Genomic DNA, 72,089 nt, shown 5'->3' on the forward strand with positions numbered 1-72,089 from the left:
TCCATTGCATGAGTGCTCAAAGTCGAAAGGGAGGGTATCATTTTGACTTGTGCCTGACTAGTGGTATGGGGATGAGTCAAATAAGATTCTGAAGGAGACCAAGTGTGAAATTTTAGTAGATTGAGTTCTCAATTAAACTACAAAATATTTTTACACTCTAAACCCATCTCCCACTTCTTGCACGCAAACAATATTTGGAGACATTCGAGTCATAGACAGCGAGAGCTCTTGCACCTTTATGTTCTTACTTTGCTATTTTCAATACTAAATATAGACTCTTGCTTGTTATTGTCTTGGCATGCATTGTACACTTACTTGTTTTACTTTGAAGTTCTTATAAGTGAGTTAGCATGTCACCGCAGAAATTATTTGTGTTATCATTTACCTACTCGAGGACGAGCAGGAATTAAGCTTGGGGATGTTGATACGTCCCAAACATATCTATATTTCTGCTTGTTCCATGATCTTTTTAGTGACACTGTTATATGTTTTTCTACACTTTCATATCTTTTTACACATATTTGGACTAACCTACTAACTCAGCGCACCCAGTGTCAGTTTCTGTCTGCTGATGTCTTTTTTACAGGGACTTTTACCCCAATTTACAAAGTCCCAAAAATCCCGAAAAATATATATATAAATCAGCATGATAGAAGCTTCCGGAGAACCGAAGATGGGCCAGTGGGGCGCCAGGGCCTGCCCAGGCGGCCTCCCTGCACGGCCTACCCACTCGTCGTGCCCATAGGTCGCCTGGGTGGGTCCCACCTCCTTTGTTACCCTCCTACAGCCTATATTTACCTCTCCGATCAAAAACCCTTCCATCATGTCCACAATCGCAAATTTCTCCATCGTTCCGCCGCTACAGCGCTTCCGAGATCGGGAGCGTCAGAAGACCTCTTCCCGGCACCCTGCCGGAGGGAGGATTGACCTCCGGGAGCTTTTCCACCGCCATCGACGCTTCCCGGACATGTCGTGAGTAGTCATCCTTGGACCATGAGTCCATGACCAGTCGCTATGTGATGTCTTCTCTCCAATCTTGTGCTTCAATGATTATCCCTTGTGAGCTGACCTACATGATCAACGCATCTATGTAATTTTCCTGTTGTTGCTATGCTTGGTTTGCTGGGATCCGATGGATTATGAGATTATGTTTAGATTATGATGAGTTATATATTTGATAATCCTTTTATATTATGTTCTTTAGTGATTCATGCATGTTCTCCGTTGCTTTTTATTGCTTTGGCTGAGTAGTAGATTGTAACTCCAAGAGGGAGCGTTATGCATGATTGTGGGTTCATGCCCCCTAATGTCTAGCTTGAGTGACAGAAACATGAGACTACGGGATGTGTTGTTGCCACCAGGGAGAAAACAACGGTGCTTGTGACCGTGGTTGCAAGTATTGTTTACCTTACGCAAGGTTCATTAATGCAGTTGTCCGTTGCTTTGAGTTTACACTCTGGGTGGGGCTCGCAACTTAATACCAGCGAGATGTTCTAGATAGATATCTCAAGCTGGATGATTAGTAAGTAGATGCTGCTGAATAAACGGTCTACTTGTGTTGGCGTACTGCCCATTACTTTTGAGCCTCTAACTTTCTAGTAGCATAATTAGCATTGCGGTGCGTTTATAATTCTGTCAATTGCCCAGCTGTAATTAGTTTACCCATGCATAGTTGTTTATTGTCTTTTGGGAGAGAGACATCACTAGTGAACATCATGCGACTCCGGTCGATATTACCACCATTACTTACACCTCCACCATTTACTGCTTTCACTTACTTTTCCGTTGCAATCACTATCACTATTCTTGCTTGGTTTTTGATCCTTTCTAAACTACAAGGCCAGAGAGATTGACAACCTCTCTGCACTCATTGAGAGCAAAGTTATTTGTTGTGTGTGCAGGTCCACGTTTTCTGCTACCGCTAGAGCAGCGGACACCTACTTGTTGATCCTCAGAGTCCTCCTGGTTCGATAAACCTTACAGGTCCCATGTAAGGGAAATCTGCTGCTGACTGCATCTCCACCTTCCACTTGGGGTAGCCAACGAGGGGCGAGAAGTATATCCAGCAACTCGTCATCACATGCTCAAATGCAAGTGCTCCGGAGGGGCCATTGGAAACATCGTATCGATGATTTACCGAATATTCATGACCATATGCAACAGGAATAATTGCTCTACTAGCATGCAATATAATATATGCTCAAACATGTCAAAAGGCTGCTTGCCTTGATCAGCTAAGTATACGGGGTCTTCCAGGTATTCGAGTCCAACTCCTTCGTCAAACGTGGAATCTATGATCGTAGTAAATAATAAATAATAAGTAGCTCACGAAAAAACAGAACACAAGCTCACTTTAAAAATTTTAGCCTATTCTAATAATTATATTTTATGGTTTTAAAAATGTTTGTCTCTGGTTTTGGTGAAAAGATTATTTTTAAAGTCAAATTAATAGGAGCTAAAATATTCAAAATAAGCACTTTTAATTATAGCTATACAGAAAAGTTGTCACAAAAGTTTGCCTAACAACTCTATTAAATTCTACTCTTTTTAGAAGATTGTGGTGGAAAAATAATTAAATTTAATTGAATAAAAAAATCCACAAAAATATTTGAAAACAGAATAAAAATGAAAAAGGGCTTAGCTTTGGCCTGGCTCGGTCTGTGGCTGGGACGACCCAGTTGGCCAGCTAGCCCAAGCGCGTGCGCCGTCAGGTTCAAACCGGACGTGCAGGCCCGTGCAGTCAGTGGCTGAGAGAGGAGAGAGGGAGAAAGATGAACCATCGACAGGTGGGGCACACCTGTCGGTGTCATCTTCCACCTCTGGACAAAGGGGAGGGGAGGCACGCCCGCGGCAATACCGACGCCCTCAAGCACCAACGACGGTAGAAATGGAACCAACACGTCGCCGCCTATCTACTAGTGGTCGAAAGGTCGACGGGGAGGCTCTGGTTCACCGGCGATGAGGTGGCAGCAGCGCAGACGATTCGGGAGGTGGATGAAGTGGGTGCTACGGGCAGGGATTAGCTCGGGGAAGAGGTGGGGAAGCTCCCTGAGCTCACTATGGTCACAGAGGAGGTGAGAGGAGAGCGAGAGCTGGCCTGTAGCCCGAGATCGATGGAGCTCCAAAGCGGCGGGGCCTCGGTCGATCTCGAGAACCGGAGCTCGTTGTGCTCGAATGGGGTGGCTAGGGGCTCGATTTAGCTCTCAAGGAGTGGACTGAGGGTGCTGGAGCGAGGGGAAGCGTCGGTGGTTTCACCATGGCTCGCAGGATACGCAGAGAGAGCTCGGGGTCGAAACCACGGTATTTCCGACGTGGTTTAGGAGCCCTGTGACTCACTGGGAGGGAGAGAGAGCGAGGAGTGCGCGTCCATGCATGGTCGCGTTCTTCTGGCCGAAGGTGGTGCGTGCGGGCACGCGTCACTCCAGCCAACAGAGTGGGTGAGGAGGGGGCCTGAGGCTGCCCTGATGCAGGAGGGTTGTCGGGGACGTGGAGAGGCATCGAGGGGAGGCTTGAACCGTCCGGGGCTGAACACATTTGCCTCAGGTGCGCCCTTTAGCATGCCCAGAGCGCAGTTTTGGCATGCCATAGCATGTTGGCGTGCTCTGGGTGCGTTGGATGTGTCTGGTGTGTCCTGGGATGGGGTTAGATGATCCCTAGCCATTTGAGACCCGAGGGATTCACTCTGGGTCAAAGGGAGTGATTAAAGAGATGATGCCAGACTTGAGCCAGGAACTAAAATGGAGATTTTGGCTCTTCTGCTTGGAACCAGAGAGGGTCCGCTCGACTGTAGTTGAGGAGTGATGTTCGTTGCTTGGTCTATGAGTTTGGAGGAAAGTGCATGGGTGTAGAGTGAGATAAGTGTTGTTTTACTAAGCTGGCAGAAGGTGTTCGACAGGTGCTTGGGTAGCTACACTTCAACACTCATGATGAAAGTTAATAGGATTAAGTTTGATGCAAAAATAGGATACTCCACAAATTATGAGCTTCATTGGACAAGTTTGGTAATGCAAACTTGAAATCACCCCCAAATGGGCAGATATGTTCCTTCTAAAGGGAATGTGGGTAAATTAATCCCTACAAATCCCATTTTTTGGCAGAGGCTCCTCATTTGGGGTGTTGAGCACTCCTGCAAAGTTTCAAGCCATTTAAACAAACTCTGCTATGTAGGGTTGCTTCAACTTGATTCAGGACAAAGAGGGTTTTAGGATTATTTGGTGAACCAAACCATCTTGGAATGTGGTGAAACTTGGTATGTCCACCAAATATAGCTTGGGAAGGATGCTGGAATTTTATGGGAATTAATTATAAATATTTCCTTTGGAAATATTTAAAAAGGTCAAAACATACATAATATGTTTTCTAGTATTTTCTCAAATATTTTGAACATAAATAGGGGTTGCAAATCTTATGTATGGAAAATATATGTCCTTTGAGTATCTCCAAATTTTCTCAGATTTTTCTAAGGCAGAAAAGTAATTTCTCATAGAGAAATATCATTTGTGGCCTCAGAAATGGACGTGCAAATTAATTAGGAAATTATTTTGTAAAATAATTATTTTATGAAGTTAGAGAGTGAAAATAGTTCTAAAACCAGATTACCATCTTTGGGTAAAGGCACTCCCTTGACATAAGGTACTTGTAGTGCAATCCCAAAGCAAGGTTTTGAAATAGTCAAAAATGAGAAAAAGAATCTTTTGAAAATAACATGCTATAAAACATGGTTTTTGGATCCACACACTTAAGCATACATACAAACAATGACAATCATGGCACTCGTAGCATTTGTTTAAAAAGTTTTAATAAATTCAGATTTTGAAATCTAGAGTTAAAGTGAGATAAAAACAGGGTGTGACAGGATCAGTGATGGATAATTATGTTGGATGTCACTAGCAAACATGCTCGTGCGTTGCAACGGAAAAAAATCACCCCCTTATACATATTGGACGATATTTGTAAACCCTTTGACAACAAACAACATGATAATAGTGTTACATAAAAATGTAATGACTCCATGCTTTTTTTAGTGTAATCAATGTGTTTTTAAAAATCTTTATGGGCACGATTTAAATAAATATGCAGGACAACATTAATTCACTTGTTTACATAAACCTCGTATCAACAGTTTAGTATACATCATCGTATATTGATTGGTTATTGTGCACAATGGAAAATAGGAGGACTATGTACATATTGTAACCTTTAGCATATGGTAGCTAGTAGGAATCAACATCCGCTATAGTGTCAACTCTATCTTTTGTGAGAGCATTAAACTGTTATATTACTCAAGTTAAATGGGACAAGAAACATGTGTAATAGGCATTTCCAAAATAACCAATATAGAGAAGGTATTAATTAATATTGCACAATAAGCTTTATTGTAGAAAGTAACATGCAAAATAATAGCATATTTGAAATCTTCACTTTTTTCTTAGCGATTTTAATATATAACATGTTAGATTTGGAGTTAGGATTTAAAAGACATGAATGTTTTAAAAGTATTTGAATTTACACAAAAAATGAAGCAATAGGAAAAACAGGGCGGTGCCGGAGTCGAACTCAGGTCTCCTCCTAGTGGTGCAACAAAGCGTCGGTGCGCCGGCCACTCGGCTAGGTCCATGACCGTGCTGAAATAGAGGTGGCACTTTATATATACCAAATTAAACGAACCGTTTTTCGTTTTTTCTCTTAAAAAGGGAGTACGTGTTGAATACACAAAATGTCAGGGGATTTTTTGCAAAACCGCCATGACGGACGACAGAAGCAGTAGCTTCTTTATTATTAGGGAAAGAATCATCATGCAACAGTCATAACATAGGGTGATACAGAACTAACTCCAATTCATCAATGTAATGTAGGCATGTATTCCATATATAGTCATACGTGCTTATGGAAAAGAATTTGCATGACATCTTTTGTCCTACCCTCACGTGGCAGCGGGGTCCTAATGGAAACTAAGGGATATTAAGGCCTCCTTTTAATAGAGAACCGAACAAAATCATTGGCAATTAGTGAATACATGAACTCCTCAAACTACAGTAATCACCGGAAAGAATCCCAGTTATTGTCACCCTGGGGGATGCGGATCATATCTCGTAATAGGTGTCCATAACTTGCAAGATAGGATCAAGAACACATATATATTCACGAAAACATAATAGGTTTAGATCTGAAATCATGGGACTCGGGCCCTAGTGACAAGCATTAAGCATATTAAAGTCATAGCAACATCAATCTCAGAACATAGTGGATACTAGGGATCAAACCCTAACATAACTAACTCAATTACATCATAGATCTCATCCAACCCATCACTTGTCTAGCAAGCCTCCGATAGAATTACGCACGAACGATCGAGGGCATCATGAAATTGGTGATGAAGGATGGTTGGTGATGACGACGACGTCGATTTCCCCTCTCCGGAGCCCAAATCAGACTCCAGATTTGCCCTCCCGAGGAAGAACAGGAGGTGGCGGCGGCTCTGTATCGTAAAACATGATGAATTCTTCTCCTTGATTTTTTTTGTTTATAGATGGAAATAAATAGGAGTGAAAACGAGGTCGGTGGAGCTCCAGGGGGGCCATCAGACCAGGGGCGTCGCCTAGGGGGCCGCGTCATGCAGGCTTGTGGCCTCGGGGTGGCCCCTCTCCGGTAGATTCTTTCGCCGGTATTTTTATTAAATCAAAAAATATTCTCCGTAAATTTTTAGGTCAATCCGAGAACTTCTATTTCTGCACAAAAATAACACCAAGGCAAATCTGCTAAAAACAACGTCAGTCCGGGTTAGTTCCATTCAAATCATGCAATATAGAGTCCAAAACAAGGGCAAAAGAGTTTGGAAAAGTAGATACGTTGGAGACGTATCAACTCCTCCAAGCTTAAACCTTTGATTGTCCTCAAGTAATTCAGTTGATAAACTCAAAGTGATAAAGAAAAACTTTTACAAACTCTATTTGATCTTGTTGTTGTAAATACGTCTAACTTATGTTCAAGTTTTTAGCTCAGATTATAAACTAACTACATTCACAATAATATTTAGGTCTCATATTTACTTATATTAGTGGCATAATCAACTAGCAAGCAATAATAATAATGTCGGGACCCCGATCCTAAGTCATAGGAATCTAGCATGTAACACATCACATCTCTTTGCGGTCTCACGCACGGTTATCCCCACGGCTGCAGCCTTACATTAGCTGGGGCCGTTTGCGCCTTTCGACTCGTGTATGCAATTGTGTCGCTAGTAATCCAGTGACAGAGAACCCGGATCGACATGTCTAGTCATAAACCAAAGCGGCAGTTCCGCACAGGAACAGGCATACATGACACATGCCGGTCAACCAATGTGTCCGGAGCAGTAGCGCACTACCATGGCTCATTGGATCACAAAGGGGCATTTCCCTGTAAGGAATACTGCTAAAGCCTACGGCTAGGTAATCGAACCCCATACATATCAAGTATGACACACGTACGCATGGCATAATGATATGTATAGATACATCGATGGCATCACAACATAACCATAAACATACAAGCTTTATTTAAAAGGCTCGGAAGAGCCTCACACATAATATTACACAGTAGGGGTCTCACGACCCATCATAACAGTCATTCAAGTTACAAGCCAGTGGAAGTAGATAAGCTGTCTGAGTAGAGGAAGATGAAACTAGAAGGCACATGGCCTGACTATACTACAGACCCACCCTATGGCCAAATCGTAGCTGGGATACCAGCTACTCGTCGTCGTCGATGTCTAGGAAGAACCCTCCATTAGGGTCATTAACAACCTCTGCAACAAATGTTAAGCAAACATGAGTACGGAGGTACTCAGCAAGACTTTAGGATAACTATCTACTCATGCAATGTATCGATAAGGATTTGTGGGGTTTCATGCGGAAAGCCAGCATTTTACTCGTGGCTAGACAACTTGCATTTTTTAAATAATTTGACAACAATGATTTCTCGCACACGAGTCCACTAACACCACAACAATACTCCATCGTGGAATCATTCCGTCTCCATACGAAAACGTCGTCCATGACACTCACGCTTATCTTGACAATTTTATGAGTAGCCATTAAGGTTATCTATGAACAACATATGTCTCCAAGTAGTCCATATCCGCGGACACGGCTATTCGAATAGATCATAACCCTGCAGGGGTGTACTTCTTCACATACGCTCTCGCCACTTATCGCCATGTGCACGTCATGCACCTCGGCAACCTTCAAGCGGAAGCCCAGCGAGGGAGTCGGCCACGACCGTTAACCACGCTAATACTTAGTCCAGGCCTATCGCCTATCTGAGGGTAACCCGCACGGAAGTCCGGCCGAGGTTTCCGCCACGGCCCCAAACGATGTGTGCAGGGTTCCCAAGCCCACCATCCGGGTGCCACTTCGTACACCGTGCCACTGCCTACCGCATCACAGCCCACCTCTCAGGTCAGCGCTATGCACGGTCTCCAGCATGACTATAAACACCAACTACTTGCAACTCCTGGACCAAGTACTAAGCAATTAATAAGTCGAGAGGGTCAATTAAGTATCCCAACGTATGGTAGTATCTAGTCTTGGATTACATACACGGAACTCAGTTCCTAAGGACGGTTCAATGAAACAACCCGCCATGTACTCCTACATAGCCTTTCACCGGTACCTTTACCAAATCAGGTTCAACACACAACCTTTACCTACTGAACACATTCTTACAATTCTGTCCATCTCCCATATGACAGACCATAGACAACTCCAAGCATAGCATGCATAGCAGGATAAGGCACATCATGGCTAGAGCAACTACCAGGTATGCTAGATTGCAAGGTTCAGCTATTTACTATGACAAAGACAGGTCATGCAAAGGAAGTGGGTTCAACTAACGTGGCAAAAGCATTTGAAGCAGTTGATCCTAATGCAATAAGTAAGTGCAGGAGCGAGAACATGGGATTTATCAGGATGATCAAAATGGTTGCTTGCCTTGTTGCTCAGAGGAGGGACAATATCCGTCAGTCGGATATTCAGTGGAATCCGGAGGGGCGGAGCCTATCGAAAGAAATGACAACAATCAATAACAACCATATGCAACAAGATGATGCATGAGCATGGCATGAGGATGCATGGTGGTATCCTAATATAGCTAACATTTATTAAGTTTGAAGTTGAGTTGAATCAGATTCAATATCACTTCAAACGAGGTATTCTTGAATACCGTTTTAATTGATTCGACCTGATGCTCATATCAACTTGTTTTTAACATGCATGGGAATGATATGTTTAGTTGCTGGTAGTGATTGAACAATGTTTGATCATAGCAATTTGAAGTGGAATTCAAATTATTTTCAAATTCCAACTCCAAAGCATTTATTTAATTTAACATATTCATTATTCCACATGTTTGGTCCAGTAACATTTTCAAACATGCTTGAAAATGACATATTCAGATTCCTTGGATTTTTCTGATACTTTTTCATATATAAATTATTTTAATTGGACTTACAGATTAAATTCTATGATTTTTAGAAGTTTTGGGCATTTTCTGGAATTCTTTTAAATCAGAAATCCACTTATTACGTCAGCATGGCATCACCTGGTCCAACTGGCCGTTGAAAGTCAAACCTGACCAGTGGGACCCACTGGTCAGTGACTCTGGTCAGTTTTAGATTAGTTTTAAACTTAATTAGTTAATTAAGCACTGGACCCACATGTCAGTGACTTATTAGTTTAATTGATTTTATTTTTATTAACCCAAAACATCCAGAGGCTGGCCCCACGCGTCAGTGGCTCACGCCAGCTCAGATCCACCGGCGGCGAGGTCATCCTCGCCGGCGGTGAGCCTCCGACGACACCAGAGACGGCGGAGGGCATCGGAAACTCGTCTCCGACGACCAAACGCACGGCAGAGACCACACGGAGATCGGCCACTCGACGGCGCGCACGATGGGGCAAACCCCAGGGGCTGGGGTGGCCGGAATCGACGCCGGCGACGAGCTCGGCGGCGACCAAAGCTCGGCCATCGTCGAGGTCATCGAAATCAGGGTCAAAACGCACGGGGCTGGGCTCCTAAAGCATCTACGCGACGGCCTGAAGCTTCTGGTGGCCTCAGATGGACCAACCGTTCACCGAAGAGCTACCCGCGACGAGCTGCAGCGGCGGTCATCGTCGGGCTCTGGTGGAACTAGGCCTAGAGGAAGAGATCGAAGGGGAAAGCTTGGGGAAAAGCTGCGCAAGCTCACGGGGAGTGCAGTGGTGGCGCTAGCTTGCTCGGGGAGGCGCTGTAGGCGACAAATCGATCGGAGCTCGCCGGCAGCCGAAGCTTGAAGACGACGGTGTCGTGGGCGTTGCACGGCACGGGGGACCTTCGGCTTCTGCAAGGATGACCAGCTCGTCGAGGCGGAGTGAATGGAGAACTCGGAAGGGAGATCCTGCGGCTAGGGGCACGGGCAGCTCGAGCTCGAGCTCCTGTCAATGGCGGCAGAAGGGGAGGAAGGAACCGAGAGGAGAGGGGGGAAATGGTGCGCGGGAATGGATAGGCAAGTGCTCGGGGAGGTTATCCCCGCACGCGCCAACGCGAACCAGTGGCCAGGCAGGCAGGGAGCTGGACGGAGGCGCCCGGCGTCGCGGCGGCCACCTCCTGCTCCTAGTGGCGAGGAGGAAGACGACACAGGGACTGGGCCTGGGCCACGTAAGCGACACGTAGGTGTTGCTTCATTTTTTCTGTTTTGTCTTCTGTTTTACTAACTATTTTGGTTTGCTATTTATTTCAGCTCCAAAATAGTTTACCAAAAATATTTTGAACACACCAGAATATTTCTTGGAATATATCCAACCATTCCTGAAGTTTTCAGCATTTTTGAACACTTAAAGTTTTTGAATTCAAATTTAAACTTGAATCCAGTAGCTTTTTGCATTTATATAAAATGCCAAATGTGTTATGAAAATAGTTTTCTTCACTGCTTATTTGCTTCCATGAATTATCAGAAAAGTTGAACTTTTCTTTAGGCCATTTTGGGTTCATTTATTTGAACAAGTTTAGAATTTCTTTGAATTTGAGAAGTGGCTAGGTTTTTTTTTAGTTTTGCTACACCACTTGCTTTGATCTTGTTGAAATTTTCTTGGATGCAATGCAAAGAAGATATGAGCACAATGCTATACTTGATTAGGGTTTCAGGGATGTGACAAATAAGTCTCGGATGACAACAATTTCATCAAAACAATCATAATACAATATGACAAACTGGCATATCTCTAGCCCTTTTTGAGACTGCAAAACATAAATGTAGAGCACCTCCGAAGAACAAGGACTGACTAGACATTGTAATTCATGGTAAAAGAGATCCAGTCATACTCATACTCAATATCAATTAATAGAAAGCATATAGATGATGGGGTGCTCTCTAACTGGTGCCTTTTATAAGAAGAGGATGACTCAACAATAAAGTAAAATAGACAGGCCCTTCGTAGAGGGAAGCATTAATTTGCAGAGGTGCCAGAGCTCAAGCTTTTAAAACAGGGATGAATCAAAAATTTGGGTGGTATGCTTTCATTCTCAATGGAACAACTAAGAGTTCACAATATCTTCCATGCTAAATACATTATAGGCAGTTCCCAAATAGAATAGTAAATTTTTTACTCCCCCTCCACCAATCAATCGCATTCCACGGCAAGCCGCATCCACCGATACCATCCATACAAACAACAATCCTGGGGAGTTTTGTTTCATTAAGTTTGATTTTACTTTTGAGCATGGAACTGGGCATCCCGATTACTAGCGACTTTCTCGTGAATGATAGTGAATCAACACATATCTTGAGAATAATCCACCTAGCATGGAAGATACTGATAGCCCTTAGTCACTACATGAGCGATTCGGGCATTCAAAACAGAATATTTATTTGAAAGTTTTAGAGAATGGCAGATGCAAATTTACTTAGGACGGCAGGTGAATACCGCATATAGGTAGGTATGGTGGACTAATATGGAATAACTTTGGGTTTATGAGGAGGGATGCACAAGAAGTATTCCCTCTTAGTACAAGTGGAGGCTAGCAAAACACTGGGAAGCGGCCAACTAGAGAGCGACAACAATCATAGACATGCTTTGAGATTAACCAACATTGAATGCAAGCATGAGTAGGATACAAATCACTATGAACATAAACATCGTAGAGGCTATGTTGGTTTTGTTTCAACTATATGCGTGAACATGTGCCGAGTCAAGCCACTCGAATCATTCGGAGGAGGATACCATTCTATCATACTACATCACAACCATTTTAATATGTATGTTGGCACTCAAGACAAACCATTATTCACTCCTAGATAATTAAGCATGGCATAAGTAACTATAATCTCTAATTGTTATTGCAAACATGTTCAATCCATAATGAGCTGAATTCAGAATGATGAGCTAATCATATTTACAAAAACAAGATAGGTTGAGTTCATACCAGGTTTTCTCCATCTCAGCCACTTCATCATATATCGTCATTATTGCCTTTCACTTGCACGACTGAACGGTGTGAAAAATAATAATAAGAGTGCGCGTGCATTGGACGAAGCTGGAATCTGCAAGCAATAACTCAAAGGATAAGACAAGGTAGTGTGGATTCTCTGATAAATAAACGATAATGAATATGAGAGCCACTCAGCATGTCATTGTGGTCTTCTCCTTTTGACCCAAAGAAGAAAGAAAATTTATTTACATGGGAAAGCCCGCAACAAGCAAAAGAAGAACAAAAATATTTTTTTGGTTTTCTTTTAACACTACATCTAAACAACTAGAAGGTAAAGCTAAAACTAATTTTCTTGGATTTTCTCAAGGTTAATGAAACACACCAAAAGAAAACAAAAAGAAGAAATAAACTACCATGAATAGTACAATGAAAAAGTATGAACACCGACAAATGGAATGTGTGTGTGAACATGAATGTAATGTCGGTGAGAAATATGTACTCCCCCAAGCTTAGGCTTTTTACCTAAGTTGGTCTAAGGCCATGGCTGGGAATAACCCTCTCATGGATACTCCGGAGAATACTGAGGGTTCCACTAGTTTGCGAGCTCCTGCGGCTCCCACTGAAAAACTGGAACTTGATATGGATCGAGGGCTGATGCAGGCTCAGGTGTTGGGGGTTACGACAGCCCCCTATATTTGTGAATGTCCTCGGGCATAATTGTGTACTTTCCTGCATGGATATCGGACAAAGAAGGAGAAGGCAAGATAATAATCTCACAGGTACCCTGACTAAATACTAAGTTGTAGAGCAGCCTCCTACTATTATCTTTCTTAATAAAATCATGTGCTACCATCCTATGATAATCTAAGTATCTCGTAGGTAGTCGCATTTCCTCTTCCTCGTTAAGACTAATAGGTATTTCAAAGTATTTAGCTAAACGAGATGCATATATATCTCCGAATATAATGCCCTTCGAACGGTTTAAATTCAACCGTTGAGCCACTATAGCGCCCAGACTAAAAGTTCTATCAGCAAATAAAGCATGGTGCAGAATAGTGAGGTCGGGAGCAATGAGGATTCCACTCTCACCGCGACCACCTAAACATCTCCCTACAAATAATGAAAAATAACGTAGAACGGCAAAATGTACGCTGGCCGCTCTTGCCTTTGACACCCCTCTTTCTTCTCCTACAGTGATTAAGGGAATAAAATCCTCCATGTCTCTAGGACATGGTTCACTGATGCTGCCCTCAAAAGGTAGTTTGCAAACATTGCAGAAATCATAAAGTGACATTTCTTTAGGCACATCATATAAATGAAATTCTACCATGGGAGGATTCTTCCTTGGATAAAAGTGAAAAATTTGCACGAAAGTATTAGTAAGTAGGAGAACTGGTCACACTTATCGTTTAGGAAGTCGGTGATGCCTGCATTTTCTGCTAGATAGTAAAAATATACATAAATTTTGGCCGCCCTCAAGAATGCCTCTCTTGGCTACATGGTCGAACTTCCGTGGTGCGAGGAATATTGTTTCTAGGCTTCTCAGTTTCATTTTCTTTAGAACCCCGAAGCCTCTTAACAATCACCTCATCTTCTCTTTTTCTGAAAAATAAATTTGAATTTTTTAGTGACTCCAAATAAAAAACTGAACAAAACTCAATCAAAGCTTATAGCAACTACTCCCACAAGTGCCTAGAGGCTATATCATGCATCAAAACTACTTGGGACCCTACAAATTTGACATTCAAGCCGAAGAACAAGGTCACCAAAGTAGCAAGATTTCGCAATATATAAAGCACTAGAACCAAAACTAACTAGACCATTGGAACAGTCACAAACCAATGAACAATCCCCTAAAATAGTTTTGCAAATGAAGCTTTGAGCAAGGAGATCGAAAATGGCAGGAAGATGAGCTAAAACACGGGTTTGAGCAATGGTGGGATTTTTTCTCGAGGAAGGAGTGGGTGGGTACTGGAATAAGTGAAGGGACCCCACCTGGGACCCACAAGCCAGGGGGCTCGCCCAGGAGGGTGGCCGCGCCCTGTAGGCTTGTGGCCCACTGGTGCAGCCCCTGATGTGTTCTTAGTACTAGAAATTCTTATATATTCCAGAAAAAATCATACTAAATTTCGAGGGAGTTATGAGAATTTTTATTTTTCAGGATATTTTCTATTGCACAGGTAAAACGGAAAACACAGAAATAATAACGTTTTTACTAAATTGAAACTAAAGAACTAAAAATAAAAAATAGTTAGGTACAGAAGGTTGTGCTTTCTAAATTCATCCATCTCATGCCCGTCAAAAAGAATCCATCAATAAGGTTGATAAATTCTTATTGACAAACTTTTTTCGAATTACATGGAACCAGAGAACTTTCCAATAGCACTAGGTTACCTCAATGGTGATATGCATGTCCCCAACAATAAGTATATCATATTTCTTCTTGGCAGTAGGAAGAAGGAATTCAAAGCCTCCAATAATGAACGTTTGAATTTTTCCAATGGAGTTGATGCTATGAACTTGAGATTGCTTGTTCGGAAAGTGTACCATATTCTCATTACCATTGACATGAAAAGTGACATTGCCTTTGTTGAAATCAATAACAGCCCCTGCAGTATTCAAAGAAGGTCTACCAAGGATGATCGACAAAATGTCATCCTCGGGAATATCAAGAATAACAAAGTCCGTTTAGATAGTAATGTTTGCAACCACAACAGGCACATCCTCACAAATACCAATAGGTAAATCAGTTGATTTATTAGCCATTTGATGAGAGATTTCAGTAGGTGTCAACTTATTCAAGTCAAGTCTATGATATAAAGAGAATGGCATAACACTAGCACCAGCTCCAAGGTCACATAAAGCAGTTTTAACATAATTCCCTTTAATGGACCATGGTATAGTAGGTACTCCTGGGTCTCCTAATTTCTTTGGTATTCCACCCTTAAAAGTGTAATTAGCAAGCATGGTGGAGATCTCAGCTTCCGGTATCTTTCTTTTATTAGTAACAATATATTTCATGTACTTAGCATAGGGAGACATTTTCTGAATATCAGTTAAGCGCATACGTAAGAAAACACGTCTCAACATTTCAGCAAAGCGCTCAAAATCCCCATCATCCTTCTTTTTGGATGGTTTATGAAACGCCCAAGATGTTATTCTATCCTCAATTTGGCGTGAGGGCCTCGTCGGGGATAGAAGCGCATCTCGTCATTTCGCAAGAATGGATATCATTACAAGTACATGTACTGAAAAGAAGAGTATATGGAATTGTCTTACACTCGCCACAAGCTACATCAGAGTCACATCAGTAGAATACATAAATATCATGAAGAAGAGTAGGGTCCGACTACGGACGAAAACAAACGAAAAAGAAGAACGGCGTCCATCCTTGCTATCCTAGGCTGCCGGCCTGGATCCCATCCTAGATCGATGAAGAAGAAGAAGAAGCAACTCCAAATGAACAATCAACGCGCTCGCATCAAGTAACCATTACATGTACCTGCAAATGGTGTTGTAGTAATCTGTGAACCACAGGGGACTCAGCAATCTCATTTCCAAATGTATCAAGACTAGCAAGGCTTAATAGGTGTGGTATGGTTAAGTGGTGAGGCTGCAGAAAGTGACTAAGCATTATATGAGGTGGCTAACTTACGAGTACAAGAATAAAGAGGGGGAAGATCAACGCATAACGGACGTGAACTACTGATGATCAAATGAATGATCCTGAACACCTACTTACGCCAGACATAACCCCACCGTGTCCTCGATTGGAGAAGGAGCTCACGAAAGAGACAGTCACAGTTACACACACAGATGGCATGTTTTCATTAAGTTAACTTCAAGTTATCTAGAAGCAGTGTTAAACAAAGTTTCCACGTTGCCACATAACCGCGGCCACGGCTTTCCAAAAGATTTAACCCTACAGGGGTGCTCCAACTAGTCCATCACAAATTACCACAAGCCGCATAGAAATCCTCGATCATGAAACTTGCGATGTCATCGGACTCCTTAGTGGAAAACCTCAACTCTGAGACTACCCAAAGCATCACCGGAATCCTGATGCACAAGATATTTCGTCAAAGGTAAAACTAATCCAGCAAGGCCGCCCGACGTGTCAACGAACCTGATAGGAGCCGTGTATCTCATTCTCAGGACACGACCGGATGGAACTAGCTACGAGTGCCAAACCTCGAGTTTCCTCGCGGTGGCCCCGCAGGCAGTCTGTTTGGGACGAACACCATCAGCACTGGCCCCCCTGTATTATGTCGAATTAATCCTCGGGTAGCGCAAACTCCCTATGCATATCAGTATTAACAGAATTATTATGTTGGGCAAATATAGAACCAATGTTGGGCCTTGCCAGACCAGTCTTAGTCTAAAACAAATTATCAAGGGGGTCCCCATAACAACCCCGATCGTGTTAGGAGCGCTCAATTATAGAACATAACACCGGTAGCCGAAACTAAGGGGGCAAAGGTGGAACAAAACACCAGGCTAGAAAGGTTGAGCCTTCCACCTTTTACCAAGTATATAGGTACATTACATTAAATAGCATTAATATGGTGATATAACAAGGAACCCAGGTTATGACATGGAAGCAACTGCACCTGCAACTAGCAACGCTAACACAGGGTTGAGCAAGCAGTAACATAGCCAATCAGTGGTTTGCTAGGTTGTGAACAGGTTGAAGGTTTTCATGGCAATGTTGAGAGGCTGATATTTAATAGGTGGTAGGCAGCGAGACATAACAATAGAAACGGTAAAACTAGCATGGCAATGATAGTAATGGTATCTGGGGAAATGGTCATCTTGCCTGAGATCCCGCTTGGAAGAAGAATGACTCTGTGAGGCAGACGAACCGATGTAGTCGAACGGGTCCTCACAATTCGATACGCTTGCGGAACTCTATCGAGATGAAGCAAACCGGAAACAAGAATCAACACACGATATACACTACACGATGCACAACACACATGATGCATGAACGGTTGGATATATGCAAGACATGGCATGGCAATTCACAACAATCAAACACTACACATTAATTGAAGTTCAGTATGCAACGAGGTGCATATTGACGAAACTCCACATACGGATTATTTAGTTCTATCCCGATTATTTACTCGACAATATTAAATGTGATTAAACTTGGAAAGAGGTGAAGCGTAATTATTCTACCTAGCTAGGCATTTTAAATGGGGTCGGAAACGTCATATAGCGTCTCCGAGATGACCCCATATGTTAATTTATAAATCTGTCCAGATCTGAACAAACACGTTTAAATACTTGTTAAACAGCAAAATAAATAGTTTCACGTGATTCTACGCGTCGTTCCAATCAAGTTACACATAGAGAACGTCTCCAACAGAGCTACGGTTCAAAAGATACGAACACCGCAAGATATGATGGCATGAATGCAATATGTGTGCAACGACAGTCTCAAGCATTTCAAAACATACAACCAGCAAGATAATATGAAACTATACGAGATTCTAAGCAAATTCCATATAGGACACGATCAAAACGGAGCAACGGTTCAACAACTACGAGCTAAACAAGAAATAGACATAATCTGCCAAAAGCAGCCACATAGCATTTTCTACACCCCACAACTACGAGCTACACAAATCCAAAATGCTCAAACAAGGCATGAGGAAATAGAGGTCAAGATGCACTACAACATACTAACAACAACATCTAGCATGGAAGCATGATCACTAGGAAAAGAACTCACAAAATGGCTTCTCACACACAGTTTCAGACTTAGTGAAAAATCAGTTTATGACAGTGCAGTTTTCGATATTAAGGCATATTGATAGCAGCAAAACCATATGCTATAGGACTCCAAATGGCATGAAAATTCGTAGCATGCTAGAGAATCTTAAAGTCTAGAACTAACTCCATTGCACCAACCTCAAAAGAGCTACAGATCACCAAATAAACTCATGACAAGACAACAACAAAATATAACAGATTTCAGACTTAGAAGTATTTCAGCAACTCCAGATCAGCATTATTTTCTAGCATGTTGAGAGCTATCAAACAACACCTACATATGGATTTCTATTGCAACCAAAATTACCAGAGGCTAGCCTACACATCCAAGGGCATATCTCTAGTTGACAACTTAATCATATCATGCACGGATTAAATCCCACAAAATAAACAAAAAGGCATCATGGTAAAATATCACGCGCACTAACTTACTCAAAAGCTAAAACAAAATGCACAGTTAAATTCTATGGATTTTTCTACCCCGAAAACATATATAACATGTGGGGTTGCAAGAATAAAATAACGCCACAGGAATATGCGAGAATATGTCCTAAACATGATATGGCAAACTAGCGACAGAATCCTACATGCAAAAATACAAACAACTACTCTAAAATACATGGAAAAGGTCCCTAAAAACACGAGCATTTCATCTACGGCATTTTAGCAATCCGGACACGCACGAATATAAATATGGAACAAGTCCCTATTAGGACAGCATGCAAAACTAGGCATATGGCCAGTCAAACTAATTCAAATATGCATGCAAGTTGCAAAATAATAATCTACACGGAAAACTAATCAAGTTCCATATATAATTCGCTGCAATCTGATACACGGTTTAAAATATACGGGCATTTTAAAAACATGCAATTTTATGGAACTAATAAATAAGAAAAAAACTAAAAACACTATCGGGCCGAATCTGGGAATGCGCGGGATAGCTAAGCAACACCGAGGCACAAAATAGAGGGGCGACAAGGGCTCACCTTGGGCCTCTTGGGCCGACTGGAGGAGACGGCTGGAGGAGCAGGCCGAGGGGGCGCGCTAGGCCGGTGGCGTCGTCCTGGGCCGCGGCGCGATGGGCCAACTGGACCCGGGCGAGTCTATGCCCCAGGTTGGCAGCGGTCGTGGGACTCATCCCCGTCCACTCGCACGGAGGCGAGCCGCTCCTTGCGGCGGCGGATGCTCACCGGCGGGAGCCGGGAAGAGGCCGGCGGCACCGGTGAGGCCCGGATCTGCACGAGGGCTGGGGGCGATGGGATCCGGCGTGGTTCGGCCGCCGGAGGGGCGAGGCCAAGGGCCCTCATGAAGCTTGGCGGCGGGAGGCCATGGCAGAGGACGGTGTGGGGCGCTGCTCCAGCGAGCGTGGTGGTCGGCTGCTCCGACGCGGTGCCGGACGGCGGGTGGCGGTCGCGAGGGCTCGGGCGAGGGGTGGCCGCTGCGGTTCACGGCGGTGGCATCGGCTCGGCTGCTGCGGTGCACTACGCGGGAGGCTGCCGGAGACTGTGGTCGCCCGGACATGTCCGGGTTGGCCGCGAACATGTCCGGTAGGTGGGGGAAAATGGCCATTTTGGGCCCTTGGATGGAGATCCAATGGTCCAGAGCTGATTTGGGATGGGATTTCGGGGAGAGAGTAGGTGGCGCTAGAAGGTGGGGGTTTTCTAGTGGGGTGGCTGCAAAACTGGTTAGGGGAAACCCTAGTGGAGTCAGAGGGGTCTCTCCATGGTGTGGTTCTTATATAGGGTTGATCTATGGTGGGGTGGACCTCGTTCGTCTGATCGCGATCCGACGACCACGAGTGGAGGAAGTGGCTAGGTGGCACTAATGGGCTGTGTAGATGGGCTATGTAGGGATGAGAGGGAAATGGTGCGGCTCGTGAGAGAGTTTTTAAAACACCGAATGTTCGACAATTAAACCGGCTATAGTGCCTCTATATAATAAATGGTACGGGTATGAAACGAGCTCGGATTGCGACGAAAATTGGCAGGCGGCCTACCTACATAAAAATAAGACCACACGCCAAGTTTCAACCTAATCAGAGAATGGTTTATACAAAATTTTAAAAACAAGGTTTTGACGATGCCGCGGGCGCGTGCGACTGTGGTCGGGCTCAACACGGGCAACGATGAACACGGAGAGAACCGACAACTAATAACGGATGCAAGTTTGAAAACTGGTGGCAACGGAGATGCCGATGCAATGCAGATGATGTGAATGATGCAAAGATGATGCGACAATTAAGAATAATCACACGACGAAAACGGAATAAGAGGGGGATCTTTTGGGGCATCGGTCTCGGGTTGTCACAGTTTAGGAGGAAAGGACATGGTTTCTGAACCCATGGTTCTCTTTCTCTACCATCCTTCCTAGCAATAACATCTCTTTTATCATATCTCTTATTCTTAGGTTGTGAGTTATCAAGATCAACTCCATGTTCAATCTCCACATCATTGTCATTACTAGGCTGAGCATCAACATGAACATCATCATTAATATTATCACTAGGTTCATGTTCATTACCAGATTGTGTCTCAACATCAGAAATAGAGGTATCATTTGGGTTTTCATGTGACTCTATAATAGGTTCACTAGCAGCATGCAAAGTCCTATCATCATTCTTTTTCTTTTTATTAGAAGGACGAGGTACATCAATATTAACCCTCTGAGATTCTTTCTCAATTCTCTTAGGATGGACCTCAGGATACAAAGGTTCCTGAGTCATTCTACCACCTCTAGTCACAACTCTAGTAGCAAGATCATTGTTTTTACTAGTCATCTCATTGAGAAAATCATTTTGTGCCTTCAATACATGTTCTACTTGGGTAGTTACCATGGAAGCATGTTTACTAATAAGCCTAAGGTCATTAACAATTCTACTCATATATTCACCCAAGCGATCAAACATGTAAGAATTATGCTTCAATTATCTACTAACAAAAGCACTGAAATTTTCTTGTTTAACAACAAAGTTATCAAATTCATCCAAGAATTGGCTAGCAAACTTATTATAAGGAATGTCACCTTCATCAAATCTACGAAGAGAATTTACCTCTACTACCTATATCGAGTTATCAACACCATGTATTTCTTCAGTAGGTGGTAGATTGTTAACATCTTCAGCTTTAATACCCTTCTCCTTCATAGATTTATTTGCCTATTTTATATCTTCGGGACTGAGAAATAGAATACTTCTTTTCTTCGGAGTTGGTTTTGGAGGTGGTTCGGGAATAGTCCAATCATTATCATTGCTCAATATATTATTCAATAGTAGTTTAGCTTGTTGAACAGTTCGTTCCCTGGAAATACAACCAGCACAACTATCTAGGTGGTCCCTAGAAGCATCGGTTAGTCCATTATAACAGATATCAAGTACTTCATTTTTCTTGAGAGGGTGATCAGGCAAAGCATTAAGTAACTCGAGAAGCCTCCCCAAGCTTGTGCGAGACTCTCTTCTTCGATTTGCACAAAGTTAAATATTTCCTGCAAGGCAGCTTGTTTCTTATGGGCGGGAAAATATTTTTTAGAGAGGTAATAAATCATATCCTAGGGAATACGCGCACAACCAGGACAAGAGAATTAAACCATATCTTAGCATCACCCTTTAATGAGAACGGAAAAAGCTTAAAAATATAAATATAAAAGATCTTTTCCTCATGAGTAAATAGGGTGGCTATATCATTCAATTTAGTAAGGTGTGCCAAAATAGTTTCAGATTCATAACCATGAAAAGGATCAAATTCTACCAAAGTAATTAACTTAGGATCGACAAAGAATTCATAATCCTTATCAGTAATACAGATAGGTGAAGTAGCAAACTTGGGATCATATTGCATTGTAGCATTCAAAGATTTTTCCTTCCACTTGCATAGCAATTCTTTAAGATCATCTCTATCCTTACAAGCAAGAAAGTCCCTAGTTACTTCTCCTTCCATAACATAACCCTCTGGTATATTAGGCAATTCATATCTAGGAGAGCTAGGTCTAGTAGCTGAATCATAGTGTTCAGTTTCATCAGATTCAGCAATATTATCAGTTTCAGCATTTACTCTAGCAATTTGTTCATCAAGAAATTCACCAAGTGGCATAGTAGTATCAAACAAAATATCATCATAAGCATCATGCATAGTAGAAGTAGCATCATCAATTACTTGCGACATATCAGATTCAGTAACAGGTGGTGGTGTCGTAAGTTTACTCATAACAGACGGTGAATCAAGTGCAGAGCTAGATGGCAGTTCCTTACCTGCCCTCTGTAACACCCTGGATTTTGCCCATTTCTTTTCCTTCTGATTTTGGTCTGGATTTGCTTTTCTGTGGCTTGGTAATTTTGGAACCTGAAGGGATCACCCTTGATTTCTCTTCCCTAGTGACTTGCCAACCTCCAACCCATCGCAAGACCTTGTCATTTCCATCTTGAGCCAATCCCAATAATCTTTTCCCTAGGGAATATTCCTTTTCTATTAAAGGAATAATCTTGTTTGCTCTCTGTTGTGAAGCAACCTACATTTGTGTCATTCCAAAAATTCCCAAATAATTCTTATAAATCTCTTAGGTCATATCTTCCTCAGATATGACAAAATCTTTCATTTTCATGTTCAAAAATATTCCTCAAATATTCCTTTTCTGATTCAACCCTAGCTGTCAAGTTGTGAAGCAAGTATCCTTTTTATCTGCTTGCTTGCTCCCAAAATTTGTGGGCACTCTTTCCTATTCATATCATTGCCTCATGCCAAAATCCAACCTCATTTGGCTAGTAAATAGTTCTTGGAAAATTTCCAAATTTTCTGATCCACGGGAAGCTTTTGTGAAGCAAGTGCTAGCTAAGAGTATTAAAATGAATTGAAATTTTGCCATGACCTCAATATGCTCAAATCAGGCCTCTCCATCAAATTTGAGCATCACCCCATCAACTAGGTGACGACAGCATCAAATCTTTGTCTTTGGTCATTATCTTGGATTATGAAGCAACTATATTTTATGTCGCTTCATAATTTCTGAAATTTTACCAGAACATTCTCCTATCTATAAAACATATCTCCACCAAATTTTAGCTCATTTAATCTAGCCATTTCCCCTTAGTAATTTTCTCAAAGATTCTGATAAGTGGGATGTTGTGTGAACGAAGTACAACTTTGGTGTATCCAGATGGTATGAAATTCATACAATGTCTTCATATTCCTAAATAACTCATCTCCTCCACATTTCAGCTCCATCCAAGTAAGCATGTGAGTGCCACTACATAATTTGCAATTCTGTCCAGTAGAGATCATTGAACTGCAAGTGCTGGTTATCCTTGCTCATTTGAGCTGAGATTTTGCTAGGATAGTGACCTTAGCAGATGATTAACCCTAGCCAAGGATCTTACCAAGAGGAGCACTATGCTGGCCACACCACAGCACAAACAGGTTGTTGTTGGCTACTTGTGAATCAAGGTGTGGTCACACCAGAGCCTACTTTTCTTGCTTGAGGGGTCAAGTCAACTCAGAGCAGTGTGGAGAAGGCCCTAGACATGTTTTATCCGCGTGTGCTGCGTGGCAACGCCATGGCCGCGCGGTAACCACGGCAGATGTCGTGGGTATAAGCCTGACAGTAGATGTGTAGGGTACGAAAAGGATAGGCAGAGTCCCAGCTACGGCGAGGTTGTATAAGTTCAGGCCCCTCTACGGTGGAGGTAATAGCCCTACGTCTCAGTGCTCTGGGAGCTTGTTGTCGTGTGGAATATGGAATACAATGATTTGCTAACCCCTGCACCAGCGGGGGAGGGTGGCTTATATAGAGTGCGCTGCCCTCCACAATGGTTCCGGTACAGGGGTGGAGTAGTGGCGATTGAATGCGTACGTTATAGGTAACGTACGTCCTAAATGCTAATAAATGCACCGGGAAACGTATGACCGTTTCCCTCCGGGGGGGTTACGATGTTCCGAGTGGCATCCAGTCGGTTAGTTGGATGCTCTCCGAATGCTAGTCTCCGACTGGATGGTCGAGAACCTGTTACCGAATGGACGATGGGGACTCCTTAATTCAGTCGGAACTGACTAAGGGCCTTGTCCCTTATGAGGGGTAGTCCTTGGGTAGGACTTATAGGGCAGCCCTATGACCCTACCCTAGGACTATAACCCCATCATTAGTCCCCGAATGGGTTGGGTTTGGAACGACGAAGCGATGCTTGAAGTTTGGATCCGACTGGAACGGATGTGACTTTGGCGTTGCTTGCCTCGATCCATTTTATCTTCTCTGACCAATGATCCGAGTGGAAATCTTTGTGGAACAAACTATCGGAAACCGAGTGCTTCCAGGGTATCTCTTGACGCGACTAGTCAACTGACAGTAGCGGATTTTCCGGGATCCTCAAATTTCGGTTTCCGCGCGCTCAGCGGGGATGACGCCAGCGCGCTCGAGTAGCGCCTGACGCCTAGATTCTCGCGCCTTCAACTTCTCCACTGATATCGCCGCGGTCGGTCGGGGGATAAGGTTTCGGGGCCACCTACCAGCGACCCAGTCGGAACCTTACTTAAATCCCAGCGGCAAGGGTTTTTTGTTACGCCCGCCGGATCTTTTGCCTTTGCTTCGTCCTCCTCGCCGCTTCCAGTGCACCTAACCTCTCCACTCCTCCTTCCCTTCCGCGGATTCGCAGCTTCCGCCATGACCAAGGGTCAGACCAGCAAGATGGAGGCGAGGAAGAAGAAGGGGAAGGCGGCGGCTCCTGCTCAGCGGCGGCAGCGGCCGTTGCCGCCGGGGTGGATCCAAGGCGACTTCCTCCCTTCCACGGTGATGGAGGGGGATCTGCTGCAGCTGGTGGAGCATGGGATGATCATGCACAAGTCTTGGAGGCTGCGGCGGAGAATGAGGTCGAGCCGGCGCCCCGGGAGGGGGAGCGCGTCCTGCTGCTCAGCCATGTCTATCGAGGTTTCTCTCTGCCCCCGCATCCTTTCTTCAAGGGCATTATGAACCACTTCGGGGCACAGCTTCACCACTTTCCTCCGAATGCTATTGCCCATCTCTCTGCTTTCATAGTTATGTGCGAGTGCTTCATCGGCTGCCCTCCCCATTGGGGGTTGTTCAAACATATATTCTCTGCTAGATCTCAAACTATCAAACGACTCAGTCAGTCGGATGATAAAACGCATCTTCCCCAACTCTGCGGTGTCTTAGGTTTCCAGAAAAAGAGTCAGAGTAGTTATCCTGCTCTTCAGCTGAGTGAGTCGGTTAGGAACTGGCAGTCGACGTGGTTCTACTGCCAATACGTTGCCTTCCCGAATGCCTCGACAGGGTTGCCTCCTTTTAGCTTAGATCGTCCCGCTCCACCTAAGCAGCTCGCGCTCACGAAGGCGGAGAAGATCGACATCCAGCCTCTGGTCGACGCACTCGTAGACGTCGTCAGAAGGGGAGTCACCGGCATGGATTTGCTGGAGACTTTCCTTGGTCGGCGCATACAACCACTGCAGGCTCGTGACCACGCCATGTGGCACTACACGGGGCCCGAAGACTCCACTCGGACCAACGTCTTGAGTGTGACCGAGGAGAAGGTGGCGTCGTGGATGCTCCAGATCACAGGCGCCTGTGAGAACCCCAGAGGGTCTCGGCGATTGAGGGCTTTTAGCGCGGACAATCCTCCTCTGAACCAGGTGAATACCCTTTGTCGAGTGCACGTATTTGTTTTAGTTTTATCGCTTTCTTGAATCTCTGCCTGTCGTTTGATGTCGCCGACTGTATTTCACGCAGAAGTGGACCAACTGGTTTTCTCCTGTCTCGAACGGGAACCCGGACGAGGAGGAGGAAGAAGGCAGCCAGGAGGGCAGTGTGGAGAGCGGCGAGTATGTCTCCGACGGTGGGGAGACGGAGGAGGAGTCTGGTGAAGAAGAGGAGGATGACAAAGAGCGGGACTCGCCGCCTCCGCTGCCAGAGCACCGGACCAAGCGCCGACACGAACCCGCAGTTCCCTCGGCCCCTCCGGCATCCTCGAGTGCTCCCCTGCTGCTCCCGTGGTTCCGAGTGCTCGGAGCACCAAGAGGGCCAGGGACGCTGCTGTCGAGTCCGTGGGTCAGCCTTCCAAGGTGTCCAAACCGAGTGGGTCTAAACCTCGGAAGGCTTTGCCGCGGATAAGGGTCGTCGTTCCTGTCACCTCGACGTAAGTGCTCTGTTCCTCCAACCTCTTATGATATTCGGTTGAACTCCTGTTTGAAGGTCGAATGAATTTCACTCGACAAGGCTGCCACCTCTGCCACCTCTCCAGCGCGCCAGGAGGATGATCCCATGGACGCGGACAACGTCGTCTCGCCCCAGCCAGGTGCGTTGTAGTGACTCCGAGAGTGTTATACTATCGCGTCGTGAATTCTATCTTAAGTCTTGCCTCTTTCTTTTTCTGAGATCTCGTGTCGTTCGGTCTATCAGGGGCGATTTGCGTGGACGAGGGCGACCAGGGGAGACCTGAGCAAGCCGCGGAGCCTGTTCTTGAGGCTGCCCCGCCAGTCACTGCTGTCGCCGCAAATGTGCTGCCGACTGAGGCGATGCCGCTGACTGAAACGGCGCTGGTGGCTGATGAACCTACTGGAGCGGGTCTTGGGATGTCCCAGGAACTTCCAACGATGCCAGGCTCGTCGAACGTCGAGTTCAACATCCAGCGTATCCCGGAGGAGCAAGTGGAAGCGGCCAAGGGGGCCATGGTGCAGGCGGAGCTGATGGTGGGAGAAGCCAAGAAGGCATACAACTCCATCGCATCCCTGTACCAGCGGAGTTTGGAGCTGCGGGAAGATATCCGAGTAAGTGGGCTAGTAAGTATTTACTTTTCTCTTGTAATCCACTGGGTGTTCTCGGATATCGGATGATGTTTGTAATGGGTTCACTCTGAGTGAACCCAGTGGGTGTAGTCCCCGAGACTTCTGTCGAGTGCTTGCACCAGCAGTTGTCTTTATACATATTGTCTTTGCCTTGGTCAGATCTGGAAATAATATGGTCGACTACAAACAATTGTGGCAGTCGGGGTGCACTTACTGTAAGAGTCCCTGAGAGTAATTTTACTCAGGTCGGGTAGTATTAGCCTCGTAGGCGTAGGTGGTAACATGTATCTCAATAGGGCGGGCTTGCTTGAGTTGCATGCCAGTGGGGTCACTCTCAGTAAACCCACTGGGTTTAGTCCCCCAGACCGCTATCGACTGCTTGCGTCGGCAGGGGTCTGAAAAACTTAGACTTTTAATGTTGAATTGTCTGATTGTCTCTTGGTGCTGGCTGGCAGAAAACTTGTGAAATGGGGACAGCATATGAGACTCTGAGGGCGGAGAAGATTCAGTTTGCTGGTGAGCGGGATGCGGCACTGCTTGCAATGGCTGGTATGAAGGAGGTTCTGGCGGAACGAGATAAGTCGTTGGAGCAGGCTCGTGAAGCGAACAAAGTGCTGACTGAGGAAGTTGAGAAGATGGGGAAACAAAGGACTGCTCTGATGGGACAAATGTACGTGCTGAACAAACGGTGCAGAGCGCGGGAGAAATACGTCAGTGACTGGGCTCGGCAGATGATGACGCGTTTGGCTGGTAAGTCTTCATTTTTCCGAGTGCTTGTGGTATGTGCGTCACACTCGGCGCTTATTGTTTGCTTGTCCTGTTGTTGCAGATTTTTGCGTTGACGCTGAAGCTGAAGCAGCTGATGTGGAGCGGTCGATTCGTGAGAACGTTCCACTCGGCGAGGACGCCAATCGAGATCTGCTCGCAGCGCACATTCGCGTGGGCAAAGTTGGTCCTTTCATCGGTCGACTGAGAGAAGTCGTCGGTCGGATCGACAAGGAGCTTTGGCCGGAAGATGAGTCATGGCAGGAGATGGACAACTTGATGAGTCGACTGCAAGAGGTACCCAACCGAGTGCAGTCACGGAAGAAATCTGCGGCTCGCTGTGGTGCAGATGTTGCTCTGTCCTTGGTCCGAGTGCATTGCAAGGAGATGCGTGAGGAGAAGCTGAAAGCGTTGAAGGTCGCCAAAACGAAGAAACTTCGATTCGAAGACTTCATGGAAACCTTCCTTGAAAGTGCCACCCGCATCGCCGACGGAATCGACTTGGACACCTTCGTGGAGCCCTCCAGTCCTGGCGCTACTCCAGACGACGCGTAAGTAAACTTTATCCTCGGTATGCCGAGTGTTGATTTGTAAGAAACTTTGGCCACTGCTGTTGGCCGTCACATTCTTGTTTCGGTGTGGGTAAGCTTGATCCACACCGAGCCACTATCTTTGGTTGAACTTTGAATCGAACCTTTTGCTCTTCTGTTGCAATTTTGACTCGAGTTTTTGTTTGGCGTTTCTTGGTGAAGCCAAAGGCAAACATTTGGAACATGTCAGTTGTCTTGACATCTGCATGAGTCTCATTGAGGGTCCGTGGAATTTCCGATTGGATCTGTATTGTCACCGAGTGGATCGGTAGGATCGCCGCTAGGTTGTCGAGTGCGACTATCAGGTCACACTCGGGGCGAGTTGGTACTGATGTAGTTGTCAGTTGTTTTGACATCCACATGAGTCTCAATAAGGGTCTGCAACCCATGTAGTTGTCAGTTGTTTTGACATCCACATGAGCCTCAATGAGGGTCTGCAACTGATGTAGTTGTCAGTTGTTTTGACATCCACATGAGCCTCAATGAGGGTCTGCAACTCATGTAGTTGTCAGTTGTTTTGACATCCACATGAGCCTCAATGAGGGTCTGTTGAGTTCCCGAGTGTACCTGTAGGATACAGTCGAAGGCGTGTGGGTTCTTAGGCGATTCTGCATCGCATCTAAGTCCTCGAGTGTGGCGTTAAGTGCACACTCGAAGAAAGTTAATACTTAGGCAATTCGTGATCGCAGCTAAGTCCCCGAGTGTGACGTTAAGTGCACAGTCGGAGAAAGTTAATACTTAGGCGATTCGTGATCGCAGCTAAGTCCCCGAGTGTGACGTTAAGTGCACAGTCGGAGAAAGTTAATACTTAGGCGATTCTAGATCGCAGCTAAGTCCCCGAGTGTGACGTTAAGTGCACACTCGGAGAAAGTTAATACTTAGGCGATTCTGGATCGCAGCTAAGTCCCCGAGTGTGACGTTAAGTGCACACTCGGAGAAAGTTAATACGTAGCCGATTCTGGATCGCAGCTAAGTCCCCGAGTGTGACGTTAAGTGCACACTCGGAGAAAGTTAATACTTAGGCGATTCTGGATCGCAGCTAAGTCCCCGAGTGTGACGTTAAGTGCACACTCGGAGAAAGTTAATACTTAGGCGATTCTGGATCGCAGCTAAGTCCCCGAGTGTGACGTTAAGTGCACACTCGGAGAAAGTTAATACTTAGGCAATTCTGGATCGCAGCTAAGTCCCCGAGTGTGACCTTAAGTGCACACTCGGAGAAAGTTAATACTTAGGCGATTCTAGATCGAAGCTAAGTCCCCGAGTGTGACGTTAAGTGCACACTCGGAGAAAGTTAATACTTAGGCGATTCTGGATCGCACCTAAGTCCCCGAGTGTGACGTTAAGTGCACACTCTGAGAAAGTTAATACTTAGGCGATTCTGGATCGCAGCTAAGTCCCCGAGTGTGACGTTAAGTGCACACTCGGAGAAAGTTAATACTTAGGCGATTCTGGATTGCAGCTAAGTCCCCGAGTGTGACGTTAAGTGCACACTCGGAGAAAGTTAATACTTAGGCGATTCTGGATCGCAGCTAAGTCCCCGAGTGTGACGTTAAGTGCACACTCGGAGAAAGTTAATACTTAGGCGATTCTGGATCGTAGCTAAGTTCCCGAGTGTGACGTTAAGTGCACACTCGGAGAAAGTTAATACTTAGGCGATTCTGGATCGCAGCTAAGTCCCCGAGTGTGACGTTAAGTGCACACTCGGAGAAAGTTAATACTTAGGCGATTCTGGATCGCAGCTAAGTCCCCGAGTGTGACGTTAAGTGCACACTCAGAGAAAGTTAATACTTTGGCGATTCTGGACCGTAGCTAAGTCCCCGAGTGTGACGTTAAGTGCACACTCGGAGAAAGTTAATACTTAGGCGATTCTTGATCGCAGCTAAGTTTTATTTTTTGAGACCGGAGTCTGCGACCGCGGAAGAAGTTTGAACCTGCAAAAAACTCAATCTGCTTTATATTATTTCACCAATACTTGTTCTTTACATTGCTTCAGTTGACGGTCACGTGTAGAAGCGCTTCAGGAGGTCTCCGTTCCATGCTCGCGGCTCATCTATCTCCCTGTCGACGTTGTAGAGTCTGTATGCTCCATTGTTCAGCACCTTTGAAATGATGAAGGGTCCTTCCCAGGCAGGAGCCAACTTGTGAGGTCTTTGCTGATCCACTCGGAGCACCAGGTCGCCTGCTTGGAACGTACGACTCCTGACGTGTCGCGCGTGAAAATGCCGCAGATCTTGTTGATAAATGGTTGAGCGAGTCAGTGCCATCTCGCACTCCTCCTCCAGAAGGTCCACTCCGTCTTTCCTTGCTTGTTCTTCTTTAGCTTCGGAGAAGAATTCGACTCGTGGAGCGTTGTGAAGGAAGTCACTCAGAAGGACTGCTTCTGCTCCATAGACGAGGAAGAATGGTGATCGCCCTGTAGATCTGTTTGGGGTTGTGCGAAGACCCCAATGCACTGAAGGTAGCTCGGTGACCCATGCGCCAGCGGCATGTCCCACCTCTCGCAGGAGTCGGGGCTTCAAACCTTGCAGAATAAGTCCGTTCGCCCGCTCTGCTTGTCCATTGGACTGCCGATGCGCCATGGAAGAAAAATCCACTCGAATACCTTGGCTTGTACAGAAACCTTTGAATCTGTCCGAGTCAAAGTTTGTCCCGTTGTCCGTGATTATGCTGTGAGGTACACCGAATCTGGAGATGATGTCCCTGACAAACTTGACGGCTGTTGAGGCGTCAAGCTTCTTGATGGGCTTGGCTTCGATCCATTTCGTGAACTTGTCGACTGCCACCAACAGATGTGTGTATCCTCCTTGGCCTGTCCTAAATGGACCGACTGTATCTAATCCCCACACTGCGAACGGCCAGACAAGAGGGATTGTGTTCAGCGCAGATGTTGGCTTGTGTGACTTGTTGGAGTAGAACTGACAACCCTCACATCGGTCGACCATATCTTTAGCCATCTCGTTTGCGTGCAGCCAGAAGAAACCAGCCCTGAATGCCTTGGCGATGATTGCTCTCGAAGAGGCGTGATGGCCGCAGGTTCCTAAGTGAATATCTTCCAGGATTAGCTGTCCCTCCTCTGGGGAGATGCATCGTTGAAGAACGCCTGAAACGCTTTCCTTGTACAATTGGCCATCAATGACAGTGAACGACTTCGACCTGCGGACTATCTGCTTGGCCTGGACTTCGTCTTCTAGTAATTCCTGCCTCAGGATATATGCAATGATCGGCATAGTCCAATCGGGGATGACACCAAGAATCTCCATGACCAGATCAACCACAGCAGGTACATCGACTTCAGTTGGATCTGTTGAACTCTTTCGTTGTACTGGTTCCTCTGTAAAAGGATCTTCTTTGACTGAGGGAAGGTGAAGGTGCTCGAGGCACACGTCACTCGAGACTGGTCTCCGAGTGGATCCGAGTTTTGCCAACTCATCAGCTGCTTGGTTCTTCAGTCTCGGAACATGGTGAAGTTCTAGACCTTCAAACTTCTTCTCAAGCTTCCTCACTGCATTGCAGTATGTGGTCATGGTGGGGTTCCTGACGTCCCACTCTTTCATCACTTGATTGAACACCAAATCCGAATCGCCGTAGACCATCAAGCGACGGACGCCGAGTGAGATGGCCATGCGCAATCCGTAGAGGAGAGCTTCATACTCTGCCTCGTTGTTGGAGGAATCGAAGTGTATCTGTAGCACGTACTATAGTTTGTCGCCCTTTGGCGATATGATCACAACGCCAGCGCCGGAGCCATTCAACATCTTGGACCCATCGAAGAACATTGTCCAATGGGCCGAGTAGATATGGGTCGGTTGCTGTTGTTCTACCCATTCTGCTATGAAGTCAGCCAGAGCTTGAGATTTAATAGCTTTCTTGACCTCGAACTTGATATCGCAGTACAGCATCTCCATCGCCCACTTCGCCACTCGGCCTGACGCGTCTCGATTGTGGAGAATTTCCGACAACGGAGCATCAGAAACGACAGACACCGAGTGGTCTTGGAAATAATGGGCCACCTTCCTCGCAGTCATGTAGATCCCGTAGATAAGTTTTTGATAGTGGGGATACCTCTGCTTGGAAGGAGTCAGGACTTCGGAGACGTAGTACACTGGCCGCTGAACTTTGTATGCTTTGCCTTCTTCTTCTCGTTCGACTGTAAGAACAGTACTGACGACTTGATTTGTAGTCGCGATATACAGAAGAAGGGGCTCTTTACTGAGCGGAGCAGTAAGAACCGGCTGGGTGGAAAGTAGGACTTTGAGGTCGTCGAATGCGACTTGGGCTTCGTCTGTCCACTCGAAAGTATCTGATTTTTTCATGAGTCGGTACAGAGGAAGTGCTTTCTCGCCGAGTCGACTGATGAACCTGCTCAAAGCCGCTAGGCAACCTGTGAGCCGTTGAACATCGTGTATTCTGACCGGCCTCTCCATTGGACGATGGTCCTGATCTTTTCGGGGTTGACATTGATCCCTCGTTCGGAAACGAAGAAGAGTAACTTTCCGCTGGGAACGCCGAATGAACATTTGGCGGGGTTGAGCTTGATATCGTACCTACGAAGGTTGCCGAATGTTTCTGCCAAGTCAGTCAGCAGGTCGGAACCTTTGCGTGACTTGACTACGATATCATCCATATACGCCTCCACATTCCGACCGATCTGGTCGAGGAGACATTTTTGGATCATGCGCATAAAGGTAGCTCCTACATTCTTCAAACCGAATGGCATAGTGATGTAGCAGAAGCACCCGAATGGGGTGATGAAGGCTGTTTTTAACTCATCGGGACCATACAGACGGATCTGATGATAGCCCGAATAGGCATCAAGAAATGACAGACGCTCGCAACCCGCAGTCGAATCGACAATTTGATCTATGCGGGGGAGCGGGAAATGGTCTTTCGGGCAGACCTTATTGAGATGCTTGAAGTCGATGCACATTCGGAGCGACTTATCCTTCTTGGGCACCATGACAACATTGGCGAGTCACCCGGAGTGGTGAACCTCGCGAATGAAGTTGGCTGCCAGCAGCTTGGCAACCTCTTCCCCGATTGCCTTCCTCTTGTGCGCGGCGGACCGGCGCAGGTGCTCTCGGACAGGCCGAGCGGTGGAATCCACGTGCAGTCGGTTCTCAGCCAACTCCCTGGGTAGAGCTGGCATGTCAGAGGGTTTCCATGCGAAGATGTCCCAGTTCTCACGGAGGAATTGGGTGAGCTCGACTTCCTATTTAGGATCGAGGGTGGTGGAGATGTTCGTTGGGGCAGCAGTGTCGTCCATCGGGTGGATGCTGACCTTCTTCATCTCTCCCGCCGACTGGAATGCAAACTCTGAAGCTGGCTTCTTCGAGCGCATCAGGTCGGCGGGGTCGACTGTTTTCTTGTACTCGTCAAGCTCGAGGACGGCCATCTGCTGGTCGGCGATTCTTGATCCCTGCTGTAGACACTCTTCGGCCCGTTGTCGATTGCCTGTGATAGTGATCACACCCTTCGGGCCTGGCATCTTCAGCTTCAGGTATACGTAACATGGACGGGCCATGAAACGTGCATACGCTGGGCGGCCCAGAATTGCGTGATAAGCGCTCTGGAAGTCGACCACTTCGAACGTCAGTTTTTCCTTGCGGAAGTTCTTGTCGGAGCCGAAAACGACGTCCAACGCGATCTGGCCGAGTGACTTGGCCTTCCGTCCAGGGACGACTCCATGGAACTGCATGCTGCTCTCGCTGAGTTTGGACATCGGGATGCCCATCCCCTTGAGTGTGTCGGCGTACATGATGTTCAAGCCGCTGCCGCCGTCCATGAGGACTTTGCGCAGTCGGACTCCTTCCACCACCGGGTCGACGGCCAGAGCCTGTCTCCCCGGGGTGGGTACATGTGCCGGATGATCCGACTGGTCGAAGGTGATCGCAGTCTAAGACCATTTGAGGAACTTGGGGTTGGTAGGGGTGGCCATGTTCACCTCTCTGTTCACGAGATTCAGTCGACTCTTGCTCTCCATGTCAGCAAAAATCATGAGAGTTGCATGGACTTGGGGGAACGGATCCTCCTTATTCTCTTCATCCTGTTCGTTGTCCTTTTCACTCGGTTGCCCTTCGCCGAACCCCTGGATCAGGAGGCGACACTGTCGAGTGGTATGCTTCGCATATATGGGGTTGCCCTCTTCATCCATCTTCGTATGAATCGGACATGGCTGGTCCAGGATGGGGTTATTGAACTGCTTCTTCTTGGGGGTGAACTGAGCCTTCCCTTTGCCCTTGAACTTGGCATTGGTTACGGCTACAGCTTCTGCTTGCGGAGCGGTTGGAGCTTTCTGCTTCTGCTTCCGAGCGTTGCCCCCATCTCCATCAGCGACTGTTTTGTGCTTGCCGCTTTGGATGCGGTCTTCCTCTTCGCCATTTGCATAGCGTGTTGCTATCTCCATCATCTTGCTCATGGAGATGTCGCCTGTTCGACCGAACTTCAGGTACAGATCCCTGTACCGCACGCCTGCCTTGAAGGCGCAGACTGCTTGATGCTCGGTGACGTTCTCCACCGTGTGGTAGAGAGTTGTCCAACGCTGAATGAAGTCTCGCAGGGGCTCATTCTGCTTCTAGACGCAGTGCTGGAGCTCCACGAGGCCAGCAGGGCGCTTGCACGTCCCTTCGAAGGTCCTGATGAACACTCGGGCCAGATCTTCCCAGCTGTAGATACTTGAGGGGGCCAACTGGTTCAGCCACGCTCGCGCCGAGCCGTCGAGCATCAGAGGGAGGTGCTTCATGGCGACATGGTCGTCTCCTCCTCCGATCTGGACTGCTACTCGGTAATCATCCAGCCACGTTTCTGGCTTGGACTCCCCTGTAAACTTGCTAATTCCCGTCGCCAATCGGAAGTTGGGAGGGATGTCAGCCAAACGGATGGCTCGACTGAAACACTCGGGACCAGAAACGATGGTCCTGCTTCCACTCGGACAGTCAATATCGTGACCATCGCTGTGGGCTCGGCCCCTGTCGACCCTCCGCTGGGCGATATGCCCTCTTGCGTCGGGCCTTGGGTCGTAAGTGTCACCGACTGAATGCCGATCATCATGATGTCGGGGTCCATAGGGTCCACCCCGCGGAGGGGTGCGTGAACGGCGGCGATCTTCGTGATTTATGGAACGGCTGCCTCCTCTGTGCCGCTGATGGGAACTAGGGCTGTGAACCGACCGATGCGTATTCGCATGAACAGAACTATTATGGATCCTGTTATGCGACTGGGAGACTACCGAATTCTGCTGCTGCGACGTGTGCAACAGGGCTCGGATCTGCTCGATTCCCCTACCAGCCTCTGAATCAGCCGGCTGGAGGGAATCGGCTATCTTGGCAGCCGCAGCCAAATTGAGGAGGGGTGTGCGGAACAACTCCACGTTGCTCCACCGAGTGTGTCGACTGGCGGAACGACGAGGCTGACGACGCGCGCCGGACGTTTCGCCGATCTCGTGCTCGTTCCGGACAGCTTGACGGGGATCTTCATGGGAGTTGGCCATGTGTACTTCTGCTGCAGGCCCGCGACCCGCGTACTCGGAAGGAAACTCAGTCGGAACCGAGCCCGAGTGTTGGGACAGCGGGGCAACCACAACAGACTCTAAAATCGCCACTTGTGAAGACGCGTTCTAGCGCGCCAGGGCGGGTTGCACCCAACGCTGAAGTCGCGGACGGCAGGACCGCTTGCTGCGGCGCGTGACGGCGGTGTAGGTCGACACCGGAGCCGACTGCTGGAGAAGAAGAATTCCGCGGGCGCCGGCCCGGAAGTGTGTAGGCCCACGACGGGGAAGCGCCTCGACGTCGAGAGGAGCATCCCGAAGCCACGCCGAATCGTCGATGATGAAGGAGAGAGCGCCGAAGAAGATCTGGTGACCCATGCTCAAATCTCCACCGGACGACATGACGAAAGGAAGTAGTTGCAAACTCACCGGAAGTCGCTTAGGCGCCTGCCCACGGTGGGCGCCAACTGTCGTAGGTATAAGCCTGACAGTAGATGTGTAGGTACGAAAAGGATGGGCAGAGTCCCAGCTACGGCGAGGTTGTATGAGTTCAGGCCCCTCTACGGTGGAGGTAATAGCCCTACGTCTCAGTGCTCTGGGAGCTTGTTGTCGAGTGGAATATGGAATACAATGATTTGCTAACCCCTGCACCGGCGGGGGAGGGTGGCTTATATAGAGTGCGCTGCCCTCCACAATGGTTCCGGTACAGGGGTGGAGTAGTGGCGATTGAATGCGTACGTTACAGGTAACGTACGTCCTAAATGCTAATAAATGCATCGGGAAATGTACGACCGTTTCCCTCCAGGGGGGTTACGATGTTCCGAGTGGCATCCAGTCGGTTAGTTGGATGCTCTCCGAATGCTAGTCTCCGACTGGATGGTCGAGGACCTGTTACCGACTGGACGATGGGGACTCCTTAATTCAGTCGAAACTGACTAAGGGCCTTGTCCCTTATGAGGGGTAGTCCTTGGGTAGGACTTACACGGCAGGCCTATGACCCTACCCTAGGACTATAACCCCATCACCAGATGCAGCCAAACTGGTGATCTATGCGATTGGAGTCATCGGGAGCGCCTCTCCAGGGAGCTCTGGCTTGTCCACAAGAGATGGAGAGCTTCCTAGTGCGTTCGTACACCCTCCAGATCCCTGACCCCTCGTCCTGTAGCTCTTGGTTGTCTCTGTCGACTCCCGGAGCGCCGCCACAGTGACAGCCATCTCGAAGCCTCGACCGCCGTTGCATAGCTCCTCCCCGGGCCTATATAAGGTGTGCCTCGAGCCCTCCTCTGACCAGCAGCCTCTCCTCCCTCCCCTAGTCCTCCCCGAACCCTCCCTTCAGCCGGGAAGCCCCTCCTCACCATCCTATGCCGCCATGGTCGCCGCCTCGGCCCCGCTAAATTGGAGCTGGCCCAAGCCCCTCCTCTCCATTTTCTGTCGCTAGAGGAACCACTAAGGTCTGGAAACCCTTCCCCGCCCTCAGCTTCTTCTCTGGTGCACTTTGGCGACGTGCCCGAGCTTTGCCCGAGCCGCCGTCTGCCGTGGGTCAAGCCGCCGCCATTTCGTACCCCTTCGGCACACGTACTATGCGGGGACGGGTGCGGCTCGGTCCCACGAGCTCGCCGGTGGTGGGAGCACGGCGAATGGTGGTCGGAGCTACCGGTGGTCGTCACCGGCGTTGAGCCCCTCCCCTGCTCTCTATTTTGTCAAGGGGGAGGAGGAAGAAGAAGGAGGCGAGAGGAGAGAGAGAGGGGGACCCGACAGGTGGGCCCCGACCCCACGTGTCGGTGAGAGAAGGCCTAGTCGAGCTGGATAAGTGGAGACGCCATCCCACGAAGCCATCTATCTTCACAGAAGGTGTATTCTTAAAAATGCGCTTCCGCCCTCTGCCCAACCGCACTGCTCAAGAACCCGGATGTGAATGTTTGTTTTGCACATTGGTCAGTGACAGTCAAACTCTTATATCTTTTTGCCCGCAACTCCGATCGAGGTGATTCCAAAGCCCACGTCTTCGTCTCGTCGAGCCCGTCATGATGCTATCATTCTCACTATGTGTTTTCACAGTGGAAATGACCATTTTGCCCTTGCCCGTGAACAGCCCCTTTGAGAGAGAACTGTATCCGGCAATCAATTCCGCAGACTCTCCGCACTTCTTCCCGATGGTTCCATCACCCCCATGCAAGCAACAACCCTCATTTACATAACTGCATTACAATATCATAGTTTAACATATTACTTTAATCGCAATTATAATTATTTGTAGTATAGATTAGATTATGCAATGTTTTCATAGGTGACTACCATGTTGAGTACGGGATTGTTAGTAACTAGTATTTTACCCACTAGTTAATGCCATGCCGTTGGAGATTAGTGTCTATGATTATTTCGGGTTTCATCCGGCAGTTTGTGGATATGAATCAATAGCAGTGGCTTGAGCTTATTGGTTATTGGATTACTATGATATCGGAGTGTCGGCTATGACAGAAACAATATTCGGGGATAAGATAATTAGTTGGTTGATCAAGAGTCACCTGTCTGGGTTTATCCGTGTAGCCACATTTGCTGGTATGGGACGGCCTTGACTTGGTCTGATTGCGTGCTCTTTCACCGGTACCTCCAAAGAGGGAGGGTTATGCATGTGTGCTACCCTGATCAGGTAGGCGGTGATAACCCTGTGAGCCAGTTGATTGTTTGATCCGGGAGTCCCCATTTGGGACAGTTTAGTTTAGCCATGATGGTGGCAGGTGTCATGAGGACACAGGGGCCACCCAGGGCAGGACTCTCGGGAGGATGAATGTCGGTGGTATGACGGAAGAGTCACGGGTCAGACAGGTTTCATTGGAGCAACGCTGGTCTACCCAAATGGGATCACGAGTTAGTGCTCGATGATGTGGGTAAAGTGTGCAACCTCTGCAGAGTGAAAAATCTATTCGAATAGCCACGTCCACAGTATTGGCCAGCCCGTCCAGAGCTTAGTAGGTGGTCAACCATAACCATGATAGTGATGATAATGATGGAAGAACTCTTCTGAGTATGGTAGCAGTTGGGCATCATGCCGGTGACAAGTCTTGGTGTCCGTCTTGAGGATATTTGTTGAAGGTTCTTGGTGAAATCATGAGTTGGTCACTAGAGTACGATGAGAGTAGCCTGGTATAGTTATTTTCAACTATCCCTTCGGTGATGATAAAACTTTACCTAATCTTGATTGCTATGATGTTGTCTTGCCTTAATGCTGATGTTTGTTGTGAGCTTACGAGTACATTTGAAGTACTCACCTGGCGTGTCATGCCAGTTTGTAGGTCATGCCATGATTGCTTGCTTTCCGAGGATCCTGAGTTGCGAGCTAGGATACGCATTCCAGCCAGAGTCCCTGCGGAGTGGAGTCCATCACCACCGTCGTTGTTCTGGTGCTAGCGTAGAATTACCATAGGCAGGCGTAGTATTACCGTGGCGATGTAATCCAAATACCCTTGTATCCTTTTCCATAGTAATAAAGAGTTGATTTGTTCTATGCCAACGGTGTCGTATTCCAGAAGACTGTCCGTGGGCTGAAATACGGGGCGTTCCGGTTTCCTCTGAGCCGGGGTGCCACAAGCGTTGGTATCAGAGCAGGTCTGGATGTAGGACGCCCTAGACCGCGTGAGCGTTAGTAACCGGTAGCATAGAATCTAGTTGTATTGCTGCACTTGTTTGTTGCATTTGTTTGTGCATAGCATGCATATAGACTAGATATTTTATCACTGATGATTGATCTGATGAGTGCAGGTGGCATGGGTCTCGATGCACCACATGTACCCACCATTTGCATATTTGCTCCTTGGTGTGGTGTCATCTTCGCCCCAGCGGAGTGATGCCAAGGTGCCTGGTTGTGTTGATCCCTTGTCGGATTGATGCACCGGTACCACACCAATGTATTCTCTTCACCCACCCTATTGTCTCGGTGATAGATATGCTTCTATCCCAGATCTTGCCCATCCCTGTAGCCGCGTTGGCAACCCTTACTGATCTTGCTTATCAGAAAAGGGCAATGCCCACAAGCCTTATTTTCATCGTTATCCCACCCTGCCGTCCATCCTTTGGACGAGTATGGTTTTTCTCCGCACGCTTGATGCTGATGCGGTCATGACCCCCGTGTTCCGACCCACGATCACCAAGTTCGTCCTCATCACCTTTCTTCCACACATTGATTCACATTCGTGCACACCGCCACAACATGTTAGACCGTAGTACCAGAGTTCTTGCGAGATTTGTGTGCTTAAGTAGGAATGCATATCATTGTTGTGAATAGCTGTAGAGTATGTGCTATTACTGGTGATCTTGCTGCTTTGTGTGTGTGTGTGCGTTAGTCTTTTATCTTGCATCTTTCTTTGGGCCCTTGGTGTTACCATATTTTCCCCTTATGGAAGTTGCTCACCGACACTGGACTCAAAAGAATCAGTGAAGAGACAGTCATTTGGAAGCTCAATTCAGCAATATAGAATTTTCAGCTGACTGCATTATATCGGGAATATCGGGCCTGAATATAAATGATATCCTTGCTAGATGGGTTATCAACATCAAGTATACATCAGTGCAACCTTCACAGCAGCAATCATCGAATCAACAAGAAGGCAAGGATGTGTACATTTCAAGTCAAAGGTATGATTCATATACGTGATTGAGTCTGTTATGAATACAATTTGAAACCCGCTATACTATGGAAGGAAGTACGAATGTGCTATGAACTTAGTGTTCAGCAAGAAGGATAGTTGAATACCCTGTTGCATACAACAAGTAACCGACAGCAGGAACATTAAGGAGATATATATATGCACTTAGCTTGCATATGGCAAAAAAGAAAGCTTCAGATATTTTCCCATACAAGACACCATCTTCTCCAGTAAGTTATCATAGCAAGCTTCCGACATAAGGTACCGACTCTTACCCATCAAGTCTGTAAGGGGGGAAGCATTTGAGATACGGCACCCAATCATCTCCAGAAGCTATTTCGGCAGAAACTTCGAGCAGAAGCTATCCAGTCCTCCTTGACACGATACTCTTGATGACTTACAACACAAGCTAAGTAACCTATGTCGCGAAGGCATCACATTCTCACTAGTACAAGCTATTCCACCACCAACTCGTAGCATATGACCATGCATCTCAAGGGTACGCTCTCCAACAGTTGGTCCAAAGGCATAAAGTCAGGACACAATCCTGCTTTAGGAATCAAGCTTTCAGCCGCATAGACCCAATATATATGATGGATGGGTTGCCAAGGCCATATGAGTTAATCATACAATGATGCTAGCCCGGTGAGAACCCGACTATTGCATGAGCTATGTAAGAAGAAGAAGAACGCCAGTTATACACTTCAGTGAGATGACCAACAACCTATGGATAAGCTATATGGGCCACGGATGAACCCTTATATGTCTTTCTTTGGTGACGGCACCACGCCTATTTTTTGAGCTATTTTTGACCGTTCGGGGTGGATGCCAACTTTTATTTCTTTTTTCAGCAACTGCCCCGTGTCCTGAGCTGTTTTTCGACCGTCTTGGGCACCTGTTGAATTTCTTTCCGTAGTAGTGACCCTATACTCTAAGCTGTTTCTCGACATCTTAGGGAACTGCTACTTTCTTCTTCTCAACACCGTCTCATGCTTTGAGCTGTCTTTCAGCCGTCTTGAGTCGGGGTTGAGTTACTCCAGTAATGTCCCAGATCTGAGTTGTAAAGACCGTTATGGCGGCTACTGGTTTATTTGTCGGTTTCATCCAAGGGTTCAGACGGTCGTTACCCTACAGCTAAAACTTGTTAAGTAATATGCATGCCGGAATATTATACCTAGCAGCACCCATGGCCATCCAAGGAATAAAGAATACATCAGACCAAGCTCGTTCAACTAAAGATCCAAGCAAAGAGAACCATAATGAAGGAGCAAGATTGGCCATATAGGTATGATAATGGTTGCAAGATCAACATGGTACAGTTACTCAAAACAGTCTGGTTCGATACCAATCATCATGGGTACACACCCATGGGGTCTATTCCATTTGCAAGGACCCTATATCGAGTCAACCCGCTCAGCCCAACCAGATATGCTCAGAATCGTCGGAAGGGGATATTCGAATCTGTGAGGAAGACTCAGCAGTTCGATTGCAGCAATGGTGTTAAAGTGTTACATGGCCTACTATTCATTTAAAGGTGTCGACACACGGAACGACCAGAATGTTGGACAACAACCTCGGAGCATGCGTCCTCACATATGGGAATCAGTCAAAGGATAGCCTGATGAGAACAAGATCTTTCTGCCAGAACCTCTGTCGGTCCAGTCAGTAGACATAAACGGATGGAAGTTAGAGTAACATATGAGGATCTAGTGGAACAAACCACCTCGAAGCCATGTAGTGAGTGAGATAACACAGAAGGAGCATCATACCAAGGCAAAAAGGAAACCTAAGTTGGAAACGGATTCCTCAAATGGGGATATTCATGCTTGAACCCTGAGCAACCAAATCTCGAGGACGAGATTTCTTTAAGGGGGTAGGTTTGTAACACCCTGGATTTTTCCCATTTCTTTTTCTTCGATTTTGGTCTGGATTTGCTTTTCTATGGCTTGGTAGTTTTGGAAGCTGAAGGGGTCACCCTTGATTTCTCTTCCCTAGTGACTTGCCAACCTCCAACCCATCCCAATACCTTGTCATTTCCATCTGGAGCAAATCCCAATAATCTTTTCCCTAGGGAATATTCCTTTTCTATTAAAGGAATAATCTTGTTTGCTCTGGGTTGTGAAGCAACCCACATTTCTGTCATTCCAAACATCCCAAATAATTCTTATAAATCTCTTGGGTCATATCTTCCTCTGATATGACAAAATCCTTCCTTGTCATGTTCAAAAATATTCCTCAAATATTCCTTTTCTAATTCTGCCCTAGTTGTCAAGTTGTGAAGCAAGTACCCTTTTTATCTTCTTGCTTGATCTCAAAATTTGCGGGCAACATTTCCTATTCATATCATTGCCTCATGCCAAAATCCAACCTCATTTGGATAGTAAATAGTTCTTGGCAAATTTCCAAAGTTTCTGATCCACATGAATCTTTGTAAAGCAAGTGCTAGCTAAGAGTATTAAAATGAGTTGAAATTTTTGCCATGACCTCAATATGCTCAATTCATGTTTGTCCATCAAATTTGAGCATCACCCCATCAACTAGGTGACCACAGCATCAAATCTTTGTCTATGGTCATTATTTTGGATTGTGAAGGAACTATATTTTATGTCGCTCCATAATTTCTGAAATTTTACCAAAACATTCTCCTATCTATAAAACATCTCTCCACCAAATTTTAGCTCATTTAATCTATCCATTTCCCCTTAGTAATTTTCTCTAAGATTCTGATCAGTGGGATGTTGTGTGAAGGAAGTACCACTTTGGTGTATCGAGATGGTATGAAATTCATACAGTGTCTTCATATTCCTAAATAGCTCATCTCCTCCAAATTTCAGCTCCATCCAAGCAAGTATGTGAGTGCCACTGCATACTTTGAAATTCTGTCCAGTAGAGCTCATTGAACTGCAAGTGCTAGTTATCCTTTCTCATTTGAGCTAAAATTTTGCGAGGATAGTGACCTTAGTAGATGATTAACCCTAGCCAAGGATCTTGCCAAGAGGAGCACTGTGGTGGCCACACCATAGCACAAGCAGGTTGCTGTTGGCTACTTGTGAATCAAGGTGTGGTCACACCAGAGCCTACTTTTCTTGCTTGAGGGGTCAAGTCAACTTAGATCAGTTTGGAGAAGGCCTTAGACATGTTTTGGCCGCGTGTGCTACGTGGCAACGCCATGGCCGCGCAGGGACCACGCCAAACGCATCCAAACAGGTGCTCTATGCGATTGGAGTCGTCGGGAGCGCCTCTCCAGCGAGCTCTGGCTTGTCCACAAGCGTCCGAGTGCGTTCGCCCACCCTCCAGATCCGTCTCCCCCTCGTCCCATAGCTCCTGGCTGTCTTTGTCGACCGCCGGAGCGCCGCCACGGCGACGGCCATCTCGAAGCCTCGGCCGCCGTCGCGTAGCTCCTCCCCGGGCCTATATAAGGCGTGCCCCGAGCCCTCCTCCGACCAGCAGCCTCTCCTCCCTCCCCTAGTCCTCTCCGAACCCTCCATTCAGCCGGGAAGCCCCTCCTCACAGTCCTATGCCGCCATGGCCGCCGCCTCGGCCCTGCTAAATTGGAGCTGGGCCGAGCCCCTCCTCTCCATTTTCTGTCGCCAGAGGAACCACCAAGGTCTGGCGACCCTTCCCCTCCTCTCAGCTTCGTCTCTGGTGCACTATGGCGACGTGCTCGAGCTTCGCCCAAGCCGCTGTCCGCCATGGGTCAAGTCGTCGCCGTTCCGTAGCCCTTCGGCGTACGTACTATGCGGGGACGGGTGCGGCTAGTTCCCGCGAGCTCGCGGGTGGTCAGAGCGGGGCAAATGGTGGCGGGATCCACCGGTGGCCATAGCCGACGTCGAGCCCCTCCCCTGCTCTCTATTTTGTCACCAGGAGGGAGGAGGAAGAAGAAGGAGGTGAGAGGAGAGAGAGAGGGACCCGACAGGTGGGCCCCGACCCACCTTTCGGTGAGAGAAGGCCTGGTCCAGCTGGATAAGTGGAGGCGCCATCCCGCAAAGTCGTCTCTCTTCGGAGAAGGTCTATTCTTAAAATGCGCTTTCGCCCTGTGCCCAGCCGCACTACTCAGGGACCCACATGTGAATATTTGTTTTGCAGATTGGTCCGTGATAGTCAAACCCTAATATCTTTTTGCCCGCAACTCCGATCGAGGTGATTCCAAAGCCCACGTCTTCATCTCGTCGAGCCCGTCATGATGGTATCATTATCACTATGTGTTTCCACAGTGGAAATGACCATTTTGCCCTTGCCCATGAGCAGCCCCTCCAAGAGAGAACTGTTTCCCGCAATCAATTCCATAGACTCTCCGCACTTCTTCCCGATGGTTACATCACCCCCAGGCAAGCCACAACCCACATTTGCATAACCGCATTACAATATCATAGTTTAAAATATTACTTTATTCGCAATTATAATTATTTATAGTATAGATTAGATTATGCAATGTTTGAATAGGTGACTACCATGTTCAGTACGGGATTGTTAGTAACTAGTATTTTACCCACTAGTTAATGCCATGCCGTTAGAAATTACTATCTATGATTATTTTGGGTTTCATCCAGCAGTTTGTGAATATGAATCAATAGCGGTGGCTTGAGCTTATTGGTTATTGGATTACTATGATATCGGAGTGTCAGCTATGACAGAAATATTATTCGGGGATAAGAAAATTAGTTGGTTGATCAAGAGTCACCTGTCCGGGCTTATCCGTGCAGTCACGTTTGCCGGTATGGGACGACCTTGACTTGGTCTGATTGCGTGCTCTTTCACCGGCACCTCCAAAGAGGGAGGGTTATGCAGGCATGCTACCCTGATAAGGTAGGCGGTGATAACCCTGTGAGCGAGTTGATTGTTTGACCCGGGAGTCCCCGTTTGGGACAGTTTAGTTTGGCCAGGACGATTGCAGGTGTCATGAGGACACAAGGGCCACCCAGGGCAGGACTCCGGGGGAGGATAAATGTCGGTGGTACGATGGAAGAGTCACGGGTGAGACAAGTTTCGTTGGAGCAACGCTGGTCCACCCAAATGGGATCACAAGGTCAGTGCTCCATGATGTGGGTAAAGTGTGCAACCTCTGCAGAGTGAAAATCTATTCGAATAGCCACGTCCACAGTATTGGACAGCCCGTCCAGACCTCAGTAGGTGGTCAACCATAACCATGATAGTGATGATAATGATGGAAGAACTCGTCTGAGTATGGTAGCAGTTGGGCATCATGCCAGTGACAAGTCTTGGTGTCCGTCTTGAGGATATTTGCTGAAGGTTCTTGGTGAAATCACGAGTTGATCACTAGAGTATGGTGAGAGTAGCCTGGTATAGTTATTTTCAACTATCCCTTCGGTGATGATAAATTTTTACCTAATCTTGATTGATATGATGTTGTCTTGCCTTAATGCTAATGTTTGTTGTGAGCTTGCGAGTACATTAAAAGTACTCACCTGGCGTGTCATGCCAGTTTGCAGGTCATGCCATGATTGCTTGCTTGCTGAGGATCTCGAGTTGCAAGCTAGGATACGCGTTCTAGCCAGAGTCCCTATGGAGTGGAATCCATCACCACCGTCGTTGTTCCGTTGCTAGCGTAGAATTACCATAGGCAGGCGTAGTATTACCATGGCAATGTAATCCAAGTACCCTTGTAACCTTTTCCATAGTAATAAAGAGCTGATTTGTTTTATGCCAGCGGTGTCATATTCCAGAAGACTTTCTCTGGGCTGGAATATGGGGCGTTGCGGTTTCCTCTCAGACGGGGTGCCACACCCTCGTAGTTGAGGGGTAGATCTTGGTTTTAGCATCTTTCAGATTCTTCATAGTGATCAATAGATATAAATTCCAAGTGACTCAGATAACAAAGCTATGCTCTCCGGCAACAACGCTAGAAAAAGGTCTTGATAACCCACAAGTATAGGGGATCGCAACAGTTTTCGAGGGTAGAGTATTCAAGCCAAATTTATTGATTCGACACAAGGGGAGATAAAGAATATTCTTGAGTATTAGCAACTGAGTTATCAATTCAACCACACCTGAAAGACTTAATTTCTACAGCAAAGTAGTATGGAAGTAACAGTAATGGTGACAAACGTAACAGTAGCAGTTTTGTAGTGATCGTAACAATAGCAGCCAAAAAGTAACTTAGCAAAGACCAATGTGTGGAAAGCTCGTAGGCATTGGATCAGTGATGGATAATTATGTTGGATGGCATTCATGATACAACAGTCATAACATAGGGTGATACAGAACTATCTCCAATTCATCAATGTAATGTAGGCATGAATTCCATATATAGTCATACGTGCTTATGGAAAAGAACTTACATGACATCTTTTGTCCTACCCTCCCGTGGCAGCGGGGTCCTAATGGAAACTAAGGGATATTAAGGCCTCCTTTTAATAGAGAGCCAGACCAAAGCATTAGCACCTAGTGAATACATGATCTCCTCAAACTACGGTAATCACCGGAAAGAATCCCAGTTATTGTCACCCTGTGGGATGCAGATTATAACTCGTAATAGGTGTTTATAACTTGCAAGATAGGATAAAGAACACATATATATTCATGAAAACATAATAGGTTAAGATCTGAAATCATGGCACTCGGGCCCTACTGACAAGCATTAAGCATAGCAAAGTCATAGCAACATCAATCTGAGAACATAGTGGATACTAGGGATCAAACCCTAACAAAACTAACTCGACTACATGATAGATCTCATCCAACCCATCACCTGTGCAGCAAGCCTACGATGGAATTACTCACGAACGATGGAGAGCATCATGAAATTGGTGATGAAGGATGGTTGGTGATGACGACGGCGTCGATTTCCCCTCTCCGGAGCCCAAATCAGACTCCACATCTGCCCCCCGAGGAAGAACACGAGGTGGCGGCGGCTCCGTGTCGTAAAACGCGATGATTTCTTCTCCTTGATTTTTTATCTGCAGATGGGAATATATAGGACTGGAAAATAGATCGGTGGAGCTTCAGGGTCCCCACAAGCCCAGGGGGCGCGGCCTCGGGGGGGACGCGCCCTGCACGCTTGTGGCCTAGGGGTGGCCCCTCTCTGGCAGATTCTTTCACCGGTATTTTTTATTAAATCCAAAAATATTATCCATAAATTTTCAGGTCAATCCGAGAACTTATATTTCTCCACAAAAATAACACCAAGGCAATTTTATTGAAAACAACGTCAGTCCGGGTTAGTTCCATTCAAATCATGCAAATTAGAGTCCAAAACAAGGGCACAAGTGTTTGGAAAAGTAGATACGTTGGAGACGTATCAGCAGATCTTCCTTTTGGCTACTCCATTTTGTTGTGGGGTATATGTTGCATAGTATTGAAGCTCAATTCCTTCATCACTAAGGAACTCTTCCAGAGTGTAATTCTTGAATTCGGACCCATTGTCACTTCTTATTGCCAAGATTTCTTTGTTAAAGTTGCGTTGAGCTTGCTTGACGAAATCAATGAAAGTGATATTTGTCTTGTCCTTGGACTTGAGAAAGAACACCCATGATTATCTTGAGTAATCATCAACAATAACAAGTCCATACTTCCTCCCACCAAGATTGTCCCATGAAGGAGGCCCAAAGAGATCCACATGAAGGATCTCCAAGGGTCTTGAGGTTGATGCAATATTCTTGGGGGGATTCTTTGATTGATGTTGCTTCCTAGCTATGCATGCACTGGACACACACGATATTTCTCAAAAGATACATTGGTTAGTCCAAGGATGTGTTCACCCAAGATATCTTGAACATTTTTCATTCCGACATGGGCTAGCTAATGGTTCCATAGCCATCCCTTATCGTCCTTGTCCATGAGGCAAGTTGCATGGAATGTGCTCTCTTTCAAGAAATCAACCGTGTAAAGGTTGTCATCCAACTCCCCCACAAAGGCAACTTCAAGCGTATCTCTCTTAAAGGTTTACACATCTGTTAGTCCAAATAGGGTGTCATAACCAAGAGAAGCCAATTGACGAACGAAAACCAAATGATATTTAAGGGATTGGACAAGCATGACATTTGCAAGTGACATGTCATTTGTGATAGCCACCTTGCCCAAACCAAGTACTTGTACTTTAGACCCTCCACCCAAGACAATGCTCATAAATGGTTGAATAGCTTCCATGAAGTCCATGAGCAGTGTGCCATCTCTGATCATATGATTGGTGCATATAGCAATCACCAATTTGACTCCACGGGAGAAGGAAACCTACACACATTTCAAGTCTTGGTTAGATCCATCCATTTTACAATGGAACATCTCAAGTTAGTAAAAAGGGTCTTAGGAACCCAAATTGCATATAAACGAAAACCATTTTGAGGTCCAACAAATTGAGCATAAGCATCTCCATATTTTTCCTTATTAAGCACATATGATGGAGACATAAATTCTTTTGGCTTGTTGGGAGTAGTCATGCCCCTAGTGGCCTTCCTACTCACAACATTGTCAAATTTACCCTTTCTTCTCTCAATATGACCTTCACGTACGAATGTCTCCTTGAGAGGTGTGGCACACTTTTGTGTTGCGAGCTTCTTCTTGCTTGTGCTTGGATCAAATCCAAGACCTTCCTTGGCCACTACCTCCTTGTGTTGACTCAACACTTCATTGAGGTTCCTTTGTCCTTGGGCACATGACATGAGCCCTTTCTCAATTTGAGCCTTTAGCAACCAGTTCTCCTCAGTTACAATCACTAAGTCACCATTGGGATTAGTAGCACGAGAATCAACATTTATAATAGGTGAAGAGTAAGCTTTGCCAAGGGTGTCAAGGTAAGTAAGCTTGAGTTCGTCAAGCTTCTTTGAAAGGATGTTGAGCTCTTCTTCCTTTGTCTTGAGAGACAAATGTAAGAGTTCAAAATCCTTAGAGAGAGTAGCGTGAGACTCTTCAATCTTCCTCTTATAATTTTTTAACACTTTATGAATACTTTTAGCCATTTTCAAGGAGGCAAGTTCTTTAGTACGCATATTAATGTCTGTAGTAATATTTAAGCACAATTCATCATTTCGTGATTCCACATTTAGGACTTTCTGTTGAAGGATTTCACATTTATCCTTCTCCTAAATGACAAGGGTTTCGAGTTAATTAATGGTGGTGGTGTGCTTACTCACCATCTCTAAAAGCATAAGAAACATAATGAACTTCTTTCCTTTGAGGGAGCACATGACTTTATTTATCTTAGCAAACATAGCAGCATTCATGTCACATTCATGATCATGATCATACGCATCAAGATATTCATCACTAGGTGTGGTAGGAGTAATTAGAGAAGGGTTTGGACAAGGTGTTACATTTACCTTGTCGGCTTGACCCTCATCATCATCTACCACAACCTTTGCCATGAGACATTTGTGTGTGTTGCCCTTGTAGTCTTTTTATGTAGTTGTATGTGACAACATCACCACTATTGTTGACAAGTCTCTTTATGGTTTGAGTGTATTTACCTACACTAGCAACACCTCCAACATCATCAGGATCGGACTCATCTTGGACAATAATTTCCTTCCCATCTATGTTCTTAAACTTGGAGTTGAATGGGTTGGGAAACTTATTCTTCACAAATATCTTTGGAAATCTTGGTTTGTCTTCTCTCTTCTCATAGTGGCACTCATTTGAGAAGTGGTTGGTTTCTTCACAATTGTAGCAAGTCCTTACTTTCTTATTTGGAAATCTTCCCTCAAATTTTCCCGCACTAAACTTCTTCACAAATAAAGCCATGTCTTCATATGAGAGCCCTTAAACCGAGTCAACCTCATAACCTTTTTTATCATCTTCCTCTTATTCTTCGCTAAAATCATCATCCTTACATGCTTGGCCTTCAAGGCAAGATTTTTCTTGGGTGATGATGAACCATGCATGGCAACATGTCTTGTAGCATTGGCCTTTGATTCTTCAAATAGTTGGAAGGTTGAAATGACATAATCGAGAGACATGTCCTTGAAACCATGCTCTTTTCTCATGTCACGTACCATTTGATGGTGATATGGAGCAAGTGCATTTAGAAATTTATCCACAAGAAACTGTTTGGTCAAGTTGAATCCATATTGGCTCTTGTCACAATCATATGATTCAATGTCGGCAACAAGTGTCATCAATCACTCAAGGAGATGATTGGGGTTCTCACCTTTCTCCATTCAAAAATATTGTAATCCCCTTTTTTCAATCTCATATTGACGAAGAGAAGACGTTCCCATATTGGTCATCACAATGATATCCCATAGTTCCTTTGCATTTGATATGTGAATGTAGGGCATTTTCTGCTTGTCTGACATGCCATCTCTTATGAGCATGATTGTGGTGTCATTGGGGTGCTTGTCATATACTTCACCCAGTGTGAGATCCTTGGGCTTCATGGGGTTGTAACTTTTCTCCAAGATCTGCAGCATCTAATCATTGGCAAAAACTAAGATGGTCCTCGATACCAGCTCTCCACAAAGAAAAATCGGTAGTGTCATCAAGTAAAGGACGGTTGTACCAATATTATACTTAGGTTTCTCCACTCTAGATTTTGCATATAACCATGGAACACCAGTGTGGTCACCAACTTGAGGTTGTTGTACCAAATTAGGAAGATATGCATTTCGTTGCTTTATCACACCCACTGGGTTCTCCAATGGTGAAGTCCTTGCAACTAATGCATCCAACCTCATTTTGACCAAGGCCACAACAGAAGGACCATGCTCCTACGTTTGCTTATCGAGATCCCTTTCAAGATCCTCAGAGGTGAAGGATCTGCTCACATCCGAATATGATGACCCTTTTCTCAAGAGGGAGTGCAATAAGAGGGTTCCCATCGTTGTCCATCTCGCTCTAGGACGGTTAAGCCACAAGATTAGAGCACGAGGCTCTGATACCAATTGAAAGGATCAATATGGACATAGAGGAGGGTGGGTGAATAGGTGCAATTACAAATTTTAATTATTACTTAGCAATTTTAGGCAATAAAGCTAAATAAAGTGAGCCTATAAATTGCAAAGGTGATAAGGGAACAAGTAAGGTGAACTATAATACCCAACTACCTAGATAGACAAGCACAATTTAAGGAACTAATATGATTGACAAGCACAATATGAAGCAAGTGAAACACGAAGGAGACAAGTGTCCACAAGTAGAGAGCTAGGGTTAGGGATAACCGCAACTCCGAGAGACGAGGATGTATGTTGATGTTCACTTCCTTTTAGGGAAGCTACATCATTGTTTGGAGAGGTGGATGTTACCACAAAGGCACACCAACGCCACGAAGTCTCACCCTATTCTCTCTTTCATACAACACCATGAAGGCATTTCTCAGCCACTAGTGGTAGACCTTAGGGTGATCTCCAAACCCTGACAAACTTTCTGGGGGAAATCACAATGGTTTGATTCCTCTTTGAAGAACTCCTACTCCCTAGGAGTCTCCAATCTCCAAGAGTAACAGGATCAAGGGAAATGCTGAGAACTTGCTCAAATCACGAATTCCATTGGTTGAGAGTAGGAAATAGAGACGATCTATCCATTGATTGGAACAACACTCAAGAATCCTTGCAAATGCACTCAATATCTAGGATTTGACGTAAGCAAGAAAGTGTGAGAGAAAAAGGTGTTCTTGGAATCTTTTCAATGTGTTGGACGACCCTCATCCAAAGTGGAGAAGGGTATATATAGTACTAGTGGGGAAATGGCCGTTGGAGGCCACTTTATCTGCGCAGATACCGAACGTCCGAAAGACACCGGACGTCCGGACCGAAAATAAATCTTGGACGTCCGACCAGCATTGTCTTCCGCACATTGGTGAGTGGAGTAGTCAGTGCAGCCACACAGGGGACAGGGGACAAAAGAACGGACGTCCGGAGAACGTCGGTCGTCCGGTGCATGATTGTCTGAAGAGAACCATACATCCAATGGTTATGGCTCTGGTGAAGTGGCACCAGATATTCGGCCACATACGGATGACCGGAGGCCGGTCGTCTATAGGCATCGAATTTCCACAGAACACCGGACGTCCGGAGGGCTGTGAGGTATCTATCGTCTGGAGGCCGCCGCACGTCCGGACAAGGCACAGACCAACATCACAACCAATGGTAGAAACTCAACCATGGGGTTTTCGTAAGTATTTGAGCAAGTCTTTTTGCAAGAACGAGTGATCCCCTCTTAATAATACGGGATCCCTATACTCAAAAGTAAACTGAAAAGAGCTTGAGCTTTTTGTCTTGTTTCTCCATACTTTGAGCATCTTGAATTTGTCAGTCATGATCCACACAAGTCTTTTGGGAACTAAATGTGAGATGCACTTGACAAGGATGGTTAGTTCCCTATATGTATGTTATCAACAATATCAAAATATGATTAAGGGCATTATTGCACTTTCATTATCACATGTGTCATATTTAATTGCATTTGGACAATCTTTCTGTTGTGTTACAAAAAGCTCTCTACTAAAACAAACTAACTTTTATTATCTCACAAAGTACTTCTAGTTTTATTCTTGTACACTTATACTATTACACATACATAGTAGTATATTACTTGTTTCTAGGTAAAGTGAACCTTATTGCATGTAGAGTTCTATCAGTGGTTGATAGAACTTGAGAGAATATTGATTCTACCTTTAGCTCCTTGTTGGGTTCGACACTCTTATTTATTGAAAATGCTACAAACGACCCCCTACACTTGTGGGTTATCACGGCGAGTGACAGTTACTGGCTCTAATATCATTTTTGGTGAAATACACATGGCCTTGAAATAAACTTTAAAATGGTTTAGGTTTTAAGAGTTGGTCATGTTTGTTTTAAACACCAGGAATGCCATGGAAAATATGAATGCATATATTTCGAAGTTCACATCCAAAATGCAGGAAAAATTTGGGTTGTGACAACATAGTAGTGTGTGGAGCATGTGATGGTGTCACAAGTTGACTCAAAACAATAGGTGGATCAAGAATATAGCTAGTGCGTAAGTCTGTAGCTTGTCTTGTCTTGGAAGGCTTAATCTTGGTCTTAGTATCCTTGAAATTTTCCCATAGTGAAAGATAAATTACAGCAGACAAATAACTCCCAAGTGAACTTAATAAATAGAGTTATGCTCATGTACAACGACGTCAAAAAAATTTCATGGTCCACAAGTGTAGGGGATTGCAACAGTCTTCGATGCAAGTGTTTTAAAACAAATTTATTCATTAAACACAAGGGGATCCAAAGAATATTTATAAGCCTTAGCAGTTGAGTTATCAATTTAACCACGCTTGGATATATAACTTGCTAGGCACAATTTATAAGTGCTAGAGTAATAAGATAAATGTAACACTAACATAGTAGCATAAATAGTATTGTAAAAGAGCAATAGATTGCGGTAGTAGGAATTTAGAGAGAGCAACAGTGGTAGAAAGCGTAGTCATGCAAGTAGAAAGTGGGTTTTGTTCGGATGAGATTGACTATGCAATATTCATTACATAGAGTGATAGCAAAGTAGCTCCAATTCATCAATCATATGTAGGTGTTTATTCCATATTTAGTTGTATGTGCTTGCGATAAGAACTAGCACAACATCTTTTCCCTACCCTCCTATTTCTGTGATATCCTAGTAGAAATTAAGGGTAATTAGGATGCTCCTTTTAATAGAGAACTGGATCAAATAATTAACAATTAATGAATACATGAAACTCTCAAGGTAAAGGCATCCCCGTTGATATCCCAGTTATGGTCACTTTGGGGTCTCGGGTTTGAAATAATACCAGGTGCATGCAACTTTGCGGATAAGATCAAGAACACAAACATATTCGTGAAAACATAAAAGGGTCGTATCTCAAATCATGGTACTCATACCCTAGTGTCAAGCATTAAGCATAACAAAGGCATAGCAATATCAATTTTAGAACATGGTTCATACTAGGTATCAAGCCCTAACAAATTAGAAATATCATCCAATTTCCATCAACCTCAATGTGCTTACAAAGAAATTTCTCATGCATGAATGAGAGCATCATGGAATTGTTATTGGAGAAGAGTTGATGATGATGACAACGATGAATCCCCCTCTCCGGAGCCCAAATCAGACTTGAGACTGAACTCCACAGGAAGAATATGAGGTGGCGCCGACTCCATATCATAGAACACATCGAGGAATTTCTTTGATTTATTCTACGAAATATAGGAATTATAAGCAAATGAATCATCTAAAGGTTGTGACTATGGGACCCATGTTGTCATGTGGGTACGTGCACCATCACGCTGTGCGCAGGCCTGGTAGTCCCCGTGTGGTCCATCACCACATGTTGGTGTTCTTATTTTATGAAGTAATTCCTCAAAAACCCCTACTTAATTTGCAGCACTTTTATTTCTACACAGTAAAAACACAATGAAAATTGTGCTCAAAACAATGTTAGTCTGGTTTAGTTTCATTCAAATCCCACATATTAGAGGCCAAAGCAATCATAGAAGTGTTTGTAAAAGTAGATATGTTTGAGACGTATCAAGTTTCGGGACATATATAGATCATCGAGCAGCGAAGCCACCTGGGTGGAACCGCACAAGCCTTAGGTTCCCCTAGAAGCCCGTGTAAGGTGGGCGCCTCACCAGGTGTTATGTCTTGGCATCTGGTTCTCTTCTCACTTGAAACTTCTGAGCCTATTTTTATTTTACCTTTTCTCGGTCTTTTCTATGGTAATTTCCTAAAATACCAAAAACAACAAAAAATAGGAACTCATGTTGGGCACTGGAATACTACATTAATATGTTAGTCCACTAACGACCAATAAAAAGTATTCCCGGAGTATGTGAAATTGATAACAATGTAGCATGAATGATACAAAAATTACAATACTTTGAGACATATCAGGGGACGAGCGCCATCTGAGGAGCTCATGTGCTCCCTTTGTGGCACCCTCAACATCAAGAGAATGACCTCACGAGTTGCAATAAACTCACAGAATTAAATCACAATGGGACAACCTAAAGTGAAATATTTAGTCCTAATAACCAAGAGATGAGGTATTAGAATAAACCGTTGGGAAGATGTATAGGTGGAGAAACTAATCGCACAAATAAGAAAATGAAAGCATTTCAACCATGAGCCAAGGGAAGGAGGAGCGACCTTCCTCGCCCGTCGATCCTCACAACCATACATGGTTGAGAGGATTAGGTTGTACACTAGTGCATCCGGATTGGATTGACCTTTGAAGTCATAGAAGCACTTATGGAAACACAATTAGTTTAAAATATTTAGGAGGGTGTTAAGGAAGAAACACGTCTAAGAACAAAAGGATAAAATCACTCACCACCAGGATCTGTGTTATCTTATCCCCGTCCATGCCAACAAGACTCATGACAGAAGTTCCCCTTGTATTCCAGGAATCCTTATATTGAACTATTTCGCACCCGAGCTGCGATTCCATAATCCAGAAGAGCCTTAAAACGGGTTTTCAAGAAGATTTCATATGATAAAGCATGTGAAGCCATCCACACCACAAAATGAAGGAGAGAAGTTCAGCAAAAGATAAATCATTCTTGTCCTGGTCGGTATGGATACCACTTTATAAAGGGGACAATTACATTTGAGACCCTAATTGTGTCACACGAGTTTAATTTGCCCCTAAATTCCAAAAAGTCTCGTTTCTCTCCAAGATCGTTTGCTCCTCTTATGTTTTTGCCCTTTGACCATTTGACCGCCACTTTGAAACTTCATAACAAAATCATACTAACTCAAAAAAGTTCAACTAAGGTATAAAAATGTTTGGAAAAATAACTAGGTGACTATAAAGGTGCTCTACAGGTATCTCCAAAGGTGTCTGTTGGGTTGGCATGGATCAAGACTAGGATTTGTCACTCCGTGTGACGGAGAGGTATCTCGGGGCCCACTAGGTAATACAACGTCACAACAAGCCTTGCAAACAATGTGACTAAGGAGTTAGTTATGGGATCTTGTATTACAGAATAAGTAAAGAGACTTGACGATAACGAGATTGAACTAGGTATGGAGATACCAACGATCGAATCTCGGGCAGGTAACATACCGATGGACAAAGGGAACAGTATACGGGATTAACTGAATCCTTGACAAAGAGGTTCAACCGATAAAGATCTCTGTAGAATATGTAGGAGACAATAAGGGCATCTAGGTCCCGCTATTGGTTATTGACCGGAGAGTGTCTCAAGTCATGTCTACATAGTTCTCGAACCCGCAAGGTCTACACACTTAAGGTTCGGTGACGTTTCGGTATAGTTGAGTTATAGGTGTTGGTGACCGAAGGTTGTTCGGAGTCCCGGATGAGATCATGGATGTCACGAGGAGCTCTGGAAGGGTCCAGAGGTGAAGGCTGAAATATAGTAAGTTCTGTTTTAGTCACCGGAAAAGTTTCGGGCTCATCGGTAGTGTACCGGGAGTGCCGGGAGGGTACCGGGGGACCACCGGGAGGGGTGTGACGACCCAAAGGCTTCATGGGATGTGAGAGGAGGTATACCAGCCCCTAGTGGGCTGTCCGAAGCATCCCCTAAGGGCCCATGCGGCTGGAGTGGAGGAATAAGGCAAAAAGGCCAAAGGTGGAAAGAGTTTCCAAGTGGGAAGGAAGGAATCCTAATCCTACTAGGATTGGAGGAGGACTCGTCCTCTCCTCCCCACTTAGGCCGACACAAAGGGTCAAACCCTAGGGCGCAGCCTCCTCCCTCCCTCCTTCTATATATACTAGAGGTATTGAGGGTTTTAGGACACATAGAAATCAGCCACGGCTGCCTCTCTCTCCCTCTAGATCTGTTTCTCCTCTAGTCTAGTTCGGTAGTGCTTAGGCGAAGCCCTTCTGGATTAGTTCACCACCACCACCACGCCACCGTGCTGGAGAACTCATCTACCTCTCCGCACCTCTTGCTGGATCAAGAAGGCGGTGATCGTCATCGAGTTGTACGTGTGCTAAACGCAGAGGTGTCGTCCGTTCGACACTAGATCGGGATGGATCGTGATGGGATCACGGGACGGGCTGCAATTTGGATCGTGAAGATGTTCCACTACATCAAGCGCGTTATATATGCTTCCGCTTAGCGACCTACAAGGGTATTTAGATTCACTCTCCCCTCTCATAGATGATCATCACCATGGATAGGTATTGCGTGTGCATAGGAAAAATTTTGTTTCCCATGCAACGTTCCCCAACAGTGGTATCATGAGCTAGATTCATGCGTAGATGATATCTCGAGTAGAAAACGAAAGAGTTTGTGGGCGTTGATGTTCAATTTGCTGCACTCCTTAGTATTTTCTTGATTCGACGGTATTGTTGGATTGAAGCGGCCCGAACCAACATTACTCGTACGCTTACGAGATACCGGTTTCATCAACTAACATGCAACTTGTTGCATAAAGATGACTGGCGGGTGTCTGTTTCTTCAACTTTAGTTGAATCAGATTTGACCGAGGTGGTCCTTGGATAAGGTTAAATAGCAACTTGCATATCACCGTTGTGGTTTTGCGTAAGTAAGATGTGATCATACTAGATACCCACAGCGGCCACGTAATACATGCAACAACAAATTAGAGGACGTCTAACTTGTTTTTGCAGGGTATGCATCTGATGTGGTATGGCCAAAGACATGATATGATATATTGGATGTTTGAGATGATCATGTTGTAATAGTTAAATATCGACTTGCACGTCGATGCTACGTCAATCGGCAGGAGCCCTAGGTTTGTCTTTAAATATTTTGCACTTGGAGATGCTTTGCTTTATCACTAGTAGTAGCTTTAGTAGTAACTGCATAGTTAGCATGACAACCTCGATGGCAGCACAATGATGGAGATCATGGTGTGCCGCCGGTGATGATGGAGATCATGCCGGTGCTTTGGTGATGGACATCAAGAAGCACAAGTTCATGGCCATATCATGTCACTTATGATTTGCATGTGATGTTAATCCTTTCATGCACCTTCTTTTTCTTAGGACGATGGTAGCATTATAAGGTGACCCCTCACTATAATTTTAAGGTAAAATTGTGTTCTCCTCGATTGTGCACCGTTGCAACAATTCGTCATTTTGAGATGCCACGTGATGATCGGGTGTGATAGACTCAACGTTCACATACAACGGGTGCAAAACAGTTGCACATGCGGAACACTCGGGTTAAACTTGTCGGCGTTCTACGCAGCGCGTGTGGAGCCTGGTCCGCACACACTTAGGGCTCGCGACGCTTCAGGTTGCCCCCAAGGCTTCGCCAGGAAGCCAGCCCGGGTGCGTCTTGGGCCCGAGGAGTACTGTCGGCGTTCTGGGAATGGGTGTACCCAGACCTGCCTATCTGCGGCCCAGGGCTGGCCCACTTCATCAACCAAACGCCTGCATGATTGGCGTCACTCAAGGCAAGGCCCTCGCGAGGGACCAAGCCTCGCGAGTAGGAACGACATCAAGACCCGCAGGGGTCCTCCTTAGGACCCCTTCGGAGCAGCGGATATTCTGAGGCAAGGCTCGGCCTCGGGAGTCAAGGATGACGTATGGGAAGGACAAGAGAGCAAGAGACAGCAGGACGGCGCAGTTTCCCTTTTAGTGCAAAGGGGGCAAGGACGTACCAGGGTTCCCAAAGCATGTTCCAAACGTTTCCTTTCTAGTGCAACAAGGTTGTCACCACCCGCCAGTAGGGCAGACGTCATTCCCGGGCCCGTCCCTGCAGCGCACACACCGACTTTGCAGGCGAAGACCACCTTTGGACAGGGGAGCATGTTCTCCCGTTCCCCTTCAAAATTGGCCACTATGGGATCCCTTCCAGCCGAAACGACAAGGGAAGAGGACCCAGGCCACCACTATATATAGAAGATAGGTTGCTTCGTAGAGGGGGGCGAACCATTCACTATCCCACAAGCTCCACGCAAAACCACCCATCCTCCGGAGGCTCCCAAACACTCTACTAGTTCATCCACTAACCTCCCGTGAGGCAATCCACCAAAGCAGGAGTAGGGTATTACGCTTCCCAGTGGCCCGAACCTGGGTAAACTGTCATGACCCTTGTCTTCCTCACCATCGAGTGAGTTCTTTGCCTTGTTCATCGAGTAGCAAGTCAGGTGAACCGAAGCTGCTAACTGATCTCTGCGCACGCCCCTAAGTTCGAATCCTTAGGGTTTTGTGGAGCCCGAAATCCGACATTAGGCGCGCCGGGTAAGGGGCACGTGTCGGAGCCTCCACACCGACACTAAGAGCCAGATCTCCACTCGGGGACTCCATGGCAAGTGCAACCACCAACGGCCGCTGGTCCACGGCGGCGGACGGCGTCCGAGCAAGCAGGGTCGCCACTGCGGTCGCCTGCATTCTCGGGGGATCACAGGCGCCACCTTCCGACCGTCACGTCAAGCGTTTCCTGCAGCACGGGGGGCGGCTTACCCAAGGCCCGAGCCCCCAGAATGTCGCGTGTCGCTAGAGGTCAACATCACCTTCGGCCCAATGATCACCCCAAGGCCACGACGGCCGCCGGGACGCTTCCTAGGATGTGCACGCCGACCATATCCGGTGTGGCCGTCTCCAAAACCCTCATCGACGGCAGCGCAGGCCTCAACGTCATCTCAGTGGAAGCATTCAACGTGTTGCGGTTACCCCGAGAGCGGCTTGCGCCTTCAAAGCCCTTCTCTGGGGTGGTGGCAGGATCCGTCACCCCCATGGGGCGGATTCGCCTCCCCATTACATTCGACACCCGCTCCAACTTTCGCACCGAGCAGATCGACTTCGATGTCGCTCACATCCACCTACCGTACAACGCAATACTCGGCTACCCCGCCCTCGCACATTTCATGGCGGCGACGCACCTGGGCTACAACATCGTCAAGATGCTCGGGAGCGGCGCGTGCTCACCATCCTGGGGGACATAAAGGACGCCTCATGGGTGCTCAAGCTCTCCCACATGGCCGCGGTCGTGGCGCGTGCCAACTTTAGGGGCAAGGCGCGCGCCACGGAGGACCCAGGGGACGTCCACGACATCGCACCCGTGAAAAAGAAGCAGTTGTTCTCCCACGAACGGGCGGAGACGAAACAAGTACCGATGAATGAAGGAAGCTCAGATCCCACCTTCACCATCAGTGCGAACCTCCCTCAAGACCCAGAGAAGGCATTGGTGGGTTTCCTCGGGGCGAACAAGGACGCGTTCGCCTAGAGTGCCTCCGACCTGGTGAGGGTCCCAAGGGATGTCATCGAGCACCACCTCATGGTGTGCCCAAACGTGCGTCCAGTGAAGCAGAAGGCAAGGAGGCAAGCCCCAGAAAAGCAGACGTTCATCGCTCAGGGGGTGCGCAAGATGAAGGAGGCAGGGGTCATTCGAGAGGTGCACAAGCTGAAGGAGGCAGGGGTCATTCGAGAGGTGCGCTACCCTGAATGGGTGGCTCGTGTCAGTTGTACTTCCCTGGCAATGGTACCAGAAAAGTGCTGACCTGCAATATCTGGCATTAGCTAGACGAATGCTTATGACAACAAACCTTCTCCTGCAACGGCACCAGAAGAATGCTGAAAGCACTCCCGAGTAATGAGACTAGAAGAATGTTGTTGATGGCCCACCAGCGCGTGGGTTCGCAGCAGTTTTCGAGGGTAGAATATTCGACCCAAATTTGTAGATCGCCAAAAGGAGGTGAGAGAATACTATCGACTATTAGCAGCTGAATTTGTTAGATTCAACCACACCTGAAAGTTTAGTATATGCAAGCACAGTAGTAACAGCAAAGTAGCGAGTAACGGCAGTGTAACGAGAAATAGCAGTGGCAAGGAACAGCAGTAGTGACAGCAGTAGCAAGTAGCAACAGTAGCAAGCAACAGTAGTAGCAACAGTAGCAGCAGAGCAAGACAAGTAACATCAGTAGCAACAGTTGTAGCAGCAGCAGAGCAAGACAAGTAACAGCAGTAGCAACAGTAGTAGCAGCAGCAGCAGAGCAAAACTCGTAGGCAATGGGTCGGTGATTTGTTTGGATGATATTCATCATGCAACAGCTATAACATGGAGAGATATGTGGCTAGCTCCTGTTCGTCAATGTGATGTAGGCATGCATTCTGTATGTCGTCATACGTGCTTAGGAAAAAGAACTTGCATGACATCTATTGTCCATCCCTCCCGTGGCACGGGGTCCTAAAGGAAACTATGGGATATTAAGGTTCTCCTTTTAATAAAGAACTGGACCAACGCATTAGCACTTGGTGAACACATGAACTCCTCAAACTATGGTCATCACCGGGAGTGGTTCCGGTTATTGTCACTCTGGGGTTGCCGGATCATAACACATAGTAGGTAACTACAACTTGCAAGATTGGATCTAAAACACACATATATTGGTGACAACATAATAATTTCAGATCTGAAATCATGGCACTCGGGCCCTAGTGACAAGCATTAATCATGGCAAAGTAGTAGCAACATCAAATCTCAGAACATAGTGGATACTAGGGATCAATCCCCATCAAAACTAACTCGATTACATGATAGATCTCATCCTACACATTACCGCCCAACGAGCCTACGAATAGATTACTCACGAACGACGAAGAGCTTCATGGAATTGGAGAGGGAAGAAGGTTGATGATGACGATGGCGACGATTTCCCCTCTCCGGAGCCCAAGACGGACTCCAAATCTGCCCTCCAGATGAAGAACAGGAGGTGGCGGCGCCTCCGTATCGAAAACGCGACGAAAACTTCTCTTTTTATTTTTTCTAGGACGAAAGGCAACTTATAGAGCTGCAGTTGGGGGCGGCAGGTGCCTGCGGGCCCCACAAGTCTGCCCACCGCCACCAGGGGTGGTGGCGGAGCAGGGGCATGTGGCCCACTGTCCCACCCCCTAAGGTGGAACTTGGTGCAGATATTTTTGATATTTTCCAAAACTACTCCCCATAAACTTTTAGGACGTCTGGAGAACTTTGATTTCTGCAAAAAAATAACACCAAGCCAATTTTGCTGAAACCAGCGTCAGTCCAGGTTAGTTCCATTCAAATCATGCAAATTATAGTCCAAAACAAGGGCAAAAGAGTTTGGAAAAGTAGATACGTTGGAGACGTATCAACTCCCCCAAGCTTAAAACCTTGCTTGTCCTCAAGCAACTCAGTTGACAAACTAAGAGAGAAAGAAAAACTTTGACAAACTCTGTTTGATCTTGTTGTTGCAACTATGTCTAACTCATAACCAGAATTTCAGTAAGATCACAAGTTAACCACATGAGCAAATGACACAAAGGTCTCACGGTAAACTAATATCAATGGCATAATCAGCTAACGAGCAAATAATAATGAGTTTCAAATACCAACACTTAAATCAAAACAAGCATGAAGCAATATGAATAGGTGGTATCTCGCTAGCTCTTTCATAGACCGCAAAACATAAATGCAGAGCGCCTTCAAAGACCAAGGGCTGACTAAACATTGTAACTCAAGGCAATGAAGATCCAGTCATAGTCACACTCAACACAATTAAAAGCAAAGCATAAAAATGACAGAGGTGCTCTCTAATTGGTGCTTTTGTAAGAGGAGGATGACTCAACGGGAACATAAATAGACAGGCCCTACGCAGAGGGAAGCATTGATTTGCAGAGGTGCGAGAGCTCAAGCTTTGAAAACACAGATAATAATTTTGGGTGGCATGCTTTCATTGTCAACGCAATGACCAAGAGTTCTCAATATCTTCCATGCTACTCATGCTATAGGCGGTTCCCATACAGAAAAATAAAGAGTTAAGTCCCCCACCACCAATCAATCACACTCCACGGCTAGCTGAATCCTCGGGTACCGTCCATACTAACATCAATCCGGGGGAGTCTTGTTTTACAGTTATGTTTTCGATTTAAGCATGGAACTGGGCATCCCAAATACCGGCCCCTTTCTCGTGAATGACTATGAATAAGCACATGTCAAGGGTAACACTCCTAGCATGGAAGATACCAATAGCCCTCTGTCACCACATGAGCGGTTCGGGCATGCAAAACAGATTATTTCTTGAAGGTTTAGAGAATGGCACATGCAAATTTACTTGGAACGGCAGGTAGATACCGCAAATAGGTAGGTATGGTGGACTCTCATGGAAAAACTTTTGGGTTCATGGAAGTGGATGCACAAGCAGTATTCCCGCTTAGTACAAGTGAGGGCTAGCAAAATACTGGGAAGCGACCAACTAGAGAGCGACAACAGTCATCAAGATGCAATGAGTTTGACTAACATTAAATGCAAGCATGAACAGGATATAAATCACCATGAACACGAACATCATAGAGGCTATGTTGATTTTGTTTCAACTACATGCATGAACATGCGCCAAGTCAAGCCACTTGAAATATTCAAAGGATAATACCATCCTATCATACTACATCACAGTCATCTCAAAATCTATGTTGGCAATCAAGACAAACCATTATAAGCTCTCAGCTAAATAAGCATGGCATCAGAAACTATGATCTCTAAGTTGTCATTGCAAACATGGTTCTCTCACAACAAAGCTAAATCTGGGTCGACAAGCTAGTCATATTTACAAAAACAAAATAGATAGAGTTCATACCAGCTTTTCAGTCTCAGTCACCTCATCATATATCATCATTGTTGCCTTTCATTTGCACGATCGAACGATGAAAACGATAATAAGCGCATTGGACTAAGCTGAATCTGCAGGCAAACACAAAGGAGAAGACAAAATAATATGGCTCTTTGAAAGCTAAACAGGTAAGCATGTAAGAACCATTAAGCATTGTAACCAATATCTTCTACCTTGACACAAAGAAAAAGAAAGCTATTTACACCGGAAAGCTCCCAACAAGCAAAAGAAGAAAGAAAAAACTTTTTGGGTTTTCTCAAAAGGACACAAAACAAGAAAAAAAGAAAACAAAAAGAAACTAGCATGGATAATACAGTGGCAAAGTGTAAACATCGGCTAACAGAGCGAAAGCATAAGCATAAATGTAAAGTCGGTGAGAACACGTACTCCCCCAAGCTTAGGCTTTTGGCCTAGCTTGGTCTACTCCCATGGATGATCCTGGCGAAACCCAAAGTCATAATGGGTGTTATACGAGAGTGCTGCAGCCACTGCCTGAATAGCTACCTCACGAAGACGAGCAGCAGTTGCCTCCGTCTCATACTCCTCTGCCTCTCCTATGGTTATGTAGTATCTTCGTTTTACCTGAAAATCAAAGAAAGCAGGAGCAGGAAGGGTAATATGGGAAACACGTTGCTGGTTAAATATCAAGCGGTATAGGAGGGATCCATGATCTCTCTCAAGGAAGTGGTAGCGTGTTAGAGCGACATGATCAAGGTAGGCTGTATGGAGAGGAGGGTCTTCTGGACGGATGGATACTCCTAGAAAATTTGCTAAGCGTGTAGCATAAACTCCACCAAAGAAATCCCCCTCACTGGCATTTTTATTCAGCCTCCTTGCTATAATAGCTCCCATATTGAAGCTCCTGTCACCTGTTACTGCGCTCTTTACGAACTAAGGTCGGAAGCGCATAGGTGACAATGTGCACCCTTGCCGTTAATGCACCTACCTATGAAGAGGGCAAGGTAGTGCAAGGCAGGGAAATAGATGCTTCCTATGGTGGCTTGCGTGATATCTCTGGTTTCTCCAACAGTTATACTGGAGACAAAGTCTCTGACCGAGGACTTAGGAGGATCAATAACACTACCTCCATCGGGTATCTTGCAAATCCTATTGAAATCCCCTAGATCCACGGTATAGGTTTTATCGTACAGATCAAACAGTATGGATGATTCATGGCCAGCTAAAAATTTAAATCTATGCACGAAAGAGGCAGTAAGCATAGCATACTATTCACATTTATTTGAGAGGAATTCTTCTAACCCGGCATTGCGAACAAGTGCATCAAACTGATCCTTGAAGCCTACTTCGATCATGAACTCATCGGAAGGCCATTCACATGGTTGCACCGGTGTGTCCCTTAGTTGAAAAGGTTCGGGCTCCCGAAAAGGAGAGACGAGGACCCTTCTTACTCGAGGAACCACCATGAAACTTCCTTCTGAACATACTTTCCTTTTGCTGAAATTTTTGAAGTTCAAGAGAAAAGTGAATAAAGACCAACCATACCTTGTAGCAACTACTCCTACTAGTGCCTAGAGACTGTATCACGCACTAAAACTACTTGGAACCAACTAAAATCAACTTTTCAAGCTCAAGAACAGGGTCACCAAGGTAGCAAGAATTCATGAAGGATAAAGCACTAGAGCAAAAACTAATTGGACCAATGGAGGAGTCACTTACCAAGGAGTAATTTCCCCAAAACAGTTCGGAGAATGGTGCTTTGAGCAAGGAGATCGAAAATCACAGCCAAATGAGCAAGAACACGGGTTTGAGCTGTGAAACAATTTTTTCTGGAGGTGGAAGAAGAGGCTGGCAGATGGAATGAGTGGAGGGGATGCCTGTGGGCCCCACAAGCTTGCACCCCACCACCAGGGGGTAGGTCGTGGTGGGGGAGCTTGTGGCCCACTGGTCAGGCCCCCTGAACAGCTCTCAGGCCCAGAAATTTTCAAAAATTCCAGAAAAAATCATACTAAATTTTCAGGACCATCGGAGAACTATTATTTTCGAGGATTTTTTCTCCGGGATGCTAGAACAGAAAACGGCAAAATCTAAACTAATTCTATCATTTTTCTTCTAAGCAACAGAAAATGAAGACTCAAAACAGAGGTATGTGACTCTCTGATTCATTCGTCTCATGGTCATCGAAAGAAATCCGTCAATGGGGTTGATCAAGTCCTTATGACAAAACTTTCTCGAATCGCAAGAGAGAACGGAGAATTTTCGAATAGCCACTGAGTCACCTCAATGGGGATATGAATCTCCCCAACAAGCAAACCATACTTTATCTTGGCACGAGGAATAGGGCATTCAAAGCTCCCAATAAGAATCGATGAAGTCTTTTCGATAGCATTCATGCAATGTACTGGATATCGTTTCTTCGGGAAGTGCACGGTGTGCTCATTACCATTGACATGGAAAGTGATGTTGCCTTTGTTGCAATCTATAATATCCCCCGCGGTGTTTAAAAAGGGTCTTCCGAGGATGACCGCCATGGCATCGTCCTCGGGAATATCCATGATAACAAAGTCTGTTAAGATAGTGGTGTTAGCAACCACAACAGGCACATCCTCTCAAATGCCGATAGGGAAAGCAGTTGATTTGTCGGCCATTTGCACAGAAATTTCAGTGGATGTCAACTTATCCAACTCAAGTCTACGATAAAGAGAGAGCGCATAACACTAACACCGGCTCCAAGCTCACATAAGGCAGTTCTTACGTAGTTTCCTTTCATGGAGCAAGGTATAGTGGGCACTCCGGGATCACCAAGTTTCTTAGGAGTTCCACCTTTGAAAGTGTAGTTGGCAAGCATGGTGGAGATCTCAAGATTTGGTATCTTCCGTTTATTAGTCACGATATCTTTCATGTACTTGGCATACAGATACATCTTGAGCATATCAGTTAACCGCATCTGCAGAAAGACGGGCCTTATCATCTCAATGAAGCGCTCAAAATCCTCATCATCCTTTTTCTTGGATGGCTTAGGAGGAAAGGGCATAGGTCTCTGAACCCATGGCTCTCTTTATCTACCATGCTTCCTAGCAGTGAAGTCATTCTTGCCGTATCTCTTAGGTTGTGGATTATCAGGATTAACCGTAGGTTCAATCTGCACATCCTCATCATTGCTAGGTTGAGCATTATTATGAACATCACTGTCCACATTGTCACCAGGTTCATGTTCATCACCAGATTGTGTTTCTGCATCAGACACGGAAATATCATTAGGTTCTTCAGGTGTGAAAGTATTTGGTGAACTGGCATGTAGGTTTCTATGATCCTTCTTCTTCTCCTTAGGATGACTCGGTGTATCAGCATTGATTCCTTGAGAATCTTGATCAATTCTCTTAGGATGACCTTCAGGATACAAAGGTTCCTGAGTCAGTTTGCCTCCTCTAGTAATGGCTCTGACAGAGTTGTCATTTAATTCATTGAGCAGGTCATTCTGAGCTTTAAGTACTTGTTCTACCTGAGTAGTAATCATAGAGGCATGTTTACTCAGAAGCTTCAGAGCATTGACATTTCTGTCTACACAAGCACTTAAATGACTAAGCATACGAGTACTTTGTTCCAAATGTCTGCTAACATAATCATTGAAACTCTGTTGTTTGGCAACAAAGCTGTCAAATTCATCAAAGCATAGGCTAGCAGGTTTATCAAAAGGGATATCACTCTCATCAAACCTACGCAGAGAATTCACTTCTACTACCTGTATCGGGTTATCAAGACCATGGATCTCTTTGATAGGTGGTAGATTTTTGACATCTTCAAATCTAATGCCTTTCTCTTGCATAGATTTCTTGGCTTCTTGCATATCTTCGGGACTGAGGAATAGAATACCTCTTTTCTTAGGAGTTGGCTTAGGAGGTGGTTCAGGAATAGTCCAAGCATTATCGTTGATCAAGATGTTATTCAGTAGAGTCTCAGCTTGTTCTACAGTTTGTTCCCTAAAAACACAACCGGCACAACTATCTAGGTGGTCTCTAGAGGCATCGGTAAGTCCGTTATAGAGGATATCAAGTATCTCGTTCTTCTTAAGAGGGTGATCAGGCAAAGCATTCTGTAGCTGTACGAGTCTCCCCCAAGCTTGTGGAAGACTCTCTTCTTGGAGTTGAGCAAAGTTGTATATTTCCTGCAAGGCAGCTTGCTTCTTATGGGCAGGGAAATATTTCTCACAGAAGTAATAGACCATCTCCTGGGGACTACGCACACATCCATGAGCAAGAGAGGTGAACCAGGCTTTAGCGTCATCCTTTAGAGAGAAAGTAAACAACTTAAGGATATAGTAGTGGCGGATCTTCTCCTCATTAGTGAAAAGGTTGGCTATTTTGGATAGTTTGGCAAGATGGGCTATGACCGTCTCAGACTCATAACCGTGAAAAGGATCAGATTCGACTAGAGAGATTATCTCACGATCGACAGAGAAATCCTTATCGGTGACAAAGATAGGCGAAGTGGCAAACTTTGGGTCATTTTTCATCCTAACTTCCCGAGATTTTTCCTTCCACTTGAGAATTAATTTCTAAGCGTCATAGGCATCCTTACACGCAAGAAAATCCTCAGCTATCTCTCCCTCCATAGCATAACCCTCATGTATAACAGGCAATTCATATCTAGGAGAGCTAGATCTAGCACGAGCAAAAGCAGGTTCTATCTCAATAGCATCGGCAATTTCAGAAGCGTCATGAGCATTGGCAGTAACTCTAGCAATATGAGCATCAAGGAACACTCCTAGTGGAACATCAGGCAAAGGAGTATCTCTAGCAGTATCAACCATAGCATCATCAGGCAAAATAGCATCTCTAGCATCATCAGGCAAAGCAGTATCAAGCATAGCATCTCTAGTAGTAATATCAAGCATACCATCATCAGGCAAAATAGCATCTCTAGCATCATCAGGCAAAGCAGTATCAAGCATAGCATCTCTAGCAGTATCAGACATAGTATCAAGCATAGTATCATCAGGCATAGTATCAAGCACAGCATCTCTAGCAGTAGTATCACAAGCATCATCAAGCACACGCGACATAAGATTTCTAGCAGGAGGTGATGTCGCAAACTTACTCATAACTGAAGGTGAATCAAGTGCCGAGCTAGATGGCAATTCCTTACCTCCCCTCGTAGTTGAGGGCAAGACTTTGGTGTTCGGATCCTTCAGATTCTTCATAGTGATCAGCAGATATAAATCCCAAGTGACTCAGAGAATATAGCAATACCTCCCCGGCAACGGCGCCAGAAAAATGGTGACGTCGGTTGTGCTTCCCTGGCAATGGTACCAGAAAAGTGTTGATCCTGCAATCTCTGGCGTTAGCTAGACGAATGCTTATGACAACAAACCTTCTCCTGCAATGGCACCAGAAGAATGCTCAAAGCACCCCCTAGTAATGAGACTAGAAGAATGTTGTTGATGGCCCACCAGCGCGTGGGTTCGCAGCAATTTTCGAGGGTAGAGTATTCGACCCAAATTTGAAGAACCCCAAAAGGAGGTGAGAGAATACTCTCGAGTATTAGCAGCTGAATTTGTTAGATTCAACCACACCCGAAAGATTAGTATCTGCAAGCACAGTAGTAACAACAAAGTAGCGAGTAACGGCAGTGTAACGAGCAATAGCATTGGCAAGGAACAGCAGTAGTGACAGCAGTAGCAAGTAACAACAGTAGCAAGCGACAGTAGTAGCAACAGTAGCAGCAGAGCAAGACAAGTAACAGCAGTAGCAACAGTAGTAGCAGCAGAAGAGCAAGACAAGTAACAGCAGTAGCAACAGTAGTAGCAGCAGCAGCACAGCAAAACTCGTAGGCAATGGGTCGGTGATTTGTTTGGATGATATTCATCATGCACCAGCTATAACACGGAGAGATATGTGGCTAGCTCCCGTTCATCAATGTGATGTAGGCATGCATTCCGTGTGTCGTCATACGTGCTAAGGGAAAAGAACTTGCATGACATGTATTGTCCATCCCTCCCGTGGCAGCGGGGTCCAAAAGGAAACTACGGGATATTAAGGTTCTCCTTTTAATAAAGAACCGGACCAACGCATTAGCACTTCGTGAACACATGAACTCCTCAAACTATGGTCATCACCGGGAGTGGTTCCGGTTATTGTCACTCCGGGGTTGCCGGATCATAACACATAGTAGGTAACTACAACTTGCAAGATCGGATCTAAAACACACATATATTGGTGACAACATAATAATTTCAGATCTAAAATCATGGCACTCGGGCCCTAGTGACAAGCTTTAAGCATGGCAAAGTAGTAGCAACATCAAATCTCATAACATAGTGGATACTAGGGATCAATCCCCATCAAAACTAACTCGATTACATGATAGATCTCATCCTACTCATCACCGCCCACCGAGCCTACGAATAGATTACTCACGAACGACGAAGAGCTTGATGGAATTGGCGAGGGAAGAAGGTTGATGATGACGATGGTGACAATTTCCCCTCTCCAGAGCCCAAGGCGGACTCCAGATCTGCCCTCCGGATGAAGAACAGGAGGTGGCCGCGCCTCCGTATCAAAAACGCGACGAAAGCTTCTCTTTTTATTTTTTCTGGGACAAAAGGCAACTTATAGAGCTGGAGTTGGGGGCGGCAGGTGCCTGTGGGCCCCATAAGCCTGCCCACCGCCACAGGGGGGTGGTGGCGGAGCAAGGGCTTGTGGCCCACTGGCCCACCCCCTGAGGTGGAACTTGGCGCAGATATTTTTGATATTTTCCAAAACTGCTCCCCGTAAATTTTCAGGACGTTTGTGGAACTTTGATTTCTGCACAAAAATAACACCAAGGCAATTCTGCTGAAAACAGCGTCAGTCCAGGTTAGTTCCATTCAAATCATGCAAATTATAGTCCAAAACAAGGGCAAAAGAGTTTGGAAAAGTAGATACGTAGGAGATGTATCAGTGGCCAACCCGGTGGTTGTCCCGAAGAAGTGCGGGAAGGAGCGCATGTGCATCGACTTCACCAACCTCAACAAGGCCTACCCTCAGGACCTGTTCCCGCTACCACGCATCGACCAGATCGTGGACTCCACCATGGAGTGCGATGTCCTGTGCTTCCTGGATGCATTCTCGGGCTACCACCAGATCAAAATGGCAGTGGAGGACCTCGAGAAGACAACTTTCCTCTCTGTGTGTGGAGTATACTACTACGAGTGCATACCCTTTGGACTGCGGAACGCCGGGGCAACCTTCCAGCGGCTGATGCATATCACCCTAGGACCGCAGCTCGGGAGGAACACAGAGGCCTACGTCGACGACATCATGGTCAAGTCAAGACATGCAAAAACCCTGGTGGAGGACCTACAGGAGACCTTCGCCAGCCTTCGAGAGGTGAACCTGAAGCTCAACCCCGAGAAGTGCATCTTCGGGGTCCCATCGAGCAAGCTGCTCGGTTTCCTGGTATCACACCGGGGGATCGAGGCAAACCCAGTGAAGGTCAATGCCATAAACAAGATGAGCGCGCCCACAACCCTCAAGGTGATGCAGAAGTTGGCGGGGTGTATTACCTCCTTGGGTCATTTCATCTCCAAGCTTGGCGAGCGGGCCCTGCCTTCTTCAAGATCATGAAAATAAAGGGGGCTTTCGAGTGGACCCCGTAGGCTGACGCCGCCTTCGATGAGCTCAAGCGTTACCTCACGAGCCCGCCGGTCATGGTGACGCCTCGCCCTTGGGAGCCCCTGCTTCTGTACGTCACTGCCACCCCCCAATCCGCCAGCGCCTCGTTGGTGGTAGTAAGGGAGGAGCGAACCAGCAAGGGCGCCACCCAGGGGAGCCCCGGCGGGCTCCCACCCGCAGAATTTGGGGGCTCGCACGACTCACGAGCTCCAATTCCCCCGCAAGCTGGGGGGTCTAAGGCCGAGACTGCAGAGTCGTGTCATGGGGTGCACAACCCTCCTGAGGCCCCGGTTCCTCCTCCGGACGACAAAACACTCCAACCTCCTGAAGTCGCCAAGGAGCATGATGCCCCGGGCGGACGCACCCTCGTCGAGCACCCAGTGTACTTCGTCAGCACGGTACTGCGGGATGCGTGCTTGCGCAACCCCATGCAACAGAAGCTCCATCTGGAGCTACTCGTCGCCTCGCGCAAGCTTCGTCACTACTTTCGGGGACACCCGATCAAGGTCGTCTCCGCCTACCGCTTAGAGAAG

This window comes from Hordeum vulgare, chromosome 7H (genome assembly GCF_904849725.1).
Source record: "Hordeum vulgare subsp. vulgare chromosome 7H, MorexV3_pseudomolecules_assembly, whole genome shotgun sequence".
NCBI classification, from domain to species: domain Eukaryota; kingdom Viridiplantae; phylum Streptophyta; class Magnoliopsida; order Poales; family Poaceae; genus Hordeum; species Hordeum vulgare.